The 55,087-nt window shown below is 33.5% G+C and overlaps 3 protein-coding genes, 1 long non-coding RNA gene and 1 pseudogene across 9 annotated transcripts; 4 read left to right on the plus strand and 1 right to left on the minus strand.

Moving 5' to 3' along the window:
• The first annotated feature begins 2,557 nt into the window (after nt 1-2,557).
• Nucleotides 2,558-5,563, plus strand: LOC113712046 (auxin efflux carrier component 5-like). Its single transcript, XM_027235321.2, has 5 exons — nt 2,558-3,363; nt 3,453-3,538; nt 3,653-3,810; nt 4,737-4,813; nt 4,965-5,563. Exons 1-5 carry the CDS (start codon nt 2,669-2,671, stop codon nt 5,035-5,037), a joined length of 1,089 nt encoding a protein of 362 aa, XP_027091122.1. The 5' UTR covers nt 2,558-2,668; the 3' UTR covers nt 5,038-5,563.
• Nucleotides 5,564-15,678: 10,115 nt separating this feature from the next.
• On the plus strand, nt 15,679-21,765 carry LOC113712502 (tubby-like F-box protein 8). 2 transcript variants are annotated; one of them, XM_027235965.2, is made up of 5 exons: nt 15,679-15,913; nt 16,934-17,393; nt 17,541-17,628; nt 18,770-18,902; nt 20,764-21,765. In XM_027235965.2, exons 2-5 carry the CDS (start codon nt 17,046-17,048, stop codon nt 21,479-21,481), a joined length of 1,287 nt encoding a protein of 428 aa, XP_027091766.1. In that variant the 5' UTR covers nt 15,679-15,913; nt 16,934-17,045; the 3' UTR covers nt 21,482-21,765. The 2 variants fall into 2 exon arrangements, with proteins under 2 accessions (XP_027091766.1, XP_027091767.1); XM_027235966.2 differs by having other exon boundaries at nt 15,779-15,917.
• A 2,467-nt stretch (nt 21,766-24,232) lies between these two features.
• LOC113711708 (uncharacterized) lies at nt 24,233-28,815 on the plus strand. The gene is made up of 3 exons (XR_003453143.2): nt 24,233-24,529; nt 25,775-25,881; nt 28,165-28,815. It is a non-coding gene; the product is annotated as an uncharacterized lncRNA (long non-coding RNA).
• A 3,418-nt stretch (nt 28,816-32,233) lies between these two features.
• On the minus strand, nt 32,234-33,134 carry LOC113711583 (probable carbohydrate esterase At4g34215; annotated as a pseudogene).
• A 3,041-nt stretch (nt 33,135-36,175) lies between these two features.
• LOC113711124 (uncharacterized) lies at nt 36,176-46,779 on the plus strand. Of its 5 annotated transcripts, none has more exons than XR_011821917.1 (13): nt 36,176-38,823; nt 38,975-39,046; nt 39,566-39,631; nt 39,712-39,787; nt 40,307-40,384; nt 40,964-41,061; nt 42,072-42,145; nt 42,740-42,830; nt 42,917-43,074; nt 43,625-43,667; nt 44,619-44,684; nt 45,032-45,157; nt 45,284-45,452. XR_011821917.1 is itself a non-coding variant. In XM_027234289.2 (13 exons), exons 1-13 carry the CDS (start codon nt 38,725-38,727, stop codon nt 46,333-46,335), a joined length of 1,083 nt encoding a protein of 360 aa, XP_027090090.1. In that variant the 5' UTR covers nt 38,314-38,724; the 3' UTR covers nt 46,336-46,779. The 5 variants fall into 5 exon arrangements, 4 of the variants coding, with proteins under 4 accessions (XP_027090092.1, XP_071923563.1, XP_027090090.1 ...); XM_027234289.2 differs by lacking the exons at nt 45,032-45,157; nt 45,284-45,452 and adding exons at nt 45,477-45,554; nt 46,252-46,779 and having other exon boundaries at nt 38,314-38,823; XM_027234290.2 differs by lacking the exons at nt 45,032-45,157; nt 45,284-45,452 and adding exons at nt 45,477-45,554; nt 46,252-46,779 and having other exon boundaries at nt 38,393-38,823; nt 42,743-42,830.
• Nucleotides 46,780-55,087: the final 8,308 nt, after the last annotated feature.

The following is a 55,087-nucleotide window of genomic DNA, read 5'->3' on the forward strand; positions in this document are numbered from 1 at the left end:
TTTTTTAAATTATAAAAGGGGTTATGTAAAAAATTGCTAAATCACAGAGGGTAAAGTGTGTTTTGCCCTGAACAAAAAGTCTGACTTGTTTGATTTGGTATGAACAAAAGGCAAAAAAAAAAAAAAAAGTGCAATGGCAAGAATATTAGCAATGTGGTAAGAAATATTAACAAGCCACTTGTCAAGTGATTATTAGGAAGCCATGTGGCAAGTAAGGAAGCAAAGCGCTGAAGATCACTTCTTTTTTATATACAAGGTAGATATATATATAGACACACACAATACACACACTAGTTTAACTAATAGGGATATTATTTAAGGGACCGTGAAATCCTATTTGTACTCTCAAACCTTTCCCAATCCCATTACCCCTTTTAAAGTTTGAAGTCTCCAAATCAAACTTTAAAAGACAAAAAAGTAGGAGAGGAGTGAAACATTTCAGGGAATTTTCCAGATAGATATTTTGTCTGAGCATGCATGAAATCTAATTCCTCAACATCTATTGGTAAAAAGTTATTGAGTGCTTCAATTTGATCAAATCTACCTGAAAAGCAAAGAAAAACAATCAATTTAACAGGTAGAAAGCCAAGACAAAATTTTGCATTCAAGTATTGCATCATACAGCCAGGAACAGCTGTGGGACAATATGCTATCTATGTGGCAGTGACACTTTCTTCGGTTTCTGTCGCTATTTCTCAACCAAATATGGGCATAATGAGACATGATGACTTGTATTCCTCTCAAAAGCTCCTTCAAATGGTGCATGACTTGAAATTCCAATATGATTTTAACTTTGTCTTTGCATGCTTAAACAAAAATGGAACCATTGTAAGGCCACAATGCACAAATGATCCACAGCGGCGCTGCCTGCCTTAGTATTGGATCGAGCTTCTCCATTCATATTCCAATAAAAAGGAAAAGTTTCTATTGTTCACTGGATTTTCTATACAGGAATTGTCTTGATTTCTATTACTTAAATACAGCGACGGAGCCAGGATTTTTTTTTTTGGGTCAAAATTTTTTCCTAATAAAATTATCTTAATATATTATGTTTAGAATAATTTTCTTCTATTTAAATATATGATATCTAAAAATATTAAATATTAAATTTAATTATAAATGTATGTCTATTCATAAATATGCGGTATAGTCATAACAAAAATTAACAAAAAAGATAACATTTGATTAAATATTTTATAACATCACGAACCATCCAATTTGCACATTATGAGAAGATGTTCTCCAATATGTCACCTATGCAATATATATATATATATATATAACCATGTAATATAAATGTAACTATTTTCAATTGAAAAAAGATAAAAGTATGTTAACATAATTTGAAATTTCAACATCTTTTCTTAGAAGTAAATTGAGCTCTACGCTATTTCATATAACTAAATTCATCTATGATTGAATCACTGCTAAATTTTTCAGCAACTTCCTTTTCTATATACACAGTTAGACAATCATTCAAGAAATTATCTTCCATATTGTTTCGGAGCTTTGTCTTGATTATTTTCATAATTGAAAATGCCTACTCTATAGTTGCAGTTGATATAGAAAGAGTAAGAACAAGTCTAATCAATCTGTCAATAAGAGGATATATCACTGATTTTCTTGTCTTCACCAAGTCTTGACATAACTCATGAATACCAGATAATTCTTGCAATTCAAGATGATTTGGATTTGGAATGTCGAGTTCAAAATGTTGAAGTTCTATTCTTAGACGTACTAGTTCTTGCTTTTAACAATTATGAATTGGGTCTTTTTATTCTAATACATCACATTGGGTCAATTTACTATGGAACATCAAATTATATGTTTAATTTTTAAAAGTTAAATAATCAGTACAATAAAAAATAAATAACTTTTTTTGAAGAACAAAATTAATTCAAAGATGACTAATTCATATATATATATATATATATATCAACTCTTATAATATAAACTAAAATTGTAAAAATTTAGGAGGGGGCCAATTTTATTTTACACACATATTTACATATTATGAATTAAAATTTTTAAAACTCATGGCCCCCCTCTGCCCCCCTTGGCTCCATCATTGCTTAAATAGAGATATACTTAAGACAGAGTTGGAGGTTGATAATCTTGTTTTATTGGTTCAACTTAGCCTGCCGTGGTTTATTTTGATGATGCTATTATTCTATATCTTAATTCAGGGATGGTCAAATGAGAATTCTCTCCTAGTTTTGGGAGCATTTCTACTCGACCTCTCTTATTCTAGGTAGGCATAAAGGTATCTTAGGTACGCGATAGATTCCCTCGTATCATATGTCACCTTTAATTAATTCGATCCAATATTATAAATACCTTTTTTGTTACGTTCTAACTTTTCGTCTACATTAGGTGGGATATGTATCTTAGCATGATCACATTAATTACAAACCCAACTTCCTTACTTCCACTAGATGTTTAAGATGTGTAAAATGACCTTTATGTTAGTAAGTGCCAAAAACTACACCATTATATAAGCCACTTCTCCCTGGTTTTCTCTTTGCCTCAATTTTCACCCCCCTAAATGTATCTCACTAACTTCAAACTTTCATACTCGCCTCTCCCTCTCAATATTTCTCCGTACTCCCTTTGTACTCTAATAAATTCCAAATTAGAATCTCTCTAATATTCCAATTAAACAGCAAAAATGATAGGGTGGGAAGATGTTTACAAGGTGATCACAGCCATGACACCACTTTGTGTAGCTTTAGCTTTAGGCTATGCCTCGGTAAAATGGTGGCACATGTTTACACCTGATCAATTTGATGCTATAAACCGCTTCAATTGCTTTTTCATCATTCCCTTCTTCAACTTTAAATTCATATCTCATATCAACCCTTACGAGCTGAATTATCCGTTCCTTGGCGCAGATTGCATTGCAAAATGTATCGTTCTTATTGTGCTTGTTTTTTGGACAAATTGTACAAGAAAAGGAAGTTGTATGTGGTCCATCACCGCATTTTCTTTGTGTAGTTTAAACAACACTCTTATTGTAGGAGTGCCACTATTAAAAGCCATGTATGGGGAGGTAGGAGAGGACCTTGTTGTTCAATCTTCTGTGATTCAATCACTGGTTTGGGTTATTTTTTTACTGTTTATGTTAGAATTTAGACGTGAATGGTCTAAAACTAAGTCTATAACTAACACCATCAATGGAGATTTGCAACTCCAGGCAATTGAATGTGGCAGTGATTTGGATCAAAACTCCACCCCAATGTCAATGAGCATCAATAAAACACCATCCATTTGGTCGATACTGAAGATTGTTTGGCTTAAACTTGCTAAGAACCCTAACTTCTATGCTTGCATAGCTGGCTTGATTTGGGCTCTTCTAGCTAGCAGGTATGATGGAGATACGCAAGGCCTGTTGAAAGTATATCGTGCTTCTTAGTATATTCCACGCTAATGTAAAATTTGATTGTGTTCCTAAGGTGGCAGTTTAAGATGCCTGAAATAATTGAAGGATCAATTTTGATCATGTCCAAGGCCGGAGCTGGTGTTTCCATGTTTAGCATGGGTAAGAACGGTTTGGAAAATTTTTGTCTAGTCCTCTTGCAAAGTCCAAGAATTGATTACATAGGAGAAACCCTTTTCATATCATGTAATTTGGGGTCAAATTTCATCCATGCAGGCCTTTTCATGGCATTACAGGAGAGAGTTATAGCTTGCGGTACTCCTTTGACTTTGTTCGGGATGGCTTTAAGGTTTATGGTCAGTCCAGTCACGATGGCTATTGGTTCTGTTGTGAGTGGTTTGCATGGTAATGTCCTGCGCATTGCTCTGATCCAGGTACTAAAAATTCTTGTCTTTTTCTATTTTTATTTGTTGGGTGAAATAATTAATGTTAAAGATCTTGAACTTTTGCATCAAACTCTAATTGTTCGTTAAATTAATTAAAATTTTCTGTTGGTTTTCAAAATTTATTACATGAAGACACCTAATGAAACTCAAACCTTTCATCTTCTTTGTCGGATACCCTATAAAGTTTTTGAAAAACAATTCTAAACTAAGAGCCCATAAATGAAAGAGAATACACTGCCCAATATCTCCATTCTAGCTTCATACGTTTAGAAGTTAAAATTTTGGTATGAGTGAAACTATCTTCACAATTTTGGAGTGTGTTTGGATTGTAAATTATTTGAGATATTTTTACTGTAGTATTTTTTTGTGATGTGATGTATGTGAGATAAAAAGGTAATTTGAAACATAAAAAGGTGTATTGAAAATTATAATGCTGATGTAAGCAAATATATTTGAGCAAATAATCTCCAGTCCAAACACATCTGTTATGCTAATCTGTTGTTCTATATTGTACTCATCACATATATTTTGAATGAGTACTACTAATAGGTTGCTCTTTATTTTATATATAATTTTTTAAAAAAAAAAATTTAAGAAGCGAGGAGAGAAGAAAGATTTAACCTAAGATTTCTAAATCCTCTATTGTGCCAATTGTAAATCCTCTATAGAGTTTATTTGACTCTTTATGGTTTTTGTATGAAGGGCATGAGTCAAATGAGTGTTATGCCTTCTGTAAATGATATATCCATATCCAAAAACTTTAAGGACTAATCGAATCGATTTTATAAAGTGAGGATTAAACTTTTGATATGAAATCATAATTTATGCATATACTGGAGGAACAAAATTCCAGGTCATGAGGAAATAATTTTTTTGGTTAACACATACAATCTTTTGATGATTTTAATTTGCAGGCAGCATTGCCACAATCCATAGCCTCATTTGTCTATGCACAAGAATATGGTTTGCACCCTGACATATTAAGCACAGCGTAAGTTTTTACATGAATTCAGTATGGTTTTTTACAACATTCTAATCCTAGTTTTTGGTACCATTGAAATTTTATTCTCCAAGATATTGAAATATTTTAGACTTAGGAAGATTCATAACTAACTGCTATTAATTATACGTTATTATTTCAGGGTTATTTTTGGCACTATAGTGTCTCTTCCTTTGCTGATAGCATATTATGCTCTACTGGAAGTTGCACGTTGATATTAATCTGATAGATGAAGGGATATCTCCCAGCAGCAGTCTTACTATAGATACATGTATTCATACTTGCATTTGGAATAGAAAATAAATCAAAATCATCTTTGAATAGCCCTAAAATTGATAACTAGCTAGCCCACCAATGATATACGAGGCTAGATGCTCTGTACTTTTAGGCATCATTTTTTTTTTTTTTTTTGCTGACGGAGTGAGTGTCCGGGTCAAGTCCTTAAAGGCGGCCCGACTAATCCCACTTCGGCCCGGCCCAGCGCCCCAACCAGACCTAGCACGTTAGATGCACGGAGGAACCGATGTTGCTGCGGAGATTCGACCCCGGGACATGAGGACCCGAGGAAGAGGCGCCAACCACCAACCCATTCACGTGGGGGCACTTTTAGGCATCATTTGATCATGCAAATTTTTACACTTTGATAAGTCTACAGATGATTCAAAGCCATGTTCTTAAACAAGTTCTTTGTTTTTCTCCCCTTTTCTGTTCTTAAACAACCTATGCAATAGATCTTCTGAAGTTATTTTCCCCACATACCGTGAGTTATGAACCTAACATTCGAAACTGCCTATTCGTATCACCACTGCATATTCTTATGGGACCTTGCTTTCTAGGTTGGGAAAGAATCAGTTTATGCCTTTAAGAATAATAAACAACGTAGAGTACTTGCAGATATTCTGCCGAAATGATATTTTAAAAGTTAAACCAGACATCAGAAAATCATGAAATATCAAAATATTTTCATGAAAAATGTCTTTCACTGAATATATTTTCTCATGGAAATCATTTTACGTCGAAACAAACAGACCCTTAATCTTTCAATTTCCTTTCATGTGTAGAAGTTCTACTTGGGAAATTCAAACTTCAAATTGGAGCAATTTGCTTTAGTTCTTCCCGTTTCCCATAGTTTCACCTAAGAAAGATGTAAGGCCTTATTAGACAGCGATAAAGAGATCAGAATTCAGAATAGCATGGGGATAAAAACTTTGGGCTCAAAAGGGGAGGGCCAGCCCATCTTTTTAGCAGCCCCTTACCTTGTAGACAGAGTCTACATTACCATCAATTTGGTCGACCTAAAGGCCCAATTCAATATAAACAAAAATGGGAGTTGAAACTTGAAAGTATTATTTTTCTTTCTTTTTGGGTATTAATTTGTTTCTCCAAGCAAGCCAAAATGCTTCTTACCCAGTTTTGTCAAGTGTTTGGATGAGAATTATTTGTCCAAAACTTATTGCTTAAATAAAAAATATATTTTTCAACACATCTTTTTATCTTCTCAATCATTTTTTATCTCATGTACATCATATCGCAAAAATTACTACTATAATTATTTCAAATAATCTCCTATCCAAACACGAGAAGGTTTCTAAGTAAATCCCTACTCCTCTTTATATACTAATAATAAGTAAAATTTCGTGCTATGCATAGATACCACAAAAATCTTAAAATAGATGAGAATTGATTTTTTAAACCGCACTCCTGTGTAGCATGTAACATTAGGTAGTCATGTTTGGCAAATTAATGTGGATGGACCAAGTCATCCATCCACACCAACTAGCAATCAAAACCAGAAACAGTGTTAGGAAATTATAATCTATACGAATGATTCGATTGTGGGGGTTGCGGGGGCATGCATTAATAATCCCCCTCCTATAGGTCAAACATTAATTAAATGCTTCACGTTACAAAAATGAAATCTAAAATTAATTAACTTCGTAGGCAAAAAAGTCTAAGACAAAATTTATTCACCGATCACTATCTCAATACAGGTTGAAAAGCCATGAAAATTGTAAAAATGACTTGCCTGCTCGACGTTATTACTTCGTTTTGTTTTTTTATAGTAAGATAAAATTTACGTGGATTCGATTCTAATCACCATCACGGATCAGAACATGTCACCGTGACTATAAATCACTTATAGAAATTTTTATAAATCGTCCACCAACACAGTTTTTACATCGTACCATTCTCGGACCATAAAGCCCGAGAGTATTTCTTATTGTAACCCATAATAATTAGACTTTGTACATAAATATTCTTCTATTGCTCAACCAAAAATCCTTTGTATAGCCTTCTTCTACTAATAGAGAGCTTCTACCCCAATGATTGATGGCCCAGCATAATGTCAGAAATCTGTCTATTCCACGGTTCTGATATAATTATTTGATTGTCTGCTTTAGTTCAATTCTACACTCGATTGTTGGCTTCTCTAATCAACTTGTTAGTTCATTTCTTTCAAGATGGGACTTAAAATTTACGAAATGTGCTGAAACCGACGGCTAAAAGTCTAAACTAGCTCATGGACCACAAACACACACATAATTTGTAGTGCTTGCTTATTCACCTATTTGACACAACCAAAAAATTCTGAAGGTTAGACCTACATAATATGTAGTTATGATTTGGTGCCTATTTGGTCTTTTGACGTTAATCTTACTCTTAATTAGCCCGACCAATGCCAAATGAGTAGTTTGGGACATTGGTCTATATTATATAAAAGCCCAAAGATTAGTGGTTTCACTGTTCAATATGCATTCAAGAAAACAACTGAAAAAGAAAAGGAAGAATTTAAGATTTAACATGAGTATACATCAGAAATCAAAAGATATCCATTTAAGAATGAAGAAATGTTGGCATATATATATAGAACTTTTGTTGTTCTTCACGTGATGCTTACAGGATTTAGGTTTCATGGGTTGAGTTCTATTCAATTCAAAGCGATTCATGTAATTCTTACTACATTTGATGAAAATTTGTACAATTTTGATGTTATTGTGAATTTCGCGCCAACTTAGTTATATGAGTTAACAAATTTAATTTTATACCTAAATTGTATGATTTTGCACTAAAAATTGTAAGACTTACAAATTAAGCAATAACAACACGCAGAATAATGGGATCAGAAAATCTCTAATAAATGTATTTTGTTGAAATGTCAACTTTTTCAGTTTTAAATAAGAAAACCGTGGCAAAGGATTTCTTGCACCAAAATCCCCCATTTCGCGAAACTAGCTACAAAGTTCAATTTCCCTAGTGCTTCTATCACCAAACTCTTGAGTGAAAATCAAGCAACTCTTGCACTAATTTCAAATAAAAGCCTCATCGTATTACTGTTTAGTGGCATGAGTAAGAATGTCAAATCAAATTTGGTTGAGAGCAAATAATTAAGTTGAAAATCTCTAATAAATGTGTTTGTTGGAAGGTCGATTTTTTAATTTTAAATACGAAAAATGTGGTAAAGAATTTTTGTACCAAAATCCCATTTCTTCGTGCACAACAAGGTTAATGGGATGAAAATAGTTCTAATCAACTTGCCGACAAATTTAATCATAGCATTGATTGAGCTTTTGTAAAGATTTGTACATATAAAAAGAGGTCCAAGGGATCATTAGTAAAACTACTCTGATCTGATACATCACACATGCTTCGTCGAAATCTATTATAGCATAGAGAAATAGATACCTCTTCACACGGAAACGGGGCAGGAGCGGTCATCACCGCTTCTAAACTGTTAATGGTCATGATTTGGTCTCAACAAATTGTGCGGTTCAAATCACAAGTTGTGCATCGATTTTCACATTGTATGTGAGATCTATAAAATTTTGTACTAAAATTACACGTTGTACAAATAAAGTTATGCCATGTGCAATCAAAATTATGCGTTGTTGAAAATGATCAAAATCGTCGGGACGGTTGCACGTGCCCCTTGTCCCTCTTCACACTTGTTTTCAAATGTACCAATTGACAATTGACCTTTCTCTTTTTCTTTCTTTCCCACATGCATGGCCAACAAGTAGTTTTCCTTCAGCTTTTCGAGGCATGAAAAGCTTCTCATGCGAGAACACGAGGCAAGATGTAGCACGCAGCAATCAGGCCTTCTGCAACTTGCTGCCAACACATCCTAGACTTTAAAGGCACAAAGAAGATCATGCTTGCATTCCATGCATGAAGTTAAAGATAAAGTAGCCTTTCAGTGCAATTCTTTTGTGGAATTCATAGGCTAACAAAATCTGTTGTCTGGACAACGTTTCACTGACTTTGAGAGCCCTGCTCCAGTTCACAATTGGTCTAACTGCAACTGATTCCGAACTATAAATTCCTTGCATGGGTCTTACGATTGAGCCAATACGACTTTCTTGTTTCTTCACAAGGCCCGATATATGCTTTCATGGATTTTTGTCTTCATTTCAACTTTCAAGAGAAAAGTGCACTGCTTTTTTCTTTTTTTTTTTAATCGGATGGTAATTATTTGACGGACAAAAAATCTGATTTGAGCATGCTGGAATGAGTATTGCAATTCTCTCTCTTTCCCTTTGCTGAAATTATCATCTGACATGCCTATATGTCTTTTTTTTTTTCGCTTTAAATACTTTATCTACAAAAGAAAATGAAATTCTGATAAGCCTCATATGTTCCTAACCTGTTGCTTGTTTTTTTATTTTTGTGATACAGTAAACCAAGTGCTATATGTGTTTCTCTCCAAGTTAGGAGTTATGTACATCTAGCTCTATATATATATATATATATATATATATATATATATATATATATAACGCTGCTGGTTAAAGGTCAGTCTCTTGAATACCAACTTTAGAGCTGATGTTGAAGAAGTCGATTCGTTTATCTATGGAAAAAATATATAAAAATATTAAATAAAACATAAACATCAAACTTTGATTTCCCAATAACTTGTAGAAGTTGACAAGCTATTGCGAGTGCATCAAATATTTGACCTTTTGTACATATGATGATGACACCTTGTGTGATACTCGTGCATGCACTAATTGAATCTTGGCACTTGATTTCCGACAAAAAACTACAACTCACTACCTGCATTGAATAGCATTCATTCAAGAAACAGATATTTGGTCACCAAACTACTCTCAAAATCTGAAAGAGATTTTGCTTAGATTCTCTCCAAGGATTTTAGGTCATATTGTCACACATCTCAATTGGTCATTCCTAGTCCCTGCATCATGGTCTCTACATCCAAATTAAGGACTCAAAACATACATGCCTTTATTCTTTAGAGGTACGTTGAAATCATAATACCTTTAATTATTTTTTTGTTAGATGTCAACATTCTATATTTACATCTACATCTGCTTTTATAATGTCGGGGGAGGGGCAGGTCCAACGAGACTATGGAGAATTCAAAAGGGATTAAACCATTTTTGAACCAGAATGACGCACTAATACACTCGTTGAATTTGAGAAGTCAGGAGATCCTGGAATTTTGATATTGGCAAGGGGATCTGATCCCCTAACCTTAGACGAACGTTCTGGTGGTTATAATACGTTTAATTAGTATGATGCAAAAAACCCTAGTAAGTGGATCCACGATTGGTATTACCAACAGAACCAACGGTTGACATTTGGGAGCATGCAGTACTAGTATACTGAAGGGGACATTTACATTTTGAATGAAAACTCTAGGGGTAAAGTTTAATACTTTCAAGTATTATAAGCGAAAAATTTGTACGTGTCAAAAAGATACAAAAGGAATTTCTAAAGTTTTGAGGGGGCAAAATCTAATTTTTGCAAGGATAGAAACAAAATGTTTTAATTTTTTAAGGGGGCATTCAAGAATTCCTAAGAGTACGAATTCTCAGCTTCGTGGAGCAAAGTAGCAAACCCAAAAAATTATGCAGAAGCAAAGAAAGGTCATTTGCTTGTATATTACTTTTACCATGCAGGTTGGCATGGATTGGTATGCTTCAAGAAACAAAAATAGTTTTCTGGAGCTATGGATTGTTCTGGATCGATCACAAGGCTAATGACGAAATCGATGACCTGAACGGGTCCAAAACTCCAGAAGGTAGAACGTCTTTATTTTACGGCAGATATATGATGTGGTCATTTTATTTGGCTCTATCTAAAAACATGATGACTATTTTCAGTGTATTTTCTAACCATTCATAGTTGATTTACCTTATACAGCACTTATTAATTTGTACGAGTAAAATTTTGTTGCAAAACTCATTGCTATCGTCAATACACCTGCAAGAGAGCGAAAAAAGAAATGGACGAAAAGTACTTTTGGTCCGTTTGGATTAGCTGTTTTTGGGATTGTTTTTCAAAAACAGCACTGTAGCATTTCGTTTTTAAATACAATTCCGTTTGAATTAGTTGTTTTTTGGGTTATTTTTCAAAAACTATATGAAAAAATTACTGTAGATGTTTTTTGGATTATTTTTAGAAGAATTTTTAAAACATATTTTTGAGTATTTTTATAATTTATAATTTTTATATTTTTATATTTATATACATTTATGCATTTATAATACATTTATAAATATTTATAAATAAATATATATAAATATATTTATAAATGTATAATTAATATAAATGTATAAATTATAATTTATAAATATATATTAATATTATGTATAAATGTATTAATATAATTAATATAAATGTATAAATGTATTAATATTATGTATAAATGTACAATTAATATTATTTATAATTTATAATTTTTATTGTTTAAATATTTAAATATATATTTATGCATTTATAATACATTTATAAATATTTATAAATAAATATATTTATATAATTATATAAAAATATATAAATGTATTATATTATATATAATACATAATATAAATATATTTAAAAATGTATAAATGTATAATTAATATAAATATATATATATTATAAATGAATATTATATAAATGTATAAATTATAATTTATAAATATATATTAATATTATGTATAAATGTATTAATATAATTAATATAAATGTATAAATGTATTAATATTATGTATAAATGTATAATTAATATTATTTATAAATTATAATTTTTATTGTTTAAATATTTATATACATTTATGCATTTATAATACATTTATAAATAAATATATTTATATAATTATATATAAATATATAAATGTATTATATTATATATAATACATAATACATAATATAAATATAATTATAAATGTAATAATTGTATAGTATTATAAATGTATATTAGATAAATGTATAAATTAATATATTATAAATATATATTAATATAATGTATAAATGTATTAATATTATGTATAAATGTATAATTAAAATTATGTATATTAATATAAATGTATAAATCTATTATAAATGTATTATATTATACATAATACATAATATAAATGTATATTATAAATATACATAAATATATATATGAATGTATATAAATGTATAATTACATAAATCTATATACATAAATGTATTATATATATTATATATAATATATAATATTTATTTAAATGTATAATTACATATTTCTATTATATATAATTTATATAATATATAATATTTATATAAATATATAAAAATATATTTTAAATACTGCAAAATATTTATAATATGTATAAATAAATATATAAATATATAATATATATAATATACATTAATATTAATATAATTTATATATAATATATGTAATTGAAATATACACTTTAATATATATTAATATATGTTGTAAAACAAAATTGCATAAATATATTTATAAATTTATATAAATATATATAAATAAATGTATTTATATAAATATATAATATTTATTTCAATTGATATAATATATATAATATTATACATTATTGAAATAAATATATTTATATTAATATAATATATCTATATATATATATTGTATACATAATTGAAATATATAAATTGAAATATACATATTAAATATGTATGTTCGGAGTTGTTTTTGATATATTGTTTGGATATGGTGTTTTTGGAGTTGTTTTTGAAATACACATTTACTGTAGCATTTGAAATGTGAAAAACAGTTTTTGTTATCCCAAACACTTCAATGGATATTGGTCTTCCTACCCCACAACTTCACCAAAAAGTGAATATGTAAGAAAAGTTCAAAGCTAAGTAAAATGAGAAACTCAAACCTATATGAAAATACAAGCTTGCTATTTTGATTTTAATTATTGGGTATACGAATTTACATGCCTTACATATAACTCCAACGAACAAGACTTGCGAAAAATCACATCCCTATTACTAGCTTAACATGATTTAAAAACAACAAAAGACTAAATATTTTAATATTTAAAAAAGTTGATCTTACATACACTGTCAGTGTATATATTATTACAATTGAATGCGTGAAATATATATGAAATTTGAATTTCAAACTTAAGTTAACATTTTTATGAGAAAACCAAGGATTTTATTAATAAGATTGGTGAAAATCGTCCAGCATAATTTGCTTGACAAAAGCCGGAGTCGAGTTCCATAGAAATTCTGAAAGGTTCTATGCAATTTTGTTTGCTTCTCTGGGAATCCAACGATAATAGCATATGAGTACATATATATATATATATATATATATATATATATATATATATATATATATATATATATATATATTAATAGGCAAATGTATGGCTTAGAATCTAGACCTCCATAACTCTCAATCCTAAATATACATGCAGTTCAAGTTTAATTGGATTCTGGATTTATGGAATAAAACTGCCCGGGCATAGATTGAGTAAGACCCCAAAAAAATCCTATACAATCCTTTGGGTTTTTAATTCTCCTATTTGTCATGGCTTAATTAGTAGTGATCATTATACTAAACTGCCTAATGGCCATCAAAAGGAGAGAATAGCACATAAACTCAGAATGCTTAGGCCTTTCATTTTCATGATTAAGGCATGCAATTAGTCATAATTCTTCTAACATGAGAAAGCACGTATCCGTATTAAACTAAAAAAGACGGCCTTAATTGCGTCCGCACCATAAGTTAACCAACCTTCATCACTATACTGTCCTTTCTCCCCGACTGAACGAACGGGGCGATGAATGTTAGAGGAAGGTTCTAGCATGCGCCGTTCGCTTCGTTTAGTAAATTACGCCGAACAAGGCCAAAAGGAAAGATTCTAAAGTGCGCCGATTGCTGACGACTGATTCCTCGCCTGTCCGTAACGGAAGAAGACGGAACGGAACTGTTGGGTCAACCGTTTTAGGGAGGGTTTGGACTGGGGATGGGTGTCCCCATCTGACGAAGTTGGGAGTAGGTTAGATGACGATGATGATAAAATAATAAATATGAAAGCGTGTATGCTTTTGTATTTTTCCTTGGGGAGTCAATGGGTTTACTTTTACTTTGATTGGAGAAATTAAACCAATTTCTAAATGCAAAGTGGGGAGAATTACTTGATTTTAATAGGTGAGAGTCGTAGTGTGGCTTTTTAACAAATTGACCATGGACTGATGTCATAATCTAATTTTGATTGATGTTAACCATTTACGCTAATTAATTTGGTGTAGTATTAAGGGGAAAAACCCAAACCCAAATATGGACATCATACAAATTGAAGATTAAAAAAAATATTATTATTCCTTGTAAGGACTCAAATCTTATTAGGCTTTCTTTCTTGTCCTTCGTTTTTTTAGGTATAATAATTTCGATATAACACTACATGTAAACTACCAAAACTTCAGCTTTCGATACCATATTGGTTGCAGGTATAATTAACAATAGCAATATTTTTACACCAGCAGTTATGGATATATGCTATGTGTGCATGATTTGAATTTCAAATTTAAATTCATATTATATGACATGATTTAAACCTATTAATATAAAAAAAAAATTTGTGTATAAAAAATTTACTAAGATATAATTAGAAAAATAAGAATGTAACATAATTGGGCTTTCTTTCTTGTCCTTTGTTCTTTTAGATATAATAATTTCTACCTAACACTACATGTAAACTACCAAAACTTCAGCTTTCAATACCAAATTTGTTGCTGATATAATTAACTTTTTATGTACTGACAATAGTAATGTTTTTACACTAGCAGCTATGGATATATATATATCTAATGTGTATGATTTGAATTTCAAATTTAAATTCATATTATATGATATGATTTAAACCTATTAATATAAAAAAAATTTATACACGGACAATGTGTAAGAAAAATTACTAAGTTATAATTAGGAAAATAAGAATGTACTCCACATATTACAAAGAAATACTCAAACCTAAATCTTTTTTTTGTCTTGCCCCTTGCTCTTCTAGGTCAAAGAAATTCACCCTAACAATCATCTCTACAAAGCCTCGCAAGTATCAACTTCTATTGCTAAATGTGTTGTATTTTACGAAAAACATCCCAATGACCACAATTTTGTTTTTAATGATAATTACTCATTAATGAGTGAACATTGACATTTGAATTTTGAACTATTGAATCAGGACTTCCAACATAAGTTTCCATCTTATCGAATATTACATTCCTTTTTCGAAACATATTATCGAATATGACTAGAAATTAATTCTTTTGAAATTTGAAAAGAAGATTTTTCTTTATAAAATAGGAACCATAATTGATATTAATTGCTCTAATCTTGTACACAATTTACACTTTGCCTGCAATATGACATGCATAAACCAGTAAGCTCTAGATGGCGGCCGTATCTCTAGCCCAAGTTGAAATTAATTCAATTACTGCACTTTGAAAACTTAAAAAAAAAAAATCAAATGCTTTTATCATAAATTCAACTATCAGATTTAGATTTTAATATTAGTAGAATATTAGTATAAAGTTGGATTCCAGTTTTTTTTTTTTTTTTTTCCAAAAGTACCATTTCAAATGAACAGTATTCCAGAAGGCCAAGGGCCAAAAGGGGGGACATTGATAGATTAGACTTTTCCACTTCAGAGAGAGACAGAAAAAGTAAATAAATAAATAAATAGTAAAGAAAAGAAAGAGAGAAACTTGTAGATAAGTTGCAAGGCAGAGAGAACTGGAGAGAAAGTGCGTTGTATTTTTGTTAGTTAAGCTTTTTGGCAGAGGATCTAAAGATCTGGTTTTTGTCTGATCATCATCAAAATCTTCACAAACTTCTCAATAACTGTAAGTATGTTCAGTTTCCAGACAACCCTTTTAAAAATTTCTCTTGATTTCTTCTTTTTTGTAATTTTCAAGCCTTTTTTAGTGTGAGTTTGGGCCTTAGGTTAGAATTCCAAGTTTTTTATTGTTGTAAGAAAAGGAAAAATCTTAGTCATATAAGTAAAGGGTTTTTTTTTATGATGAAGTAGGAGCTGAGAGTTATGCTGCAAAATTTGGAATCTTTTTGTTTTGGTGCTTTTTTCCCCCCAATTTGTTTAGCTTTTCTTGTTTGGGGTTTTGTTGGGGGGGGGGAGGGTGAGGTGGGGTTTGACTTTGCTCTCTTTTATGCTAGTCTCTTTATGGGAATTTGTTCATCTTCTTTGAGTTTATGCTAATTTTTCTGTATAATTTGTATAACAGTGGATTTAATGGTTCACTTTTTAGTTGGAAATTTAGCCTATAGAAACAGATGGAAAAAGGCAAAGCTCCTGCAGGCTGTTATTTATAATAGATGGTAAAAGTCTGAACTTTTTGGACTGTTTGCCAATTCTTGGCAATTTATGGTGCTATAATGAAATTTTAGTCGTCTAATTCTGAGTCTCTTGGAAGTTGGTTTCTTTCTTTGTGGTTTTCTGTAGTATTTTTGGATTATTTAATTCTGCTGGCTTTGTGAAAAATATAGTCATCAGCTATTGCTAACCTTAGGAAACTATGAAAGATTGTATCTTTTATCCATAGTAGATTGGTATACTGAATTAATTCGCGAAATTCAGCAGTTTTATGGGACAAAAAAAAAGGCATTTTTGCTTAAATGAAGATTAAGAAGCGGGAAAGCGGCTTCTGATTAAAGTCTCTTATTTTGGACTGCTTTTAGATATTCCATATGAGCCTTTCTTTCATGGGGAATCTTCTTTTCTTGCTTTGTGCTTTTCTTTATACACTCCCCCACCAATACCCAATTATTTTCCTTTGCTACTAAGCTTTGTAGATTGGATATGAAATCAACACTTATTCTTCTACTGTAACACTAACTCCTGTTTGCAGATGTTGAAATTTCTCAATCGAGTGCTTTAAGAGAGTAATTTCTACAAGCGTACCTTTGGAAGAAATACATTTTGGTATAGAGAGGTCTTGTGGCTGTTGCTGTATTTGAGTGATGTCGTTCCGGAGCATAGCTCGTGATTTACGGGATAGTTTTGGGAGCTTATCAAGGCGGAGTTTTGAGGTGAGGTTGCCTGGTCATCACAGGGGAAAGTCTCATGGTGCAGTCCATGAGTTGCAAGAGCCGCCTCTTGTTATCCAGAGTAGTTGCTGGGCTGGCCTTCCACCTGAGTTACTCCGTGATGTCATTAAGAGGTTGGAGGCAAGTGAGAGTACTTGGCCGGCTCGCAAGCATGTCGTTGCCTGTTCTGCCGTTTGCAGGTCTTGGAGGGAAATGTGCAAGGAAATTGTTCAAAGCCCTGAGTACTCTGGAAAGCTGACTTTTCCTGTCTCTCTTAAGCAGGTAATGCATTCTCTTTAGTCTTTCTTCTAGTCTTGCCATATTGAGATTTTGCTTGGTATTGTTCCATCAATGTTCTTATTTACTTATTAAATATGATGAATCTCAGTCCACTGCAGTTACAGATTTAATTATCCTCCTTTTTCGCAGCCTGGGCCTAGGGATGGGACTATTCAGTGCTTCATTAAAAGAGATAAAGCAAATTTGACATACCATCTTTTCCTTTGTCTTAGTCCTGGTAAACTGCTCTTTCAAAGATTTAGCTTATATACTGTATTGTTGTTTTCTGCACTTTGCTTGTCTGACTGCTTCTCTCAATACTTTACTGACCCCGGATCCAGTGTTATTAACTAATTAGACTTATTAAATAGATTGGGTTTCATAAGTTGTGTATGTAGATGCCATAATTATATATTCAGCTAGTGTTATGTCTGGTTTTTGGCAAGTCCGAGTGAGTGCTTAATTCTTTCTCTCTCTTCTAGTTAATACTTCAGTTTATGGTTTTGCACATTGGACTTATCCTAGGAGCACATGCTTTAGATACTCTAATGTGCTGCTAGATATATGACAGTGTTAATAAGTGCATCAGATGTATTTAGTTGATTGGTTTATCACTTCGCAACTACTGTTGCTGTGATAGTTGTAATTAGAGCTAAAGTAGTTTCCTTGGCTTCTCTAATGTAGTTGGTATGACATAAGGATTTCCAAACAATGATGATTGAAGAGCTGAGAAATGTAGTTACTTAATTATCTAGAAGTTTTTAACCTTGAACAATAAGTTTTTTTTTTTTGACGTTATCCAAAGAGATTCATAAGTTTTTGTGGCAAGATAAACTGTAGTCTCATTGTCTTTTCTTTACCGTTCTGGCTTAAGATATGTCGATGATAACTGATATCCTAATGACATCACAAATTGTTTGCTCATGGTTGAATTCCATCTGGTGCGTGACACATTTTGGCCATGCTTTGGTCTGTTGTATGTGTTTTTGATATTTTAGAGCTATGTATGACCAATGTATTTTGATTTGCCAAAAAGCCATCAAACTGAAAGGGTAGTTTTTGGTTACAAAATATTTTTAAAATAGTACTCTTTTGAAAAGGCATCTTTTATGTGCTCTTTGAAAGTAGCATGTGATTTCACTTAAATAAGGCAAAAAGTTGCTTTATTATGGAGGCAGTTTGTAGATGTAACATATAATCTGAATTGTTCTAATATATACTTTTGCTTTATAAAGTCCTTAAAAATGTTCCAATAATGAAAGAAATTGGGAGATCTGTAAACAAGGAGGAGGAAGTAGGGTTTAGGGTTCTTTATGCCAATAATGAAGCAATGTTGATTTTTGATTTGTCTAATATCTGTTTATGGTTCTTTGTTTCAGCCTTGCTTGTGGAAAATGGTAAATTTCTTCTTTCAGCTAAAAGGAACCGAAGAACTACTTGTACAGAGTATGTGATCTCCATGGATGCAGATAATATATCAAGGTCAAGTAGCACTTATATTGGGAAACTGAGGTAGGGATGATCTTGATCAATTGTTCCTTTCTCTATATCATATAGTTTTTGCTTTAAATTTCGGAATAATTGTATGCAGCATAGTAGCATTCTCAGTTTTGTTAATGGGGATCAGGCTCGAATCTGTTAGAGTTAATAACATCGGGGAACTTTTGTTGCAAACAGAGCTAATTATCTTGCTTTTCAAATTCCGTCTTGTCTTTTTTGCTGTTATAGCTGCAGAAACTGAGGGAACTTGTATTCTGAATTCAGTCTCAGGATAGGTGTAACAGGAATCATAGGTTTGCAACACACTCTTGAAAGACATTTGTTGCAAGTTGTTTACAAATAAACCTCGCCCCCTCCAACCCCCAGGGCCCCTCTTTGTTCCCTCTCGCTGCTGGCATAATAAAAACATGCTTAAATTTGGGATACTTGTGGAGAGGATGCAGTAGCATATTTTTGCTTTGGAGGCTGTATAGATGTGACAGATGCATCAGAGTAAAAATCAAAGGAGGAAAAGAATAACCACCCTTTTGTTTGGGAGGTTTTGTACCCCTCAATGGGAATAAGAGAGTAATCACTCCCATTGGTGGCGCTTGGTAGACTACTATGACTGTTTTGATTACCCACTTTTAGGTCTTCAAATACCAAAAACTCATTCCCCACCAATTTGGGCACTTTCACTTATCATTCCTCCACCTTTTAGAACAAAATAAAAATAATCAAAATCAAAGTTGAAGAAAAAGGAAAAGGAAGGAGAACGCATCTCCTCTTCCCCTTCTACTCCATCCCTGTAACCTCTCTTCCTTTCCTCTCTCCCACCGCCCTCCATATTGCTGCCTCTTGGCCTCCCCTTTCTATTCCATCTCTGCAACCTTGGTTTCCTTCCGTTCTCTCACACCATTGATTAAGGATTACCGTCATGGAATTTAAATTTGTAAACAAATTTGAAGTTGGGATTAGTTGATTTGGATTGTATATTAGATCCTCAATTTACATCCCGATGCAGTAGCAGTGAAAGCATTTGGCAGCGACATGGAGTTTGGCAGTCATCAAAACATGGAGAGGAATTACAAAAGAAAAAGGTTAAAAAAATGGAAGTTGGAAACAAAACTAAAGCGGCCAAGGGAGGTGGGGTTGGCAGTGGTCTTGAAAGAGCAAGCAAAAGAGCAAATAATAAAGAAATAGGTTGCGGTGGGAGGTGGCTGCGAATTGGGAAGAAAAGGAAAGGAAATTGAAGAAAGTTAAGGGAAATTTTTTTTTATTTTTAAAATATGTCATTCCCATTAGACAATGGCACTTCCAAACACCAGATTTCATTACAAAGAATTTTCAGAAACACATTGCCATTGATGGGGTCTTTCATAGTGATTCTCATTGCCATTCCTCAGCAGCAATCAAATGGCTGGTAAACTTGTTTAGATAGTTGATAGAAAAATTACACACTGTGTTTATGAAGCACCTGTAGGTCGTTGCACTCATCCACACTGTAACTGATGAAAGAGCTGATTGATGCATGGATAATCAATTGGTTTGTGTTTGGGGTGAATTGGTGGTGTTATAATATGGTGACTACGGCAAGGTGCAAGAGATGTTTTGGGGGCAAGTTTTAGTTTAACGGAGTATTGTTTTCATGCTTTTGATGTGGTAGTATTAGTATCCCAATTAAGTTCATATGATCATTAGATTAGGGTTTGCTTTCTGTGTTTTAAATAACTTTGGTTAAATTGGAATCAAGTTAGTGGATGTTCAACATTTATTGTGTTGGAGTGTTCATTGTTGTCGGTATTCTACTTATGATAACACTATGATCAGGACAAATTGAGTGGATCTACTGAATTTTAATGATGAATCTGCTTCTTGTATTTATTTTTTTCAGGTCAAATTTTCTTGGTACAAAGTTTATCATTTATGACACGCAACCACCATGTAATGGTGCTCAGGTTGTGCCACCTGGTCGTACGAGTCGAAGGTTCTACTCAAAAAAAGTTTCCCCAAAGGTTCCTGCTGGAAATTATAATATTGCCCAAATTATGTATGAGCTAAATGTGCTTGGCACCAGGGGACCACGCAGGATGAATTGTACTATGCACTCAATCCCTGCGTCAGCTCTTGAACCTGGTGGCACTGTTCCAGGCCAACCGGAGCTCCTGCCTCGTTGTTTAGAAGATTCATTTAGGAGCACCACCTCCTTGTCAAAATCTATAGACAACTCGACTGAGTTTAGTAGCTCTCGCTTCTCAGACCTTATTGGTCCCCGAGAAGGGGAAGATGATGGCAAGGACAGGCCATTAGTCCTCCGAAACAAGCCACCAAGATGGCACGAACAACTTCAGTGCTGGTGTCTTAATTTTAGGGGGAGGGTGACAGTTGCCTCTGTGAAAAATTTCCAACTAATTGCTGCAACTCAGCCTACACCTAGTGCTCCAGCACCAACACAACCAGCTCAGTCCGGGTCTGATCATGACAAGATTATCTTGCAGTTTGGTAAGGTTGGGAAAGATATGTTTACCATGGATTATCGATATCCCTTGTCAGCCTTTCAGGCTTTTGCTATCTGTTTGAGTAGCTTTGACACTAAACTGGCTTGTGAATAAGAGAATGAACTAGGAAGTAAGAATTAGCCCATCTAGTTCGTATTAGTTTGTTCTTTTCTCCCTTTTTTTAAAAGGATCTTTTAGCTATAAGCAGTAGGTCTGCAGCTCATTTTCGAGATCCATGCATTACCCTTTTCCTTTTGATGTAATTTCTTTTCTATCTCGTGTAGTTTGATTAGTTTGTTTAAGATGACCAGTTGCATTTGTTGTATAACCAATAACCTTGCTTATGTTGTAAAACATTGAAAATTGGGACCCTGTATACACTAGTATCATTTACTTTTCCTCTGCTTGAACGATCCGCAATTCATTTCTTGTAAAGAGTTGGTTCTTGAGCTAACGCTTTTCATATGAGATTGTTATTGGAGTAATTTTGGTCATCTGTTGGATATAGTCTGAGAAATTGCAGTTGCAGCAAGCTCCAACTTCATCCGTCTCATGAAATGCTGTGGTGTTGTTTGGGTCACTATTATTAGGAGTTTTTGTAGAAAAATGTACTGTAGCGATTTGATGTATGTGAGTTAAAAAGATGATTTGAAAATGTATACAGGAAACGTAAAATTTTTTTGTGGAAACTAACAATTCAAATTCATTTTGAGATCCCTTCTTTTGAGTGTTCAGTCATGGTTGCCTGGTATTTTGAAATGACGGGTAGTATGTCAATCATTCGCAGGACCAGTAATTTAAGGATACGCTGTTCGATCACCAAGGAGAATACAAATCTTCCTGTTGCATGTATATATATATATATATATATTTATATATAGGGATAATTCTGACAGTCTCACTCTCCTCCCTTGTGGTTTCAAAAATATTACAAACCTCTCCTGAGGTTTAGAATTTTGTAACAAAATCAGCCCATGATATCAAAAGTGAAGATAAAAAAGTATTTTCAGGAAAGAGAGAGAATTTTGTTTTCATAAATGCTCCCGAGGTAAGTGTACAAGTTATATTAGTGAAATAATGAAAACTAATAAAAATAAAAAATAAATTAGAAAAAAGGATAATTTCATATACAATATGTTATTCATCAATAATATTATATCAAAAGCTTTTACTAGATGGTTATTTGTTCCAATTGCATATTAAATCAACCATTAGTGCTTATGAGAGTGCATTAAATATTTAGTAGAGAGGTAGTTTATTTCAATAAGTAGCATGTATATAAATACTTAGTGAATGTATAATTTGGTTTAAATAATGTACACCGTATTATCGACCAAGTACGATGCATAAAAATTGTTGAACATACAGTTATTTGTTCACATGCATATTGCAATTAGTCATTGCAAAAATATGCAGAGTGCAATGGTATGTATACATTTGAAATGGTTATTGGTGTTTTGACTCATTTGTGCATCTCCTTACAAGCTGCAGTGGGTATGTAATTTTATCTATATGACTAATACTAATTTCCCTATAAACACCTTACACGGGGTGATCTATGAGGTACAATCAGTTTACAAATATATACATTATGTTAGATGTTAGTTACTTGACTATGTATATCTATAAAAGGTAGTGTAATGGTATGCATAAATTTGAAATGATTAGGTGTTAAAAAAATGTACATCATGTTAGGTGTTAGTTATTTGACTATGTATACATGCAAAAGGGAGATTAGATATAGCGTAAAAAAAAGTAATTACGTGAGTTGGAATGTATTTGTTCTGATAATCACGAAATATTAGCTGACTTGTGAGGGTATTTAAGTCTTTTTTGCCATGATGATGTAAGAAATGGGATCTAAATTTTGACAGGGGAGGTTTGTGATATTTTTGAAACTACAAGGGAGGAGAGTGAGACTATCAGAAACCTCAGGGGAGGTATCTGAAATTATCCCATATATATATGCTATTTATAGCAAATTTTTGAGTCCTTAAAAATGTCACTATTAGGTGGGAAAGTGTTATAACAAGATGTTGAGTTCCTAAAAATTGTCGAAACAATGATAATTATGCAAAATTTGAATTTAAAATTTTAATTTTTGCACGTATCTTATGGATTTAACAATGATGTTGTACACAATATTAGTTTATATAATAAGATTTATTCTAAACATAAATTCAAAATATATTCACTATTCATAATCAGATGGTATTACGTGAAAAAGTGTTAAAATTAAACATTAAATTTAAATGTCTTTCTTTCATTGTTTTTCTACTTTTCTATTATATGAAAACAATGCCTCCACAGCATCTCAAATTTCTACTACATGATCTAATGCTTCTAAACATAATCAATATACTCGACTGCTTCAAAATGGAAAATTTTGCTTGATCTCGTGGACCAAATGTCTTCACGCTTGGATCATGCACAAGCAATCTGTACCTTTTGAGATGTACAAGCATTAATTCGTCCACAAGATTGGGGTCTGTGTAACAACTTCTGAAGGCGTAACATCGGTTGTTAACATATCTACCACGCCTTCATCAATTATACAGTACGTCCATGGTTATATTTTCAGAGATTCTATCCGAATGCGAGCTCTAAGTCGAGCTCGGTTAATATTGAGTTTGAATCAAGTCCGAGTTAATTAAATCGAACTCGAGTTTAAAAATATTAAATTCGTTAACTTGGAACTCGATTATGTATATATATATATATATTTTTTATTTTTAATTTAATAATAAAATTATATATATATTTAATATTTTTGTATTTATTTAAAAAATTATTTTTTTAATTATTTTTTTACTTTTTAAACTCGAGGTTGACTCGAATTTGAACCGAATTTAAATTGAAACTTGATATTTTGAACTCATCAAATTCGAGCTCAAGTTCGAACATCGTAAAATTAGCTTGAAGTTGGGCTCGATTAAGCCAAAAACTTAACTCGTTTGCGGCTCTAATGCCAACAACGTGGAGAAACCATAACTTTCAGATTAGAACAGCCAGAGCAAGCAACGGTGATGACGGTAGAGGGGGAGGTGGAGCAGCTCCGCCAATTAGAGCCCGATCGGAGGACTGCTCACAACCACAATTAGCAGCAACGCCAATGAAGCCCGGTGTTTACTTCCCAGGAGTTTATTTTCAACTGCTTGAATGGTGAATTTCTTAGTTCATTTGCAACTACTTTGTTTATGCTTAATTGGGTGCCTATATTTATTGGAGATCATCTATGTAATGCCTGAATTTGAAGTGTTCAAATGGGCTAAGTGTAATCCTTTGGCACAAATTGTATTGCAGGCTCTGAGATTGAGCCTAAATTGATGGTTCTACCTGTTGAGAAAGAAGAAGCATAATTGAAGAAGCATACTCGGCCCCCATTTTTTTTTTTTGGGATGAATTTTATGGTTCTGATTAAAACCCACAAATTATACCAACAGACTCTATGCTGGATTCTTGTGTTGCTACTTCAACAAGAAAAAGAAAAAGAAGAAAAGGATTTTGCATAGCTCAATGGTTAAATCTATTTCTTCTTTTTATTTTTGCTTGGATTCCGCTGCAATAAATGAGAACAGTAGTTTCACATTTTTTGACAAAACTTGTCTGCATTCACATGTTTAGGCACTTTGGCTTCTGCGAATAATGGAACGAGCTATTGAGGGTTTAGACTTACTACATGAAAGACTGGTTCTTTGCGCTAGTTACCTGGTGACTTCAGCCATTTGTTTCCAACTTCCAATAACCTAGCTGCAAAGCTTAATGTCACTCATCAAAGTTTTCAGATTTCAGTTTACGTTCTATTGAGAAAAGCTAGCTCCTGGTGGACCTGAATGTTCACTTGCAGCTACAATCTTACTTTATATGAATACAACAAGAGAACCGGCAACGATAATGCCAAATGCTTAAGCTTGGACTTTGCCCTTTATGCTAGAATAGGGGCCTCATACTGGGCCAGCGTCTGCCAAATTAATATTCGAAAAGGAAAGCACCATAAAGCTGATCTTCATGAAGCCAAAAAATACAAGGGGTTAAGCACTTAGAGATGAGCTGCTGGACGGACCTAGTTTGACAAGTTTATGTTTAATCTTGCTGTAGTTTTGGTAAGAATTATTTGTTTGCATGTCGATATATGGTGGCCTGTGTGCAGAAGTTATCTTGTGGTCTTAGAATGATTTTTTCTTCAAACATTGAAGGCTAGTCTTCTCTTTCTCTTTCTTGTTCTTCCATTGGACTCCACCATGTATTGAAACATGCTTTGGTCCTACTCCATGAGAAAGGCTAGTAAATTCGAAATATGGTCCTATATAAATGCTAGTATGTGTCTTGTTTCTCTTTTATCTATGCTAGCTCAAACTTCATCAACGAAATGTTGCAGTTACAATCAGTTTCTTTGTCCTGTTGTAGGTGAAGATGGGGCAGCCTGATATAAGATGTTAATGTAGCTAAGGATTCTCAGTCTATAATAAGCTCGAGTTTCAACACTGTACACCTGAGGTTTACATCTCGCCAAGGTCAGTTTTGATGCCTTAATAAGTCTACTTCAAGGCCTCAGATGCATTATCTCATCACCTTTTTCAATTCCCTTTTCAGGATTATGAATTTATAACTGTGCAAAATTTTGTTTGCCAGTCAGTTTTTACTAACTCTCCTGCTAGTTGCATGTCCTTAGACTAAACATCTAATTTTCAGAAATCAAACAAACATGATACAAGAATCCTTCACACTTAACTGTCGAGACATGGTAATTGCTAAGGTCCTTTAAAGTATTGTTTTATCAGTTCACTTGGTTCAGTCATGAGTTTTCCCATGTTGGTGAACAATATTGTGTCAAGTTCAGTCTAAACTAGAAAACTTGAATTTCAAATGATAATATATATATTGGTGACTCTATAATCTTTAGATATAGTAACTCTATCAGAATAAAGTCACCTAACTAGCTGCAAGATTCCACAAACTGTGTCCCTGAAAAGATTTTTAAAGCCAACTTACAATCATCATGGAGCTCGGTGTATTTGTCATGAAAGAAACATTTAAAGAAGTTTGGGTGCACAGGATCATTAATTGGCTTAGAACATAGAGGCGGTGCGGACTCCTTTAGAAAATTCCAGTAAATAGCCAGGACCACAGCACGTATTTAAACAAATTGTCATATTCAATAAGCAGATTAAGCCAAAATTGACAAGGAATGATCCGGGTACTTTCTATTTTAATTTTGTGCTGCTACATCAACAAACGGTGATGAACTGTGTATCTGGATGGAACTCCTTGACCATTAAGCATATTAACCAATTAGGATCACAATTTCAAGTTTTTGGAGCAGTTGCTGACTTTTATTTATCTCAACCACTAGGTCAATAAGGAAAGGCCTGCTAGATGATGTCAATTGGATTTGCACATGTAATACCAAGTTTGCTTATAGGTGCTCATTAGATGCGGAAAGAAGCTAAAAACTGAATTAATCTAGCCAATATATATGAACTGTCTGAAATAAGTTCAACAATGAAAGTGCCAGGAGAATACTTAAGGAAATGAGGTTGAAGACAGGAGATAGTCGAATATGATCAATTGGAATGATAAAGCACTTGAAGAGCTGCAAAGTCAAACTGCAACTTAAGTACATATGAATGATTACAACAAACTGAACTGACTTTAAATAAGAAAAGACTACAGTTATCTACTATATAAAGCAATAGCAGGTATCAGACACTGACCAAGATGAATGACAGCCTACCGTCTTGTAGAAGCAATTAGATACTTAATACAGCCACCAACGCTGAGTCTTCCAGGATCCAAATATATATACAGTGATTAGACCATGGGCTCCATACTAATGACAGACATCGAGAAGTGAGCACTGCTTGACATTTAATGAAGTGTCAAAGCCACACTTCAGCCACTGAAACTTCATTCTTTCTCATGGTGAACGCAGAGTTGGAAACATATACCATTTTTTGTTAGGCCCCAAACCCATGACTGATTCTCAGTCACTTCCACCAGACCAACTGAAACTGATGCAAAAGCCAAAACAACATTCGAATGGGCCATTGCATCACATACGGTTAATATGTTCCTTTTCTCCATGTACTTGTTTCAGTGTCTGATGCTTGACTCCTTTAGAGGATGTACCGGTTTTATGAGGAGATGACAAAGAAGCACATACTGGCTAGACTATAAGTTAGGAAACTAATATATAGAGGTGACAAATGCAGTCCATTTTCCTTTTAATTAATGATAAATTTCTTGCTTTTCTGCTTCTTCATAGCATCATTTCTTAGCGCATCATTCCGACTGCAGATCTATTAGAAAATCCTGGTCTTGTAAAGCTTGAAAGGTTTTCTCTATTCTAGCTGCTAGATGTCAGCAGTGCGTCTGGTCATGTCAGTTGGAAAGATACAATAAAATATGATTGTCTGATTATGGTGGCATGACAAGAGTAGGAATAAACTGTCCACAATGATCTGATACTACATTAACTACCCATTAGTTTGCATTAGCATATTGATTAGTCATGGTCTATCAGTCCCGCCTCTTGGCATTACTCAAGGGTAAATTGCAGCCTTATTTGCAGTCCAATAGCTTGTATTTTTTGAGTTAAGAATCTTCTTTCTGTGAGCCTAATTAGGTTAAGACAAAGTGAAATGAACTTTCACCTGGGCTTTTAAATTACAACAGGCATGTGTTTTTCCCACTTTGCTTTCCCATATGCTTGAACTTTCAGATCGAAATAAAACTGATACAGCACATCCTGCTGATGGGTATATCAATATGCTGACATTTTCCTGCTTTTAACATAGGTCAAGATACAGTCCAAGATTTTCTGCCTAGTTGATGAAGAAAACTCGACAAAGAAAGAAAGGGTGCATCTAGAGCAAGTCCCTTGCTGCTTGTGAGGTCCAGGTATAGTAAGGATCTGATATGCACTCAAGTTATGATCCAAAGCGTGGAGCACCAAGTTAAAGAATGGTGATTTAAACGAATAGATAAAATGGAATGCAGTCATAGTCACTTAGTGGCCACTAAAGTTAACTTTTGAACAAAACAGTGGGTTTGGAATTCCAACATGGATTTCTTAGATGGACTCAGAGGAATGGCCTAGAAGAGCATGCATCAGCAGCTGCTGCAGACCACAAAGCGTAGGAGATATCATGCTCCTTTACCATTTTATTGTTTTTTTAAAGGTCTGGATATGGGGATGATGCGTACACATCATAAAGTCACACGCCACTTTTCTTAAAGAGCTATTTACTTTGGTCATCAGATTCCTATAATGGGATGATGAGCAACTTTCCTCTGTATGAAGTTGTAATTAAGGTATTTGTCATTTAGAAGTCAAATGAAATTTTTGCTAAATCAAGGATCAGAATTTGTTCTGTAATATCATTATGAAATCAAGTCAAAAGAATAAAATCACATGCAAGGGTACTAGGATTACTGAAGTTTAAACACTTACAGCTTCTTCGCAACTTGGATGATCAAAGAAGTAAAGAAAGGCGGTAGTGGACCTTTATTGATCTGATCCATTAGCACACGGAATGGCAAAATCTTGAACAGGCTACCAAGATCTTTGATTTGCAACTCTCATATATCCCTTTGCTCCATAGAAATAATTAGGGCAAAATACACTTCACCCCATGTGATTTAATGCTTTTTCACATATCTCCCTATGGTTTCAAAAGCTGTATATAACCCTCTCATGATTTGAATTAAAATATCAAAATGATGGAATTTGCATTTCATAACAGAGTCAATTAAAATGTCAAAAGTACCCCTATATAAAGTTGAAAATTATTTATTAAACACGGGAGTTATGTATATATTTTGAAAACTATAAGCGGGTTATATAGTAAAATATCAAATCATACGAGATTAGATTGTCATGCATATTATATTTATATATTTTGGTCACTTCAGTCATTTTAGTTTTTAAACAAGAATAGTTTCGATATTTTCAAAGGTTCTATTACAAATGATCATTTCTATCATTTTGACATTTTAATCCAAACTATGAGAGGATTATATATAACTTTTGAAATCATAGAGGGGTTAATGTGAAAAATTGCTAGACCACAGGCGGGTAAAGTGTATTTTGCCCAAATAATTATCAATTATGTGTGACAGATTGGGGCCCTCTTAATCACAAGAAAATAAGAAACTTTTTGTTTTTCTGTGGTTGAGAGGGGGGGGGGTTAAGATTGCTGGATTTTGCTTTAACTTTAGAAAGAAACTAAAAAAGTTCAGGTAGCATTTGATTAGGGTAATTATTATAGCATATCAATCTGGTTTTAACCCATCTAGAATTTTGTTACACCAAAATCGCTAATAAGTATAATCCTAGAAAGTAATTTTTTTTTTTTTTTTTTTGGTTGAAGGAATCCTAGAAAGTGTTTAAATCGCTTTCATATTCTTTTCACAGATCAGCATATTGAGGATACAAGAAGGAGGGGAAAAAAACACATATCAAACAGAACAGTGCTCCTATCAATGATCCTAGGAAATTACGTACTAAATGCGTCTTACTCGAATGAAGGAATATTTTGTGAAAGCGTAAAGTACAGGCAGTATCTTATTATCGAGGACAATAAGGTTCTTGGTGATGATTGTCCATATCATCTTGAAGTGTCAGCTCAGAAGTACAACATCTATCTATCTATCTAGGCCATTTTTCAAAAAAGAACAAGAAGGATCTTTTGAATAGTTTGAGGCAGCAGCCGACTGCAAAGCATCAGGCCATCAGCCTGAGCACGTTTTGTCTTCCATTCCCAGTTTCTAGTAAAGTTTTACCAATAACCTTCTTGTGCTCCTTGATGCTTAATGAATAGCGACTAGTATTACTTAATGGTTTTCCTCGATACATGCTCACATGTGGCAAATCCCATGTTCTCTGATAAATCTTGTATTTGGTTTATCAAAATATTCTTAGCTAACTGCAGAATTGAATTGTAGTAAATTGTGGTCTAGCTAGTGGGAACAGCAATATCCCTTTTCTTTTATGTTAATAAATAATTCTCTTGCCATCTCCCCGTTTCTCAAGTTTCACCCCTTTCCTGTTGGAGGGGAAGGAAAAAAAAAACAGTATCAACCATTTTTTTGATATTGGCAATGGCTTCCACGCCTTCAAAATCCTCCAACTTGTTTGAAGCTGGACAAAGGCTTCATCCTCCAAACCACTATTTCACTTCCAAGCCTTCAGCTTCGTAAGAAAACCATGAAGAGTTCTTGTTTTCAAAAGTGCACGCACTGTCGATGTATAAAAGATTAATACTTTTTATTTATTCTTTATTTATTTTATGGCCTTTCAGTACTGATAACCTGAAGGTTGCATTGCACAAGGTTAAGCATAAAAATGAAGGAATAACCAAACTGAAGATAGTTAGTCTACATGTAGTATAGCAAGTGTAGACATTATGAACCTAATAGACGATCAAAAATACAAAAGACGAAAGAAGCAAGCTTTATAATGGGCAAGGACACTCATTCTTGTGACTGTCTTGAGCGGTTCACAACCATGATTGGCTAAATGTCACATTATTGCATGTACAATATTTTTAACGTCATGTGTGAACCTGACAACCGTTTGTGTCCCAAATCTGTAAAATACCCACCGTCAACTGCAGTAATATGTCCTAGACTAGATTTATATTAAAGCATAGAGGCCTAGACTGTGAATTTATAGATTGTGTTTTACGGCTACCAATGCCAGAGTCCGAAGCTAAACTACCTAACAGAATCCTCTCCAGTGGTAAGTACTCAGACTTCCCCTGATGATACGATACCCATGGCAGAGACCCCGGCAATGAAAGTTGTTTCCATTTTCCACCCTTGCACCTGGATGATCATTGAACTTGTCTTTCTCTTTCCCTTCATTCCCTCACCCTTGCTTTACCGCTCCCCCATATAGGAGGAAAAGGGTTCTCATTTTTGTAGTATATAATGAGTTTTACTATGCTACGATAGATATTCAACATTGAAGAATACCATTTTTGCCTTTTTGAGCATTTATTCCTCAACACGAGTTAAAGTTTGCTGAATTTGAACTCTTCGCCACTTAAGAATTTTGCCCAACATAGTTTACAATTTGTCTTGATTGGAAAACCTGATTGGTTAAACTAGGCGTGACACTTTTTGGGAATTCAATTGCAACAACTAACAAGAAAGATTTGGGTCTTTCTGATTTGAAAATTAGTTGAGTGGAAATCTTGAAACTGGGGAATTTATATTCTTATTATAAAAAGAAATTTCTTTTTCTCAAATGGGACTCTTTTTTCACACTTACATTGTTAAGTGGTGGTTGAAGACCTACTTATATTTATATGTCAAATCAACCTTTTCTAACACTTATATTCTTAAATGGTGGTTGAATCTATACTGTATTGTAGAATAAATTAGAATTTCAAACTTGGTTTTATGTTTCGCGCCAGAAAGATAAAAGGAAAAGTATATTTAAGACCTATTTATATGGCAAATCAACATGTTATAGTTTTGATAATTGAAAAAAAAAACCTAAATTATTGTCCTCACTTGTTTGGCAAATTAAGATCTTAAAATTCTACTGAGCGAGTCTAATATGTAAGTCAAGAATCCAATTTTGATTCAAAAACTTAAACGGTTAAATTTTGGACCCTTACATATTAAGCCTTCGTTCTGCATGTTTTGAATCAATGTGGGATACAAATCCCTACTTATGAGCGTAACACTATATTTATACCTTAATAATTTGTCATCATAATTTACAGCATGGTAATACTAACGTGGAGATCAAAAAACAGATTATAGTGCTGTAACTCGAGCAATTTCACCTTCAAGAAAAAAAAATCAGCAATTTTGGATCCAAATTCGGTGAAAACTCAAGCCTATTCATTAATATCACAAGTTCGAAGGCCTTTGGGATGTCCTCCACTTAAGGAATGCATCCGCCAACATTTTTCCAAGGTGAACTTGGGCCAGTGAATTGACATGGAGCCCATCAATCTCAAGTGGGAGGCCCTTCGCCTCTACTTTGATGACATTCGGCAGCCTAATTGCTGCTTGGGCCTCCCTCACCGTGTCCAAACTAAAGATTGATTTGTACCTGAAAGAAAGGTAACTTGGAAGATTGCAAATCTCTGCGAAAGTCCTGTATGAATTTTTCCAATCTAGTTTTGTAAGACTCAGCTTCTTCTTGAGTGATAGTATCTCTTTCACCTTGAAACCACAAGACAGCTTCAAGAACGCTCTCTCCATAAGCATCATCATCATCAACTTCCATGGCAGCCCTAGCTCTTGTGATCATAGCATTATACAGCTTAGACCCTCGTGACCATTCGCTAAGAGAAGTTCCTCCAACAGCACAAGGCACCAATCCAATAACGTTATTAGCTTCCCCGGTGGCCAAGGCCAAATTCTTGCGCAAGATTTTGTTAGCAAAAACCATGCCAGGTCCAATCCCACAAGTTTTATTGGAGTCAATGTCGAAATGAAGAGGCTCGCGGGCTTCTTCCCATGTTAATCCTGAATTGAATCGAAGAATTGATGGATTTGGATGACATTCTTGAGGAACAAAACCATCCCAGGTTTTGTTGTTGACTCCACCACGTCCAGCCATGTTACTCTGACAAGCTAGAATGAATATGTGTTTCCTCTGGCTTCCACTTTGTAGAGTAGTGCTATTCTCGAGTATTTTTGTGGAAATAATTGTTGAATAAAGGCAGAGAAATAATAGCAGAATTGCCCACCAGAAGCAAAAGTGGTGAAGCATTCTCCAGGCACTGCAACTACGTTCTGACATTAGTAACTATAAAAAAGAAAACTGAAGTAATTAAAAGTGACTAAGTATTTTATCTGTTGAATGAGGTTTAGAGAACGAACAGTTGATGAAATCTTCAGGAGATAAAATGATCATATCCTAATAACAGATGAAAAAGGATTTTGAAACTTGATTAACTAAAGAGTAGTAGATTACTACACGAAAATCTGGACGTCAATGATCTAGGCAACTGGGAATAAAAAAAAGAGCATTATAAAAGGTTTGACAAAATACCACACGGAAAAGTTTTCTGGAAAACAAACGCAAATACCAAGATTTTCTGAAAACGAATACCAATTTTTTCAAACACCCAAAAAATCCATGGAAATATGATGAACAAAGAATCATGAAGACGCAAGTAGTACTTCTATTTCTTCTCGCGAGGGGAATGAAAAGTCCTTGGCAATTGGGGACCTCAATATGTACGCCCGCTAATGGCAATCCCTTGTCAATGGGTGCCTAATCTTTGTGTTATTTAAACACCAATCTATGAGATAGCAAGATAAACCTATCAAATTCAATTGAAATCATAGCAGCCATTTCATTGAATTGCTTGGAATTTGTTGGCTGAAAATGTCACCACATTATGAACTTTGCAGGATTTAATTTTATAGTTCGCAAGCTTAAACTCTCCTCGTCATGTCTAACTCTTCTTTCCCAAGTAAATAGAACATCTTCTATCCTGAGAGAGGGACCACTTGATCTCTTTTGGTTTCCTTCTTTCTATATCTTTTTTTCTTTCATTTTTTGTATTTATAATAGTGTCTCTCTTAGAGTTTTTTTAGTGAGAGTTTCTTATCATTTAGCGATTAGAGATTCCTAACGAGACTTTTCTCTTTTCTTAGGTTTCTCAGTGAGAGTTTCTTCTTTTCTAGGGATTTCTAGTAAGAGTTTTCTTCTCGTCTAGGAATTTCTGGTGAGAGTTTTTGTAGTTTTTCTGTTTCTTGCACTAGATCTAAATTTTTTCAAAATTGATTATCAGATTTGAGATTTCTTCAATCTACCTGGTCAGATATCACTTTAATATTTGGATTTGAATCAGTTCATTAGCCGATTTGAAAGGAAGCAAATAATACAGTTGGAAGTATACACAAAGGATTTTGGGGGTATAAGTGTTTTATCTTTTGATATTTTTGGAGTTTTACAATGTAATATTGGATTGGTTTTCTAGATCCGTGCTACGAATTATGTTCAACTATTTTTTTTCTTTAGATCTATTTGTATCTATATATGGTTGATGTAATTTCTACCAATAATACAAAGTTATTGCAAATTTAATAAAAATGATGATGTTATACATATATATATATGTATGTATATGTACATGTGTGCACGCACGCACGCACATATATATATATATATATATATATATATATATATATATATATATATATATATATATATCGTACACAAAGATTATTTTTAAACACTAGTTTTTCTGAACTTTTGGCACGCAGCAAATTGGGCAGTGGCACTAGACTAAAATCCCATTTCTTTCTCAAATATAAGTAAACACCCTCCGGATTTGTGTGTGCGAAAATTCATTACCAAATTGAATGACAGATTGTCATCTTTTAATGTCTTTTTTAACTTGAGTATCACTTGAGAAGTTCATCTTACCATGGTCGTTGTTTATTTCACAAATCGAAAAAACTTTGCTCAATTTACTAACATTCTTAAGGAGAAAAGATTAGTTTTACTTGTGTCCTTTTTGTTGGATTTTTCTTAGTTAAGATTAGAGGTGGCAAATCAACCCACTTAATTAAATTTACCCATACCTGTCCATGAATAGATGGGTATGGGTATCTTAAATTTTTGTATATGGGTATTATTGGGTAACCCATCAAATCCAATTAACCCATTTAGAATTCTCTTCCCCCCAAGTCTCTTCTTTTCCCCCACCTATTTTTTTTTCAAATTTTTCATTTTGTCATGATGTTAACTACTTTTGTTTCATTATTATTATTATTATTATTATTATTATTTGTTGGTTTTATCTTATTATTTTATTTTCTCTTAGTTTGTTAACTTGCTCATTTTTCGGCATTACTAATTTATGATAAATTTTAGCCTATTTCTTATCTTTCTAAAATGAAAATTTAAATTTATATATGAAAAAAATATTAGGGGTTCAAAATTTTTGGATTAAGTTTTTATATTAATTTTTATAGTACTTAGTTCAAATTTTTATATTCTTATTATTCAATTATTAAATAATAGGTAATTTTGTGACATAGAGTATAAATGAAAAAAAAATTGGTAATTAAGTTTATTGAACATTATAAATAAATATTTAAAACTAATGATGGGTACAAAGAGTGGTATAAATTGATAACTTAGTTTGCAAAAATGAATTTAAATGGGTTTACAAAAAGTTAAAATAAATGGGTTATAAATGGGTAATTGGGTTACCCAATTCATTTTTTGACTTACCCATTTATACCCATCTAATTAAATGGGTATAAATGAGTTGCTTCACTTATACCCATTGCCCATTTTACCCAACCCAAACTCGCCCAAGTCACCCATTTTGACACCTCTAGTTAAGATAAACGGTGGATGGTAGTGTACCATTTTTTTTTTTTTTTGTGGATGGTAGTGTACGTTACATCTTCTAATTGAATTATTTAACAATTAGGTAACAAAAAAATATTTTTGTTACTAGAAAATATCATGAAACTACGAACTATAACATTCTACAATCAAATCCAAGATTGAAATATTCATTGTCAGTTTCATTTAGAAATAAATTCATAAGTGATAGAATTCACATAGTAAGTAAATTTTCTTTATTGCTAATTAAATTTTGAAAAAAGGGGACAGCTAACATAAATTTACTTACTATTTAATTCATAGTCCTTAAAACGCATCTATTTGGGCTTTGTGGCCTAGTCGTTAAAGTTTTAACTCCCGGATGAAGCCCATTTAGACAACTACTAATTACCAGACCACAAGCTAAAAATCCTAGTGGACTTGAACATGGACCTATTCAAAATTCAATCAAACCAAAAAGCTCAGCGAATGGACCCTCATTTTATAGAAGTTTGTTCCAATGGCCGTTATCATCAATTTATTCTTCTCCTCACCGAATAAACCCTACCTCTCCCCTCATTTTCCCCTGCTGAAAATCCTCCCTCGGCGGCTTCGCCCTTTTGTTCATGTTCTTTACTCCGGGAAAATTGCTTGATTTTATATATAATGTATTATCATTTGATTTTTTGTTGATTAGTATTGTTTTTTTTCTCAAATTTTCTGTTGCCCAATGATGGAAAAATTGTTAATATTGAGCGGATTGACAGGGTTTAAAATTCAACGGTTGCCTTTGCACTTCACCGGAAAAATTAGCCGCCACCCACCTCCACCTCCACCCACCTCCACCTCCACCACCAGCTCTTCCTCCACCACATACATACATACATATATACACACACACACTGGTGCGTGGCTTGGCTGGTTTTTTTGGCGGTGGTCTGTAAAAGGCTTCTGTTGAATTACCCGTCAAATTCCGTCTATGATTCATTGAAGCTATGAGATCTGAGGGCTTCCAAAATTTTTTGCGTTTTTGGGATATTTATTGCTTTATTTTCTTATTTAGTTGTTGTGGCTTTCAAACCATTTGATTCTTTTTGTTTTTGTATATATTGAGATTATTTATTCTTTTCATGTATGTCTATTTAATTATTCTTGATTATTGCCCAGTGACGAAAATTTTGTGGAAAAAAGCAGTTTAATTGGTTGCCATTTGTTGTTAGCCTTTTGTGGTGCCATTGCCTGATTTCCTCAGGGGAGCAAAGTGTAATTAACCCTTTTTATTTATTCATTCATTTATCCATTCATCCATCCATTGATCCTTATGATCTTCTATCTATCTGTCTATATAGCTGTGATGAGAAATCATATCAGAGATGCCATACAGATGGTACCAAAAGTGCTTGATAAATGTCACTGCTAGTAACCTTAAACTGCAAATGATGGTTTTTGATTAAAGATAGTCCTAAAATGGCTATCAAATCTGAGGGCTTTTGATTTTATATCTTGTTGTTGAACATCTATTCAGTTGAACTTTTAGGCTTTGGGTCATAGGTGTTGTTCTTGGTATTCATTTATGGGGATTTAACTAAGTTGTTGTTTTGGAATTTTTGCCCAATGATGTTACTCAAGCAATAACAATATAAAGGTAGCTTTTGATTTTCACAGTAAGCCTCCCCCAGCATCTGCAGCAGCAGCAGCAGCAGTAACAACAACATCAATATTCATCATCATCATCATCATCATCATCATCTACTAATAGTAATATTATCTTTGCGATGGGGGATTGGCTTTAATGGGAATCATGAGATTTAGCCGTCTATGTTGCTATGGCTATGAGACCTCAGGGTTTCTGGTGTTAAGCCTTTTCTTTCAATTTTATCTTATGAGTAAGTCCTATATTAATTGGCAGTGTATATACTATTACGATTAGATATACAACAAAATTTGAGTTTCAAATTCAAATTCGAATTATGTATTATGCAATGAAAGTGTATGCACTATTAGCGTGTCTTATTCTATTTGTGATCAATAATGCAGAACACTTTTTGCTGGACCTTGTGGTTTAAGTGGGAATGTGGATTTCTGATTTGGCACATTTTCTTCTGTCAATGGATTGCAATGGAGTTAGAAGCCGAAAAGGGGCAAAACATTAAACATGCATAAGTTCGGCTAATCCAGTGGTTGAAAATTAATTACTACAAGATAATGCCAAGAAAGGGAAGAAAAATTTATATAGAGCATAAATCGTAATAATAAATCTTTGTAGTACGAACAAAGAACCCCAGAAGAAGCGATCGGTCTCCAGCATTGAACGCAAATGCCACGGCTTGACCGCTGCTAACGGAACGTCAACTGGCCACGCAAATAATAATAATAATAATTACTACTTTTTTTTCCCCCTTTTGTTGAGTGAATTTTTGGGCTTGTTTTGATGGTAAAACTATTGAATAAGGTTTGATGGGGTTGATCAGGAGACTGGAAGAGGGATGTAACGAGCAAAGGGGTGGTGGAAGAGAAAATCAGCAATGTCAGAATTTTTTAAAATAATATTCTATTTGCATTATAAATATATTTATTAATTAATTTTTTTATTTTACATGCATCACATCATAAAAAAATTGTAATAATTAATTCAAATAATCTCCTATTCAAACACTTTTAGTTATTTTGAAGAATTATTTATGAATAAAAATTAAATGATTACACTAAATAAATAATCAACGTGGATGGCATAAACTAGTGAGCGGCAAAAATGAGTTCATACCGATGCTGTGTAACAAAATCCAGTAACCATTAGCAAAAGGACTAAAGTGATAGAAATGCTTAAAGTTAAGGGGCAGAGTGTGAAAAGCCATAAAATATATGGTGCAAACTCTCGCCCTCCACTTCAAGCTTTTGAAGTTCTCTTCCTGCTCTTTGTTGCTGCAAATTCAGTTACCTTTGCCGCCACCGGAGCTCTCAAACCTCCAAGCAAAACAAAAAGTAGAAAAGATTAAAGAAAAAGGAAAAGGAAAAGAGAGAGAGAGGGGAAAGGCTTAATATGTTGGAAGTACAGAGTCTAAAGAAAGCTTTGGTCCCAAAATCCCTTATCCCTAATCCATCTCCTGGAAACCTTCAATCTACTCGTCTAGCCCTCCATGTCTGTTTTCTCTTCTTTGTCCGCTAACCCCTTTCCGCATTTTAATTTTTTTTATTAGTGCTAAGAAATTTCAAAGATTTTCTTTATTTAGCTTTTCTTACTTCTGTCAGTAAATTTTACAAACAGTTAATTCACAATTTTCTTTTTGCAGGTGAAGGAGGATGCTTCTCCTCCTTCTTGTTGGGTCTACGTCGCCTCTGGTTGCCGCATTTACAAAGTTCTTGTATGTATCATCCATTGTAGTTTTAATTATTGTAGATAAAGTATTTTAATCATGATGATGCGGATAACTTAAAGGTCGAAATTTTTCTTGGTTTTTTTTTTCACTGCTTTTGGTTAGCAAATTGGAAGATTGAAAAGCCAGGTTTTTTGTTGTCCAATGCAGCTAGAATAGAGGGGTTAAATTAGTTTGAAATTTTGATGCTTTAAAACTGTTTGGTTCAATTTTAACATTTTCAGCTACTTTGGTAATAGCTGCATTTTGTAAAGTGCATACTTGCAAGATTGTGCTCTGATATTGATGGATAATCTTAATAATGTGCTCCATCTTACAAGAAATTTGAATATAAAGTGAAAACGTTAAAAGAAATTGAATAAAATGGGTGTGGAAGAAGTCTAATATGTATGTTTAAACTGTTACCAGGAAGGAATTCATTGTCATGTAATTTTTTTTGAATTGTTTTATTTTTATTCCTCTGTGCTTTTGCACTGTCTTCTGTTTCATTTTCTTTCACCTCTGTAGGTACGGATGGGAGGTTCGTTTGTTTATCAAGGAAAGGAGAGCCTTTTAATCCCTCAAGAAACTCTGGTACATGTGCTATTAGCTCAATTCACCATGGATCTCCATTATGGGCTCAACTTTAATAAATGTTTTACTGATGAATGAAGGTTTTAGACTCTGCAGTACTTAATTGCTGCCCCCACCGGTCAGAAATCCAGAGTATAGTACTTGCTGAAACTGAAAGTGAGCCTTTTTCTCTTGAACATCCCTCCTTTGTCGAGTACAAATTTTGTAGAGATTTGTGTTCTATGACCCTTGATTGATTCAAGTGGTGGGAACTTGGCAATATGGCATGCAAAGTAAATTCTCTGTCAAAAATAGCTTATGCCAGTGGATCTGCCACTTGGCAATGGAGATGAAATGAAATGTCTTGTAGTAGAAAATCTTTTATACGAGAAATGAAGCAAAAATAGAATAGATGAAAACATGAGAAGGAGTAGCCCTAGTGCCATGGAATCTCCACGCGTCATATGGGGAAATCATTCTATAGTACATCATTGTATTGATGGAGTTTGTGGAATCAATACTATAGTGATCTCTCTGTCATCCTGAAGTTAATGTGTGTAAATTTTGTCACGAACATGTGCAGAATTAGTACTTTATCTTTTTCTTGCAAAACCAACTTGTCGTACCTTCTTTTTTCCTTTTCTTGTTTTTAGTTTCCCCCTATTGTATGTAATGTAGACTATTGACTGTATTCAGGCAGTGGTAGCTTCATATTGGGAAGTGTGGATTCTTATGGTCATCTTATCGTTTCTAAGTTGGATGGGAGTGGTGATGGTACTCTCTCTCTCTCTCTGTCTCTCTCTCTCTCACTACACCTGTTCATGTTTGCTTAATTGGGTGTTGTGTTCGATTAATAAATCTTCTGTGTCAACCTATAGGTCACATGTTTTTTCTGCATATGATTTTTGTCATCCTTACCTTAATTCACAAGTCATTTGGCTTATTTGTCAATCATGCTCTTGCTTCCAGTATGTTCTACTTCTAGTTTAACTGTGATCGTAGGAGCATTTGCAGCAGCTTTAAATCCATCTTAGGGCTGTAAGAATGTGCACACGAGGCCTTTGCTCCATCTAACGGACCAGAGTAAAATGGACAAGTTCTACATTATGCTTTCTATCTCTCTTCAAAGGATTTGATAAATGAACTATGGAACCTGTATTTTTGTTTCCTAAGTTGATTAATCAGTAGCTGAACTGAACTCTGATGGCGTCTCTTGCGTGATATTTGGAATCAGATATTAAAGAAACTTGTGAAATTTTTTTGAAGTGCTTTCATGCATTATTCTTCTGGGAGGATGTTTGATTTTGGATTTGAATTTGTGCAAGATGATAATGTTTCTCTGTGTGTTTTCAGATGTCAACAACTTCAGTTTCTCAGTATCTCCCCGCGATTTTGGTGCTGGAGAAAGTGGTTGGGCTGGCCTATGTTTTAACCCTAGTCAATGGTCAATGGTAATCATTTTTCTTCCTGGACCTAGTCTTAAATTTTGTTTTACCATCTTAAGTCTTATTCCTTTTTAAGCATGACTTGAAAAAGAGTGAGATAGAGAGATAGTAATTGATTCCTTGAGCTATTTTATTCTTTGTTTGATCTTTCTTTTTGCTTTTTTTGGTGCTTCATTTGGACTTGGTTGGTCTGACATTTTGAATCTATTTTGTTATGCTGTTGATTCTTTTTCAATGAATTTGCTTACTTTCACATAAAATTTTCTTTTAAGAGGTGAATGGATGCTGAATCCTATCCCCCTGAAAAGTCCCAGTAGATGTAGGATTGAAACATGAAGCTAGCTGAAACTCAGTTTGAGCTTCTTTCTTTTAGAGCTTTATTTGTTACTGGCTCCTAAAATGAAACTGATTCCCGAACAGGACTTAATTTTAGTGAACTTGTCAAGTCGAGTTCAAGCGCAGTGCAATGTACCTAAATCATGATAAACGTAATCTAAAGCATCAAGCTACTAATGCTCAAAATTGGTATTGACTGGAGAATAGCAAGATCTAGCTTGACTTCAGTCATAAACTAGCTACTGGTTAAGATGGTTCCTGAGGTAATGAAGAAATCAAACCAAACTCAGAGAACATAGATAAGATGCATCTCAAATTGCAATTACTTGACTGTTACACAATGATCCATTTTTTGCTTATTGAGGTTCATTTGGACGTGAACTTGCAGTCTTAAATGTGGCAATTGGATGTGTTTTAGTTCTCTAATATCTGAACGTTTCTTCACTTAATGATATATTAAGTTTAATAATCACCGAAATTGAACAGTTTCATTTGTTCCTTCCCTCCCCTACGCCTGCATCCTAAGTGTACTGGTTACAGTCATGATACAATAGAGACATTGTTTCCCATATCATAACTCACTGTTATAATACTTCTACCCCGAGGATAAGGATTCACATCTGGATTAAACTGATAACTGCATAAATGGTTTGTTCAACTTGAATCTCCTATTGTTTCAGGCAGCTGTTGCTCGCAGCTTCTGCAAAAGTATTGATATCTATGACCAAGATATTCATCTTCGCACTCTGCGTACGTAAGTTTTCTTATCTTCACACTCTGCGTGCGTAAGTTTTCTTTCTGTAATTTAATAAGTTTGTTTCTTATTCGAAACATTTAGCCTTCGTTTCATCTGCTGTAGATTTTTAACCATCTACGGATGTTGTCTTTAGTAATTTGACAACTGTATTGACTCATAGAACAATTTCCAAAAGATTAGATTAATTTACCGTTAGATTTTCCGGTACATCATGATGATGATTATCTTTTTATTCATAAACTATTGAATAGTATTCATGCATGTGTATTACGGTAGATCACCTTCTATTTGTTTATATTTGTAAATAAGGTGGTTTTTTACCAACTCTCTTGATTTAGTTTCATCATGCATAACTTTAGAACCATGATTACTGCACCAAAGATGAAGTCTTAAAATTTTTCAATTTGTTATGCTTAGGGCAGATATTTGAGATCCTGATGCTTTCAAAAACAATACTAGTGCTTATGAGGCTTCAAATAACTTTTATGAAAGAAAGGGAGTCAACTAGATTTTTTTTTCTATGACTTTTGCCTAATTCATGTTGATTGTGCAAGTCACTGAAATTATCCTGGTATTAACGTTGCATTGTAGCAGATTATGGTATCCATCTTCATTGATCTTCATGAATAATTTCTATGGAGGAAGTGAAGGTTCTGTATTAGCCGTTGCAGAAGGTTCCCAGGTCACCTCTAATTGTTTATAAATGTTGAATATCTTCTGCTGTCATCTATGGAGTTCCTTTTTATCATATTTGATTTTTTGGTGCAGCTTACCGTATGGGACTTGAGGATAAAAGAAAATAGTGGTTGTGTGCATAGAATATGTGGATCTGTTGGTGATATGGTATATGCAGTTTGTAGTTCCCCTGCTGGTACTATTGCAGCTGGTGGAGCTGATCGTACTGTTACTGTCTATGATCCCCGCAGGTCGGTTGTTTGATAAAGCACCATCTAATTGGTCACCTCTATGTCATGTGATCTACCTCTTATTCTTGTTCATTTTTGAGTGGTCGTATAGGGCTGAGAAGATATTAACATGCTTTATAGAATTTTCCTTTAAATTTATTTTTTAGTAGGGGAGGGATTGGGGAATTAGAACCCAGGATCTCTAATTCTTGGGCTCTTTATTAATTGTTAGTGCCAAAAATGATTATCCTCAAGCTTAATTTCTTAGATGCAGAATGATGGTAAGAAAGAACTGAAAATGTGCAAAAAATCAAAGAAAGCTACTTAGAAGAATTTTTAAACTGTTACTATGGTTTTCCTTGTTCCTCCACTGCCTTCTGACTTTATTTGTTCATTTTCTTTAGTTTTTAATCCATCCCATGGTTAAAATTCTCTTCTCTCTCTTTTTTTTTATTTCACAATGGTCCATATGATGGTCTCTTAAATCCCTAATACAGTGGAGCCAAAGAGGCATTGTGAATCTTTCATCCTTATTTGGCTTAAGGGCTTACATTTGGCATCTTGGTTGCAGATGGTGTGCACTATCAAGGTGGCTTAATTGTTCAAAATATGAGGTTAGTTATAATCTTGTATTATCCAAATAAAAGTTCTTCTTTTCAGAAAAGGTTTTTGATGAATTGGAAAGATTGTAACTTCAAATTAGCTTCTTCCTGGTGGAAAAAGGATATCAGTTTGACTTAAACTGGAGAAATAAGCTCCAGAGCAGATGCTTTGTTCCATCTTATCTCTCTTGCCTTTCCATCTCCATTCTATTTCGACTTCGAGTTTCGCCAAGGGTATTGATTTACAATCACTTCTTGGAGAAATATGCTACGTGAGCTTAGCCAAGCTTTAGATTTCTGACAAAGAAGGAATTTTTGGAAACCAGACTAGTTGATTTGACTAGACTTGCATCGAATAAAAGGCAGATTTAAACTAGACAATGCAGGTAAAACAGGCAAAGTCTTGGGACACATGGTATACCATATGTTTAACTGCATCAGTGCAAGAGACCAATTTCTAGCTTTGCTCTTCTTAACCACCCTGCATGCCGAGAAAAGGAAATGGTAGACAGCTATATGATTGACAAACCCAATTCCTAGAGCTCCAACGTAGTAAAAACAAGAACTTCAGTGAGCTCAATAAGTTGTAATGATACATAAATTGGTTGAAGGTCAATAGAGAAATCCATGTGTAAATACTGTATTTTGCTTTTGTGTTTGTGTATTCTTTATTAGGGTGTGTGTGTGTTTGGGGGGGGGGGGGTGTGAGGGTAACAACTGTGGAAGAGGCTGCTAGAACAGAAAATGCTAACATTTTAGCGTGCTGCTTGGAGGAACACTTAATGGGAGAGGTGAGAGAACTATTACAATGGAGTCAAATTGGAAAACAGAGCTTCTTTTAGTGAAAACTCCTGCCAGAAAGCCGCGATTCACTATTCTCTTTTTTCCTTTCATTTCATGGTCATGATTTACTTTTGTCACTCATTTTTAGATAACATTGAATTTGTAATATTGATATTGCAGATAACTGGGCTAGCCTTCTCCTCTCTTAGTTCTGATTACATTTATGTGCAAGGAGTTGATTATGAGGTGCTGCTTCTTAAACTTTGATCCATATTTTGAAAGGAAATTGTGTTGATAATTGTGATGTAAGTCTTGTATTCTGTTGGCTTTGTGTCTTTCATTACCTTGATCGATTCATTAATTTTTGCTGATATTAGCATGATGCTCGAATGGATTTTCTCAGTCTCAAATGCATGGGAAAGAGAATATATGTTACTATACATTTTCCAGTATGCTTATCTTCAATCGAAAACTTTGTTGTAGTGCACAAATGAGCTGAGTCTTTAAACTGGTAGGCATAGTTTCTGTCCATGTAAAAAGCACTGAGTTTCTAGGATTGCTATTTTCGTATTTAGATTTTTGTGGTACTATAGGTTTAACTGCAAGTCTTAAGCCAAGGATCCAGAGGGTGAAACCAATGCTGCATCTAGTTTTTGGAACTGCAAGAGCTGATGTGTAACCATGATTTGCCTCAGCAGTGCATCATGTTCCAGTTAGATGTATGGTGTCTTGCTTTGGTTTTTATTCTTTTCTATGGGCTTATGATTTAGATGTTACAGCTACTTTTTTCACTGCCCAACAAAATCTGTTATGTGAATTGGATCTCTCTCTCTCTCTTTCTCTAGGTGTGTGTTTTGTCCAGCCATGCTTATGTCAGCAAGTGTGAATGATGTTTTCCTAGAAGCTGGATTTGTAGAAGCTTAATAGCTTTCTGATAGTTTTCTGTATCAATTTAAGCTTTCTGATAGTTTTCTATGTCAGTATATGAATGATCATTGATACCTAACGCGAATTTTGTGGATAATCATATGTTTGCAGATTCTTTGTGGAAATTGGTATGAAAGTGAGAAGGCCTTTTCATTTAGAGGAGATTCAAACTGGCTAGGATTTAGTAAGGTATGATACAAGTCGGTATGGATTAATTTTTTGAAAGCTATGATAATCATCAAAAAATGGAGTCATATACTTTATCTCAGTTTCAGTAGAAATTGATTCGCAATGATGTATCTGATTTGTCAATGAACAATAAGTAAGAGCAGAATTGTGGTAAAGCTCTTCTACAAGAATGACTTGGATTTGGATAATTGTAGAAACTGAGAATATATGGGGCATTTGAGGTTTAGTAGTTTGCCTGTCCTTCTAGCTTTCATATGGTCCGACTTTCTTTACACTTAAAGGGTTCCATGAATATAGTAATTATAAATTTTCAGATTTAACTCTCTCTCTCTCTCTCTCTGCGAGTGAGTAACAATATTCGAATTTAGAGATTGATCATAAAAATTTGGAAAAGCAGCATTTTTGGCAGAAGGTGTAAGTAGCAAACTCTTTTGCTAGTTTAAGAAGCATTGGTTATTACTAATGGTTATTGGTTACTTGTTCCTTCAATTTCAATGCATGTTATACTTCTCTTCAGTACTATGCTGGATTTGCCTGTCCGCCTTAAAGTTTTTTACCATATTCTTTGTTGCATACTTTAGGTAATTGCTAATCTGATACCCAACTTTGATGTTGAGATAAAGTAGTAGTGCCATCTTGGAAGTTGGTCCTCATTCATTTTTTTGTTTTCCTTTTTCTTTTATTCTTTTTTTGCCAGTGTCCTAGCAGGGATATTGTTGGGGGATGGTGTGATTCAGGTAATGTTTTTGTTGCTGACATTGGGCTTGAAAAAAGGTATTAACAAATGCAGAAGTCTTCACTGGAATACCCAAGCACTTCTCGGAGCCATTTTCCGATCTTCTAACTCCATTTGAATGCTTTAGTTAAATGGGAAGCTTGAATGTGATTTGCATAAAGACATAGATGCACCAGGCAAAGGTGTCCAAGAGGCCTAGCCATTTATTTTGTCTGTGATGAACCATTTTACTAGGAAAGCGAGAGGAATCATTTTCCGGAAGGGCTTTGACATCTCGGTGAGGGTTCTTGGGAGATGGAACCGTAGCTTAGCATATGAGGGTGTGAGTTTTGTACTGAAATCCTTCTTCAAAACTGCTGTAACATTGAATGAACCTCATAGCTAAAGCCTCTCCTCAAAAGAGTGGGTGAGCTGCTATATATTGTTGCTAACATTACATCTTAATCCTGTATGAAAGTGCTGCTGTTATAGGTGTGAACTTTTCCAGCACTTCTTTGATGTCATGCTCGTATGTCAATTCCTTGTGAAGGAATAAGTTAAACAGTTTTTTGTTTCAGACTTTTCTTGGGTGTTAAATATAGCCATTTCGTGCTTCAGTCTTGTTCACTTCTGCATATGCGGAAAACAGCACTGCAGGTCCAACCTCTTTAATTAGTTTTGAGCTTCGGCATCTCCTAAAGCTCATCCGTGCCATTTATCATATCTGCCTGCCTGTGGAGGGCTTAAGATGGTCAAAATGCTTCATATCATTTTCTTCATTTCACGTCCTCTCTCCATTTTGTGGCATGTGACACCGGTGTGCTGAAAAGAACTTTTACTTTCTAAAAATCTTTTCTCCTATTTATTTGGTTTAAGATAAAAACTAAGAATATCAAAATGGGGGCAAATACAGAATACTTCAGATGAATATTTCGTAATTAAGCACCAGAAGACTTGAACATTATAAATAAAATAAAAAAATGTGTAACAACTTTCTTTTTCCTTTATTGTGAAATGCACGTTTCCGTTTATGTAAGTGTTTTTCTAAAACAATTCATAGCTTTAAAATATAAATTAGGCCTATTTCTTATCTTTTATTATTATTTTGTTTATAAATTAGGCCTAGAACATTAGAAAAATGAGGTGACTAATGAAAGTATTTGGATAGCAAATTATTTACATAAATTTATCTATTTACATCATAAATATATTTTTTAACTGCTTTTTTATCGCACATACATCACATCATAAAAGTATTACAATATTCTTTTCAATAAGCTATCCCAAATAACCTCCTATCCAAACACTTTTTCATTTAACTAACAGAGCAAATCTTGTTTGGATTGGGTTTTATTTTCTCAAATTTATTTGCTTACATCATCATTACAATTTCCAATACACCTTTTTACCTTCCCAATTATCTTTTTATCTCACATACATCACATCACAAAAAATGCTACAGTAAAAATATCTCTAATAATTCACAATCCAAACAGCAAAACAGGAAGTGATTAAGCTCTGTTTGAACAAAGCAACTCTTAATTACCTCCACTACTTAGTGATTGTGGTTACTTGATGATGTAGTAGTACGTGATGAAATTATCAAAGTCAAGGTCAAAATATCCCACTCCAAAGTAGAGGCGAATCTAGAAAACTGGATAGAATCGTGCTACCATCTTACATGTGTCCACATCTGCAGCAGCAGGTTTTCTGGCTTTGTGGGGCTTTGTCTGGGGTCAACTGATGCCTGGAGACCTTAAAATAGGGTCCATACTCCCTATTCCATACTTGTTTACTTGGTCTATGGTTTTCTATGGTTCCATCTTCCTTGCCGATTGCCACGTACCAAACTTGCTACAGAAGATGATAAACTTTTGTTGAAAAAGAAACTAATCCGAGGGCCAATAATTAATCCTTATCAAGACAACTACTATGAATCTTTACACTTTTATTCAACTCCCGAAGAAGTCTTTTTCATTGAGTAACTCCCAAGAAAGAAAAGTTCTTCTTGGAGAATAAAGAGATGGATAATGCATATGCTCTCTGCCACAGGCTCTCAGGTAAACTGTTTATGGCAACAAAAATTTGACAGTGACAACATAGAATGAAATATATAATTTAGCTTTAGCCAACTTTGCAGGTTGCTTTTATCCCAACAAACTTATATAATAAGATCAAATTAGTTGTTTGATTGTGCCCTTTAATTTACATTATGATTATGCTCCTTCATGTTTGCTAAAATTGCAAAGGTTGATATTCTAGTTTTTACTCAACATTGCCATAGTGTCTTGTAAGGTTTAATTGTAATAGAGATAGATATCTCCTTTGGGTTGATCACAGTAAAAAGCCTTAACAAGTGGTTATTTACTGATGTCTGTGGCGGTTTTAGAGACCTTCTTGTTCCAAAATCACAGTAACCTCCTAGAAAACTTTTGTCAAATGCAAAAACTCTAGCTAGATGCACTAAAAACCAAGGAAATATCAAGAAAATCAAAATGTATATGTGAAAAAAAATAAAAATTAAGACGAAGTATAGAAACCTTATAACATATCATCTAGTATAAAATCAATGCAAGCCACTATTTTAGCCACTGTAACGTATCACCTTAGCATTAAAGTTCTTGATGATCTCCTTCAAAAGCAAATGCAAGAAACCAGTTGGTGCAAGTTATGTTTTGGGAACTGTGAAACTTAACCTTCAAGTAGTCAACTTGCTAATAGGTTACTTCCAAGCTTTCTTACTTCTCTTTCGAGAAGTTACAGTCCTCTAGAAGAAGCATTGGTACCTTGGTCAATTGGGCGTATTTGTGAAGAATAATTTTATGATATCATCTTGCCTAACCAGGCCAAGGACAAAATCCAAATTACCACTTGTATGATACAAGAGATAGAGATGTCTATGGGTGGAGCCGAATCAATACATTTCATGGCTCCCACGAAGCAGGTCATGGATAGGTAACAAAATAATGAATTGAAATATTTTAAGGACCATAACTGGAGGCTGCGTCAGGTTATGGTTATGGTTATGGGTTCATTGTCATTCATCTAATCAGCTGGCTATTTTTTTTCTTTTAAGGTGATTCATCATATAGATATATATATAGTCGTTATAGCATTTTAAGGCAAGTTTTATTGTGTTGTGTGGCGTGGTGATAATAGTTTATTGTTCTGCGTTTGTTGTGCTGCTGACGGGAGAAATTGCAGCATCTTGAACCATGAGCAAACTATTTGTTCATAGGGTTAATAATTTCAGAAACCTCCCCGACGTATATTCTAATCTCACGTAGCACTCTCAAAGTTTTAAAAATTTCACTTATCTCTCCTATCAATATAACGTGACTAGATGTCCCAATCGGAGGCATTGAAATGACAATGTTACCCCCAATATTTTCCTACTTTTTTAAGTAGCAAAAGGTTGGGTTCAAAAAAATCCTACAAGCTAAAATATCTAAAAATAAATAACAAGAATGATATTAAAATATTTTTCTCTCTCTTGGTTACAAAAATCTTTCATCTTTGCTATGACTGATCTCTTAAACTTTTCACTCTAATTTCCCTCTTTGTGGCAAAATTTTTGTGTCTTTTTGCTACAAAATCTTTGTTCTTGAAGTTTTTGCCTTTTCATAATGTTGAAGTAGTTTTAGAAGTTATCTTTGCACACAACTGTGTTCTCTAGTTTCAAAGCGACTAAATTTATTATTCATTGCACTTACACCTTCTCATATTCTAAATTTAATTTTCCACTTTATTTGTCTTTTTTCATAGTTGAAGATTCATATATCAAATTGTACAAGGATAAAAATGAAAAGATAATATAATCTCTCTCCTCCAATGCATTTTCTAATACTTTTACACATATGGGATGAGAATGTTACATAAACTGTCATAATTTAAGGGGAATTATGTTAGATTTCTGAAACTTCAGGCATACTAGGTGATACTAGGATAAACCTCAGGGGAGGTTCTTGAAATTAACCCTTGTTTATATCTAAAGGTTCAAGATGTAATCAATCCTAGCTAGATTAGTTGGCTAATGCTATATATGTCAAAATCAACTTGATATATACGAGGAAAATATTCATTTAAATTATAACATTTTGCATTTTCGAATCTGTTGTTGCATTACTTCCAACAAGGAAAATCCATCCACTTAACTTGATGCAATACCTGCCATTGGCCTTTGGGTGCAAAAATTATAAAATTTAGAGTATGGAAGCAGTTGCTCGCTCCAATTTTTTTTTTTTTTTTTGCTATTTCGCTAGCATTAAAAGAACAAAAAAAAAAAAAAGAAACCTGTGCTATAATTGATTTTCATTATTGATAGTGACATTAAAGTTGTATAATAAACATGTGAATTGAACCTTGACTTCAAATGGAGCACATCACAATCAACGCAAATCTACAAATCCATCTACTTCTGCTGAATGGATGAAGTCATGGAGAGGAAAGTACTCAATGCTATTGGGGTTTCATGCGATTTGGTCTGGTTGTTGTATTTGAAAAAAAAAAAAAAAAAAAAAGCGATGTGCATGAATCAAATACTTGAATACAACATTATAATATATTTGTACGCCAAAAATTTGAATATACAACAACTGAACAGAACCATACAAAACACAACCGCACTGAGTTCTTTCCAGTGATGGAGTGTAAAAGATTATAATACTGAGAAGTGACTGTGTTGAGAGCTACAATCTTCAATTTCGTATAGATTACTAGCTGAAGCGATTCTTTCTTGGGGAAGGAAAGTGCCAGCTCTTTCGTTGTGCTCAAGGGATCCTTTCTGGGATTTTTAAGAACATCATCATTTTCAGATTCTTTGCTCCATCGATGCTGTTGCTTACGACAAGCTAAAATGGTGGGAACTTCATTACTTCATCTGTACTATCCTTTGGTTGACTACAAATTGTGACAAGAAAATACACGTATGATCATGTGTATATTGAAAGGGCAAAAATGCTTTGGAACGATTGCATGGCTTTATCCAGTTAAATCTGATCCCCTAATGGAAGTGGAAAATGAAACATAATTTAATTCGCTTTCCACCGATTGTCAGAATGCTGTCATTGGTATGTTAAAAATACTTTTGCGTCTTCTCAGCTCCTCGTTCAATATAATTACGACAAGTTCAGACACAAAGAAAGCAAACAAATTCAAAAGAAGGAATTTTCCAACTATACATATCTCGAAGTTTGCAATTCTTACCTGTCGGCTTTCTTGTCTTGCTAGAAGGGTAAAAAGCCTTGATTTGCATATATTTCTACTCAACATGGGTTTAAGATAATTAATTAGTGATATATCATTCTCAAGTTTGTACAATGGTCAAATTTTGATTACTCATATGTTTTGTTTTTATTTTACTTTTAAGCATTTACATTTCATTTTAAATCAAAATTACATATTATCTAAACCCAATAATCATGTATATATTCAGTGTTAGCACTTATCATAAAATATATAGGAAAACGATTTTTGCAAAAACCTCCTTGTTTGGATTGCCATTTTTTTCCAAAAAGTTTTTACTATTTTCATGAACACATTTCTCAATCATCTCTTTATCTCACATACAACAAATTATTACAGTACATTTTTTTTAAAACAAAAACTCCAGAATATAGCAATCCAAACGGGACTGTATCGGATTTAGAAATCATAATCACTTGAGTTATTATAGCCTAATTAATGATAAAAACTACGTGGCCATGAATACTTCACTTAATGATGTCCGGATTAACTTGTACAAGCCATCAAACAGTAACAAATTTAATAAACCAGATTACAACAATAATGTTCTCAAAAGATATACCATTCTTCTATATTTAATACTCTACTAGCAGTTACTGTTTCAAGATTATTCATCACATTCTGACGTGCACACAATGCGATCAGCATACATGCATTAAGAATCCTGTTCCATTATTTCGTCAAAACTTAAACAACATTGCACCAAGGAAGAAGTGCCTCACAAGTCAGAGGTCTTGATTGTTTTAGGAACTCGAGTTGTCAAGGTGTTTGTATTGTATATTCACAATATAATTTCTCGTGTCCCAAAACCTACAGGCAGGTGGATATGACTATGACCATCGATAATGAAACATATCTTACATAACCAGCTGTATTAATTCTTTCATTACCTCTAATTATTACAAGTGCTAGCATTTTCTTCCTCGAATAATGCAACTGTTTTGACTTAGAGCCTGTGAGTTTCTTGAATCTAGGGCCATTTTGGAGCTACAAGTTACACGTGAGCAAGATTTTGCATGAGATATAGGAGGATTTCTTTTTCAATTGTCTGCTTCAATATTGTTATTTTGTTAATCATGTAGACTAATGTGACTGGAACGTGCATTCCACTAAGAAAATAGGCTATGTGTTGAATTATAATACTAACGGGTCTGTTTGGATTAGTTGTTTTTAGGAGTATTTTTGAAAAATTTTACTGTAGCAGAATATTTATAGTATATTTTAAAAAATATTTTGGGATATTTAAAAGTAGAAGAGTTTTTAGAATATATTTTGAGATATATTTTAAACATTAAAAAAAATTTTAGACTACTTTTAAGAGTACTTTTTAAAAATTTTAATAATATTTAAAAAACTCTTGAATCCAAACAGAGCGGTTTCTTAAGTAACATATATTCAGCATTTGGTTTCTTGTTTTGTGTTAGTTACTTCCATCACAGACACGGTTTTTAATATATCTTTTTAATTTTTTAATCATATTTTTATTTCACGTATAGCACATTATAAAAGGTGTTGCAATAATTATTTCGAATAATATTTCAAATAATCTCCTATTCAATTGGATTCATTTTGGTAAGCAATGATGCTATTAGTGTTCTTTGTACATTGATGGGTTAGAATCAAAATACAAAATAAGTTTTGGATTATCTATTTCTCTATGTTGAATTAATCGATTGATTGTGCATCCTTGATTGTTTTTTTTTTTTTTTGGCTTATTTGGACCTTTTCATTTTTCTCAGTGGCCTAATTAACCAGCTCAAATAACAACTCTACCTCCCACCTTATTTGACCAGTTGTTCATTGGCATTTATTGCCTGGATAGAATGTAACATATGCAACATTCAATGTTTGTTTTCATTTGAAAATCAATTGGGAAAAAAAATGTTAATATGAGATTTATGATTGACTCCATTACATTGTGAAGCAGATACAATTAACTTGTTGAAAAGTACAAAAATGAACTTACAGATAGATGTCAACTCGACTCAGCCTGCATTGTTTAAGTCAAATTCACAACCAAAAAAACTTATTTTATTGTAATTTTTTGAACTATCATCTGGGCGGTCCACTATTATTTAGTTGTGATAAAGAATTTTAATTGTAATTTTTTTACCAATCATTTAACAAGGAAAAAACATAAATATGAAAAAAAATGATAAATTGCGTCTTTCATGACTAGAATAATAACATGCATTAAAAACCCAAAAAAAAAAACATTTAACATTCTATAATTCAAACTATCAAAGAAATTTAATACTCCCTCCGTCCCGTTTTGTTAGTCTTGTTTTCCTTTTTCGTCTGTCCCAAATTGTAGTCCACTTTCCCATTAAAGAATGTAGTAATCTTTCAAATTGTCTAGAATACCCTTATTAAATATCTTGTTATTACTCCCTCCGTCCCGTTTTGTTAGTCTTGATTTTTTTTTTTTCACGCAGATTAAGAAAGTGTAATTAATTTGGTTGGAAACATAAATTTAGATTAATAATTTTCTAAAATACCCTTATGCTAATCACGAAGAGTGCCAATTAATATCAGTTACAGCTAATGGTGCCAATAAATATCAGTTACCGCCAATAGTGCACCCTGATAGTTTCAATTACTGCCAATAGTGCCAATAAATAACAAAGATAGACTTTTCATTTATCTATATATTGGAAAATCTCAATGTATTCAATGTAGTGGGTTAGTATTTAATAACAATGTATTAATAACAAGATATTTAATAAGGGTATTTAACAAAAGCCGGTAACTTTTGGAGTCCTGTGAGGGACTTATAAACCTAAACCCCAACCCCCCATTACCGATGTGGGATAGAAAACCCCACAGGGGTGCCCCGCTGCTAAGAGATAAAGACCCCCCAAGCCCCCTGAGAATGAGTTTTCTTTCTGACATTTTCTTACGAAAGTAAGAATTTTTGGCAAATAAATCTAACTCCCTACAGTAACTCCAAAAGCCGGTAACTTTTGGAGTCATTGATGAAAAAAGTTGATGCCTCGATGAAAGAAACCATTTGCCATTTCAGTCATCATTAAAACCCTCCTAACCTGCTTTCCATTGTTTGTTGTACTCAAGCCATCTTTGTCTGCTCATAATTTCAAATAGTTTCTAGAAGGGGGTTTTGATTTAATTTATTTTATCCAATTGCTTTTTTTTTTTTTTTGAAGATTTTATTCAAGATTGGCTTCTTACTTTTCTTTTTTGCGTGGAAAATTATTTAGTTGTATGCATATGACTAGACCGAGTCCCTTGTGCACGTTACGCGCCAGCGATGACCCAGCTCAGCAGAAGCCCTCACAATTGGGTCCCACTGACTGTGCCCACGTGTGCTCCAAAAACTGACCTCCGTTCCGTTAGCTTTCATCAAGCTATCAACTGGTGGCATTTTCACACGTGGTCAACCACCGTTTGAGCTTTTTTTTTTTTTTTAAAGAGTTTTTCTTTTTGGTGTTTGTTTTTTTTGGGGGGTGAAGAAAACGCCTTGTAGTGTTTGTAAAACACACCTTTGGATTACTATTTTTAGTAGCTTTTAAAAAAAAATGCATATAACGATTTGATGTATATGAGATAAAAAAGT

Source organism: Coffea arabica, chromosome 10e, assembly GCF_036785885.1.
Source record: "Coffea arabica cultivar ET-39 chromosome 10e, Coffea Arabica ET-39 HiFi, whole genome shotgun sequence".
Taxonomy (NCBI): domain Eukaryota; kingdom Viridiplantae; phylum Streptophyta; class Magnoliopsida; order Gentianales; family Rubiaceae; genus Coffea; species Coffea arabica.

Excerpts from the sequence above, each read along its gene's own strand:
- LOC113712046 (XM_027235321.2), top strand. The coding sequence starts at position 2,669 with ATGATAGGGTGGGAAGATGTTTACAAGGTGATCACAGCCATGACACCA. Across the intron at positions 3,811-4,736 it reads TGCGCATTGCTCTGATCCAG|GCAGCATTGCCACAATCCAT; the intron begins GTACTAAAAATT and ends TTTAATTTGCAG. Across the intron at positions 4,814-4,964 it reads CCTGACATATTAAGCACAGC|GGTTATTTTTGGCACTATAG; the intron begins GTAAGTTTTTAC and ends TTATTATTTCAG.
- LOC113712502 (XM_027235965.2), top strand. The coding sequence starts at position 17,046 with ATGTCGTTCCGGAGCATAGCTCGTGATTTACGGGATAGTTTTGGGAGC. Across the intron at positions 17,629-18,769 it reads TTTCCTTTGTCTTAGTCCTG|CCTTGCTTGTGGAAAATGGT; the intron begins GTAAACTGCTCT and ends TCTTTGTTTCAG. Across the intron at positions 18,903-20,763 it reads ACTTATATTGGGAAACTGAG|GTCAAATTTTCTTGGTACAA; the intron begins GTAGGGATGATC and ends TATTTTTTTCAG.
- LOC113711124 (XM_027234289.2), top strand. The coding sequence starts at position 38,725 with ATGTTGGAAGTACAGAGTCTAAAGAAAGCTTTGGTCCCAAAATCCCTT. Across the intron at positions 41,062-42,071 it reads ACCCTAGTCAATGGTCAATG|GCAGCTGTTGCTCGCAGCTT; the intron begins GTAATCATTTTT and ends CTATTGTTTCAG. Across the intron at positions 42,146-42,739 it reads CATCTTCGCACTCTGCGTAC|CAGATTATGGTATCCATCTT; the intron begins GTAAGTTTTCTT and ends GTTGCATTGTAG.